The sequence below is a fragment of the Papaver somniferum genome, chromosome 3 (genome assembly GCF_003573695.1).
Source record: "Papaver somniferum cultivar HN1 chromosome 3, ASM357369v1, whole genome shotgun sequence".
NCBI classification, from domain to species: Eukaryota; Viridiplantae; Streptophyta; class Magnoliopsida; order Ranunculales; family Papaveraceae; genus Papaver; species Papaver somniferum.
In genome coordinates, this window is record NC_039360.1 from 160258487 (window position 1) to 160330575 (window position 72089).

Sequence of the window (72089 nt, forward strand, 5' to 3'; positions counted from 1 at the left end):
TAACCTCAAGTAGAAGGATGATTGTTGTCGTTGTAACTCCTTGCTTCTTCACATCTTCAAAACTTCGCAATACTTGTAATGTCTCATATCCTAATGCTTTCAAGCTAACCTATACGAAGTTTAACTCTAGTACATAATCAAGCGACTCTTAACATGAGTTTTGATTCACTAAAATATGACAACCAAACTTGACATACCAACGCTTGATGGGTTCAACCGAGCAATGCTCTAACAATCTTCCCCTTTGTCAATTTTAAAGACAAAACTCTTACATCATATGGATAAAAAAATTACAAGAATTCATTACACTCCGCTTGATTCCCGATTCAACAGCACAGTAAAACTGCTTACATTCAATCATTGAAAATGTCGTCGTTGACATTATAAATAACAAAGCTAATACTCCCCCTAAGGAAGATAGGTAGATATTCAATCCTCACGTCTTTGTTATACCAATCAATATGACATGTTACTCCCCCTTAGTCTGTGATTTCACTCTTTCGTTAGATAAAACATTCAAGTACCAATGTTCTTTTCCTTAGTGATACCAATTAATATAAAGTGAATGCCAGTATCACTTGTTTACTCCATATATTTCTCCCCTTTTTTGTCACAAAAATGACAAAGAAACGAAAAAATAAAGGACAACACGAAAAGAATCTTACAAATCTCAGAATAGACTTGCAAGCCTGTAGAGTTAGGCACGAGGGTTCCACACATCATGTTTTGATAACCAATATCAAAACCGAAACTACAAGTAGTCTTATTTTGATATGTTACCAAGGAAACAATTTCCCGAAACAACTTTTCCCATTTAGTTTAGCAAACCAAAAACAACTAATCACATTAGTCCCTTTGATAAACCGATTTTTCAAAAACAACCGCTTAATTCGATAAGACCAAAATAAAGATAACTCCATTTTTCTCATCAAGTTCTAATTATCCATAAACTTAGACCTTTCAATTTTAAACAAACCAAATACTATGTTAGTTAACTAGCATTTCCTTGTTTAGGCATTCAATTAGACTTGAATAGCCGAAACCTCACTTCGATAAGACAAACTAAGATTAGAATAACTTAGTTTCTTATCCAGAATCGAATTGGACTAAACAACTCATGTTGTACACATATTATTTTGTTAATCCATAAGTAATTCATACAAACCAACATAAATCAACTTGCATAGTTATTCGCCTCAACCGGAAGCAATTGAAATAACATAGACATTGAAAGCACCGCAATTGCACCGTAATTTTGTAAGCCTAAACCATTGAAACTATACAAAAGCAAGATAACAATAGTTTTTCTTAACCGGAACCAATTGAATCACACACACATCAATTGTACCGAAACTTTGTAAGCCTAAACGATTGATACCACACGATAAAGCAAGATAACAATATTTTTTCTTAACAGGAACCAATTGAAACACACATCCACACACACATCATGGAATAAATATCAATTGAACCTAAATTTTGTTAAGAAAAGCAAAAAATATATATATAATATAAACTCAGGCTTTTCTTAAACAGGAAAGCAATTAACTAACAAGATTGTTACCTCAAATTTCGCATCCACTTCTCCAATATGATTGCATCTTCGTCCAGGGAGAATTGATATCGAAATATCACCACGTTTTCATCCTTATGCATAAACAAAAGAATAACAACACACCTCAACCTTTACTTTATAAAGGTTGAAAACCGGTTTTAACAATTGCAAGAAAAATTTGAAAACCGTCGAAACACAAATGCTTTTATGCTAAACCAAAACCGATTCAACATATTGTGACTTTTTCGCATACTGTTTCTATTAGAACCCATCATAATCCTTTGATAAAGCCTACCTACTAGGGATAGAACTTAATACCGCTAAATCAAAAAGTCACCCAACCATGAGGGTTCACAATATATGAGATCAAATATTAAGGTAGTAAAACCGAATTCAAACATCCCATAAATCACTTTGCAATACACCATAAATATTCAATAAATAATCAAGTATTGAAATTACCTCTTTCTTGTAGGGAATTGAATTGCAAAAACAACGCAAAAAGAATGAGGTCATTCCGAGTTCGGACGAAGAAGTTATGTGAAAAAAGGTTTTTACACTTCTTCGTAAGGGGACCTCTCACTAGGATCGGTTCCCTTACCATGACATGGTACTAGGATCGGTTCCCTCACCATAACAGGGTACTAGGATCGGTTCCCTTACCAATACTTCGCAATACTTTTAATGTCTCATATCCTAATGCTTTCAAGCTAACCTATACGAAGTTTAACTCTAGTACATAATCAAGCGACTCTTAACATGAGTTTTGATTCACTAAAATATGACAAACAAACTTGACATACCAACTCTTGGTGGGTTCAACCGAGCAATGCTCTAACAGAAGAAGTTAAAAAAGTAATCAGTTTTTTCTCTAGTTTTCTAGGTTTCTTTTTTGTTTCCAGGTCGGCAAACAATGTGGCAGATGAAAAGGCGGGGGTACAACAACCACACCCAAAAATTGGTTTGGTAATCTGAGAGGACTTACTCCAATATACTTTAAAGAGAATCAACTAGATAGTCAGACTCAATCTTTAGAAAAGTATGTCAAAGTGTTTATATATTTATCTCTCAATTCAATCTGCAATCAACAAATAGAAATTTGCTAGCCCGATTGAATATAAGAGAAGTAACTTGAAAGGTACCAAAGACCAATGTTCAAGGATCAATAAATTTCAATCAACAACCAAAGGTTGGATTTCCCAATTGATAGATTCAACGCACAACCTGTGATATTTCAATTATATAATAAAATATAAAGCAGAAAAGAAATAACACAGACACCAAAAATTTTGTTAACGAGGAAACTGCAAATGCAGAAAAACCCCGGGACCTAGTCCAGCTTTGAACACCACACTGTATTAAGCCGCTACAGACACTAGCCTACTACCAATGAACTTCGGACTGGACTTTAGTTGAACCCTAATCAATCTCACACTGATTCAAGGTACAGCTGTGCTCCTTATGTCTCTGATCCCAGCAGGACACTACACACTTGATTCCCTTAGCTGATATCACCCATAACTAAGAGTTGCTCCGACCCAAAGTCGAAGACTTGATAAACAAATCTATCTCACACAGAAAAGTCTATTGGAATAGATAAATATGTCTCCCACAGAAATACCTATGAGTTTTGTTCAGTCTTTTGATAAATCAAGGTGAACAAGAATCAATTGATAAGCCGGTCTTATATTCCCGAAGCACAACCAAGTATTATCAATCACCTCATAATAATCTAAATCGTATGGAAGCGAAACTATATATTGTGGAATCACAAACGATGAGACGAAGGTGTTTGTGATTACTTTTTATCTTGTATATCAGATATTAAATCTCGAGCAAATCTTAGAGAAAATAGTACTCAAACGATATAATCGGGCAAGTTCAGAACACGCAACTACAGATAAAATAGTTGGGTCTGGCTTCACAATCCCAATGAAATCTTTAAGTCGTTAACCTACATGGTTTCGTGAAAAACTTAAGGTTAAAGGAGAATTAACTCTAGCTATGCAACTAGTAACACGCATAATTGTAGGGATTAGGTTTCCCAGTTGTTAGAGTTCTCCTTTATTTAGTTTTCAAATCAGGGTTTGCAATCTAAGTTACCTTGGTAATAAAGCATTCAATAATCACCGTTATATGAAAACCTGATTCAATCCAAGCTAATATCTTTCAACTGTCAGATCGAACTTAGCTTGTTACACACAAATGAAATGTACCTTCATTTAGGTTTAGTAACCGTACCTAAACGTGTACACCATGTTGGCTAAACAATAGTTAACCGAAGTTAGCCATATGAACACTCTCATATCAACCTTAATCATCTTAACCATAAATAGTTCAAATGACTCAAATGAAACTAGTTAAAGAGTTTTCCAATTGCTATATTCTCATAGAAGTATACAAAAACACAACTGAAGCAAAATCTGTTTGACTCACTCGAATCAATTCATGAACATTATAGCCACGGTTGGCAAAGATTGCATTCCTTATTATATAAATGTTTAAGTTCATGTACACAACCGATTTTAGAACTTTAACCTTCAAGTATGCAAATGGGTACGCATACTTAGAAATAATCGGACCAAGATTGGGTTTCGCCAGTACGCAAACGGGTGCCCATACTTCCAATCCCAGCAAAAATATTCGTACATGAACCTCACGTCAGTACGCGAACGGGTACGCATACTTAGGTTCACGGATTTCTAAGCCAACAGGTACGCGTACGGGAACGCATACTATGATTCCTGGCCATGGATTACATATGTGCAAGAGTACACAACATGACATATCCAATAATGGTTAAGTGTTCTAAACTCTTATTTCAATCATTGAGACTTTCTTAGAGGATGACAATAGTTGTTTTCACACACTATTAACATCAAAGAAATTTTCAAGTTATTGAAATAATCATAACGAAACATTCCAAGCCTACACCAAATAATTGTATCACACAAACCATGTAAGATGTTACTCAGCAATTTTCACATGATCATCTTTTGACTTTCGTCAAGAATATAAGATGAACTTGGTCGAAGCGAAAGCTTGCCAACACATATTTCGAGAAATATGTAAGCTAGTTAAACTCAACTCGAAATCTCAAATGTGTATAATAGAAAACTATATTGTAACACGACTTATGTCTCAATATAGGAGATAAAGTAGAAATAGACTTTCCAAGTGATTGATGTGTTTCAGTCTCCATATACCTTTTGTTGATGAAGTTCTAGAAGCTCTCCTTAGTAGTTCTTCATCTTCAAATGATGAACGTTGTGAAGTCTAATGCTCAACTACACAATCTATGTCCTACTCCGAGACATCTATAAGTAGACTATAAATCAAGACTTATAGTTTGGATCACTAATATTGATAAACATGCTTGAGATAGCAACACATGCGAGTTCGACTGAGCAGTGCTCTAGCAACTTTTCTCCTAAGAGAACTTTTCTCTGAAAACCTATAAATTGAGTTCGGCTACCTGTTCTTCAGATATCGTAGCCGAACTTTTTTAACCAAACCGAAATCAATTTGTAATTTTTTTCATTTTTAGGATTGTTTTGGCCAATTCAAGCACCATTAACTAAATTTGAAGTATCCGTGAGTACCCAAAACATCGTACTCTTGTTGTGGCTCTTAAAGAAAAAGATCAAACTTTCTTTTTCCAAAACGCTCATCTTCATCTTCTTCTTCTCCCTCTCAATAATTCTTCTTTTGGAAAAAAATCGACTTATAAATTTAATCTCACTAATCATTACACTAACTTAATAGAAAGGATAAATTTGGTACTAAAATAAACATATGGATAAGGGGTGTTTCACTTTACTTCTAAAGATGTTCTACTAAAAAGAATTATTATGCTTCCCCTCCAAAAAGGAGTGGTGCCCAAACAACGACCCTGCAAACTCCAAAAAGGGCGGGGCCACCCTCTTGTGAGAGGGTGGTTTTTAAGTTGTTCGAGTGGGAGTGACTATATCAGACTGCAACTCGTCTACTCCGTCACACATCGGAACAAAATCAAAACGAAACCGTTTTTTTCTAAAATAACAGAAATTTCAGACTACAAAAATAGAACATTCCGCCTTTTATCAACGTTTTCTCTTCGCTTCAAATTGGGGATTTGGTTTTTCTCCAAATACAAACCCTAGAAATTAAATTGCTGGAATTGGAAGAATCACTGTAGTTGAAGAAATCCTACACAGTATCAGGTAAATCCTTAAACCTTACTTCATCCGTAGAAATTTGGTGTTCTAATGGTGTCTGAACTTAGAAATTGGGGTTTTGCTGTAAATTTATTCGGGGTTTTTTTTTTTTTTTTTTTTTTATTTTGAAATGGAATTAGGGTACAAAAATTGGGGGTTTTCTACAAATTGAGACACTTCTGTTTAGGTTTTGATTGGATGTCAAATGTATTAGTATATATTTTTGGTTTGCAGCTGCTTAAAATTGAAATATGAGGTCGAAGAGACTGGAACTTCAAGAAGCTCAGCAGAAGCAGAAGAAGAAGCTGGCAACAACAAAATCATCTTCTGCAAGCGTCACTGGAAGTTCGGCAAACAAAATTGTGAGCATTGCGGCGGATGCAAGAGTCAAAGCAGTTGCTCTCAAGAAGAAGAGGTTGTCAACAACTAAACCATGTTCTGCATTTGTAAATGGCATTAGGGAAAACGAGATTGCGACTGATCCAGTGGACGAAAGACTCATTGATGACATGCCTGATGCTGGGGGTGATATTAGAGATGAAGATACTGACACAGTTGATTCTTGGAGCGATATTAGAGATGAAGATGCTGACATGGTTGATACTGGGAGGGATGCACGAGAGGAAGATGCTGACATACTTGATGCGGATGGAAGTGGGGGCGTGCAATTTGCAGAAGGCCAATCGTTACCCACCAACTCTGGTGAAAATGCTGACATGCTTGGCGCGAATGAAAGGGTTAACATGCAATTTGTGGAAGACCAATCGTTGCCCACCAACTCTGACAAAGTTGCAGGTTTGTCAAGGAAAAGGAAACATGATATGGTCCAAAGACAAGTAACTGACCCCCATAGCGAGTCTAATAATGCAAACTGCACTGGTAATGGCCAAGGAAGCACTTGTATGCCATCAGGTGAGTACTTACATAGTGTAACTTGATAACTAGTTGTTTATTTGTATGTTGAAGTTCATGTTTTGTACACTTCATTTAATAGGTACGCGTAAATTGATTATATTCGACAAATATGGGCGGCCTTGTGATGTTGGGTCAGAAGTATTTGCAACGGATATTGGTAGGATAGTACGAGCGCACTGTCCTCCTGCGATTGAGTCTTGGACAAAAGTTCCAAACAGCATGAAAGACAATATATGGAGGGATATTGTTGTGAGTGAATCTCAATTTGCTTGTGTTGTCTTAAAATCTTTATAATCTGTACATGATATGGAGATTGTCTTTGCAGATTAAGTATGTCGTACCTGAAATTTATAAGCCTAATGTTTTGTTAAGGGCTAACAAAGCTTATAAAACTTGGAAGCGTCAGCTGCGAGTAGAGTTGGATAAACATGAGACCACTGCTGAGAGGAAAATAAATATGCCAAAACGTTTGATCAAAAAGAGAGAAGATTGGGAGAGTTTTGTTGATTTCTGCAATACTGATGAGGATAGGAAACGTCGTGCAATTGGTAAAAAGGCTAGAGAAGGTCTTGAATTTTTACATTCATGCGGCAGGAAAGGAATTCATCGCAAAATTTATGACTTGGTAAAAAATTTATATCATTTACTTACAGATTTTTTTTTAACTCTTGCGTTGCTTTTCTAAAATGCATTTTTTGTCATCTAATGTAGGAAAAAGAGAGTCCAACTGGTGAAGTTAGCAGAGCTGCGATATTTCTTGACACACATATTCCCAAGAATATAAATGATCCTGAATCGCCCTCTATCTCAGATATTAAAATGGTAAGATTAGTCATCTCCTTTGTCTAGAATATTAATTCTTAGTTTATGTAGGTAAGTACCTGAATTACTTTCCCTTGCAGAGATTGATTAAGGAGCTTGTAGAAGCTAATCCAGACGGTCAAAAAGATATTGGCAACGATGCTGTCACATTGGTTAGTTAAACAAGAAACTCTAGTGTATCTTTTGTAAACTTCAATTTTCTCTACTGGTGAAATATCATAAACGACTCTTTCTTTCTTTCTTAGGTATGTGGACGTGATACAAGAGGTGTTGTATTAGGCATGGGAGGAGGTGTTTCGATTACTAAGGTGCGTGCTTCGGCAGCAAGTGTTGAATATCTTCGCAAAGTACAACAAGAAAACAAGACTCTGCAGTCTGATATCCATTTACTCCGAACACAATATGGATCACCCACACCAAATCATACTTCTACGCTCCGAACAGACGATGCATTACCTACACAAAATTATACTTCTACACCATATACTCTATCTGCGTCTGATGTCCATTCACTCCGAACACACTTTGGATTACCCACACCAAATCATACTTCTACACCATCAATTCAATCTGCACCACCCACACAAAATCACACCTCTAGACCATCAAATCAATCTGCGTCAAACATACAAAATTGTACTACTATACCATCAAATCTATCTGCGTCTCAGGTAAAAGTTTATATGATTCTTAAAAATTGAATTTGCTTTCATAGTTTGATACTGCAATAGAAAGTAGAAACGACTCTCTTTGTTATCCTAAGTTGAAATGTAAATCACTCTACAGTCTACACCATTTAGTAGTTTATTCTAATATCTGAACTGTTTCAAACTTCTACACCTTCATAGTAGCATATATAGAGAGATTTAAATATTGATTACTGAGTGACCTTAGTATGTGGTATTGAATAGTTAATAATTAATCTGGAGTTTAGAAGCAATCATCCTTGTTCATTTTGTAAATTCAAGATTGCTGTGGTGATTGTTTGCTCCAGTTATTGCTTAACTTCGTATACCTGTAATAGGAAAAGTTGAACCTCTGTCGAAACCATGAAATAAGAAGTGCAAAGCAATGATTTGTTTCAGTTTCACTCATCTCTCTGCATATACATATGTTAGCATATGCTTTTCCGTATTTTGTGTTACTGAATGTGCACTCTTTGTTTGATGGATGTAGGCACCTGGCGTGTCCAACTTGCCTGCTCGTTCACGTTTGGCACCTGATGTGTCCAACTCGCTTGTTCGTTCATGTTTGGCACCTCCTGCGTCCAACTTGCCTGCTAGTTCATGTTTCATAAAAAACTTCAAAGGAAAAACCATTGCTTTAGGTAGTATTAACGCTGCTGATCCACCAATGGAACATGTCTACAGTCTAAGTATTGAAGAAATATTTGATAAAAACGCAGAATTATTTGATGAAGATGGGAAGCTTGGAGATATTACGATCGGTGGCGTGATTAATTGGCCAAAAGCATGTGTTAAGTCCAACTTCCCTGCCAACTCTTGTTTCATTAGAAACTTTAAAAGAAGAATCATCGCTTTCGGTAATTTCAGCACTGCTGATCCGCCAAAAGAACATGTCTACAGTGTAACTGTCAAGGAAATTTATGACAGAGATGCAGAATTATTTGATGCAGATGGGAAGCTTGGAGACATTATGATTGGTGGCGTGATTAATTGGCCAAAAGCATGTGTTAAGCTTTGTTGACAGTAATCCATGTAATTATTGTTTTCTCATTTCCTGTACCTAAGTTGTAAGTATAGTCTTTGCAAGTGTTGTTTTCTGGGCTCTAGTTTTCGTAGTTCTTTTTGGATGTACGGGCCATTCCAAAAATATAGCGGTTTCCTTTCTCAACCCGATTTGTTTGTTTAGATGAGTATAAATATGGAAGCTAGCCAGGCCGGTCCTAAGCTAAGTCTGGGTACAACAAAATCAAACTCACCAACCGCAACGACTGTAGGTATTTAGGTGTGCTAAGATAAGATAATGAAATGAACTAGCAATCAAATTTCTAGGCTGATTTGTTTCCTCAGCTTACACAAGTTGGAAAATTTTGGGGTGGCCTTTAGATTTCAAATAGATTCCCTGTAAAACCCAAAAACTGTCGGTAAATCCAAGGAAAGATGGTAAACAGTAGTTATGGCCAAAAAGTGAGACTCTTTTAGATCTAGAATTCAGAAAATCATCAAATCTCTCGAAAAAGAAGGACAAATGTTTGAAGTGCAAAACAATCGAAAATTCTTAAACCATTTTGAAAACTTCACGGGTGAGGAACATCCTCTTACTCATCTGCTCAGTTTCTATGCGCCAAAATGTAGTTATAGAAAAATCCTACACCCAAGTAATAAATCAAGAAGAACTAGGACATGATAAGAAATCTTGTAAATCAATATATTAAGAACATGGACACAATTTTGACCTAGTTGGGTTGGCTTGTACCTTCCCTAATTGCGCTCAGGCGCCGCTCAGCTTGTTTCTGATTTTTCTTTTTCTAATAAAATTTTAACCTTTGTAAGTCAAAAAAAAAATTAACAAATACAAAATGGACTATGAAAACCATAACTTAAAAAACAAATAACTTTATTTCCCTTAAATTCCTTACACAATGTCTCAAAAAAAGGTCCTTCTCATACAATGGCCTTTGGTTTCTTTTATAGAAGTTATATATAGAGGAGAACAACTAATAAAACCCCTTATTTCGGATCTGGGAGTGCGGTATTATCGTCCTTTCTGGTGGTCATCGGGTTACCATTGCAATGGCTCTCAAATGTTTCGTGTTGTTGAGATTATTAGTCCCACATTGTATGGGCAATTAAGATTCTGCGGTTTATAATTTTTTAGGGCCTCTCCACTCATTGCCAATTGGTTTTGAGTTGGATGTCCGTATTCTAACACGTGTGATTCTTGTGACCTCATCGTGTGCGTTCGAGGTGACGTAGTAGACTTGTTACTTTTGCCTGTGACTACAGGACACAGATGATCTGACCCCCCGGTTTCCTTTCACAACCCAATTTGTTTATTTAGATGAGTATAAATAAGGAAGCTAGCCAGTTGCAGAAGAAGCATGATTGGTTGTTTTTACTGATAAGAGTCTCTCTCTATCTACGATGGCTTTTTTATTCGAGATCTCTTACGAATTTATCTTCTATATGTATATATATAGTCATAGCGAGAAGGGGGTAAAATACAGATTTCAGGCTACACGAAACCCCTCTTTGTTTTCTCGGACCGCAGGAACGGATATTATTGGTTAAACAAACAAGTAGGGCAACAGCTCTGATACTGGTGTTTGAGCTTACAATGGTATACGGATAGACATCAGATACTTTGATAGGTTACGTCTTGAATATGGCAAGCGAAAGAACAACTCTGATACTGGTGTTTCAGCTACCATGAATGAGAACTGGATAGACAGATACTTTCACATTGCAGAACTTAGAGTTGGTTTACGAAAACAACTTAAATATCCAAGATCTGAGATCAAGAAACGGTCAATAGATTTAGAGGCATCACTTAAGATGTTTTTGCAAGAAGCATCATGTGTTGCGGATGACTGGACGGATGTCAACAGACAATACGATGACAGAAGGTGTTTCCCTAGGTTTCTTGGGCTGTTAAAAACATCTGGCCTGGACAAATATGCATTAAATAAGGATAATGACATCAACCAGCCAATTAAGTGGGTGCCTCTTCAGACGTCGCAAGATGATGTAGTTATTGCAGATAAATACTATGGTGGAAGCTTGTCACTAATTAAACTTTTGCAAAGAATTCATGGTTCAGAATCTGGCGATGATGATTTCAGGCGCGAGCAGGCTAAGTTGTTGTAGTCTTTCCTCAACAACCTCATCAAGATTCAAGACGAGCAGCGGCTTGTTGCATATAGTTTCTCTGAGCATCTGGAACAATTAAGAAATTTTGGTGATGATGATGGAGATCATAGGCACAAGTGTTCTGTTATCCTTACCGAGCACCCCGTTGTCTGGACACAAAAGCACGTATTCGATAGTCTGTATATCATGTCACGTGAATCGGCTTGGTTGCTGAAGAGACTCAAGGATTCCTATTTTACTAGTCCATCATCTATCAAGGAGTCCAGCAAGATTCTTGACATCATCTTGGTTTTTATTTCAAAGTTCAAGGAATCAAAGGAATCGTTGGATCAGTATCCTCTCGATGAATGTTGCCACTTTAATGATCATCTGATGCAATTGGTTAAGCAAAATGATGAAATATTAGATGATTTTCGAGGGTGCATAAAAAACCTCAAGGAGCAAGGCGTTGAAAGAAAATCTGTCGCGGAAACGCTGCTTGGATGTTTCCTAGATGTAGTCAATATGTTCTACAAGTCTAAGGACACCTGTTCTTCTTCCCTTGAACGTGCCTCGTTTTCTGAGGCTGCCAAGGAAACATCAGAGTTGATAAATGAAGCGGTAGAGAAATTAATTTGAATCAGGTGTTCTGATCTTACCGACGGAGGCTCTCCACTTGGATGTATCACTTTGTGGAGAATTCTTTTTGAATCATCTCTAATAAATCTTAGATTGGATCATATATATCAAAAAAAAAGTGAAACAGTCAATCTCGCTGCCACAAACGATCAACTGGATCAAATTAGGCTGTCGATTGATAAACTATTGACAACTGGGGAAAGCGTCCTAACTGATTTTGTAGCCATGCAGAAAACGGTGGCAGAAGTTACTTACACACTAGGAGATGCTTTTATAACTGGTGGTGCTGGTATGAGGGGTTCGAGTGATCCTGGGACTTCAAGCAAGCTGCAGGATGACCAAAAAAAATACTACATTTATCAGTCATGTTCATAAACAAAGGATCAAAGCTAAATAATACCACCTCAGAAAAGTGATCTTGCTGTCACTTTTTCTAAAAAAAATAAAAATTGAAAAACTAAAAGTATATATTTTTTATTTCTCTGTTATTTTTCTGTACTAGGTAGGCTACAGACACCTTTTCCTTTTAATGCTTTTGTTTGACTCATCGGAGTTACATCCTCAGCTAGGCTCATGTAGTTTTGTTTTTTGTTTAGATATAAAAAAAGAGTCCGTGATATTACACATTTAAGCATGTAATTTTGGACATTTTATATGGCTCATGCCTGTGTTACAACGTAACTATCAAAACACCGGCAGTCGTATTAGCTAGTGTCCAAAATGGTATTGTTGACTATGATTGGTAGGGTTGACTTTTGTTGTTGATTGCGACTGTCGATCTTTGACTGGCAGACAGTCCTGACTAGAAACGTGGTTGGAGATTGGATGGCTGGCAACGAGGATGGAAGTTAGCTAACAACATGACTAACAACATGCTTGAAAATTGGTTGGCAGCGCGGTTGGAAACATGGCTAGAAGCTAGTTGGCAGCGTGGCCGGTAACTTGGTTGGAAGCACGATTAGCAACATAACTTCATCCATCGACCTATTGTTGACTTTAACCATGGACCCATGGTGGACCGGCTATTGACTTTGACCGTTGACCGGTCGTCGACTTTAACCGTTGACCGGCTGGAAGACTCGGTTCACCTGTATACCAAGTTGGTCGGTGAAATGATGACCAAATGGTGGTTCAGGTAGCAGTCTGACCCGTGGCATTTTAACTCATGGCACAAACATTTGTATTGGACATGGGAGGAGGACCAGGAGGTGTTTCGATTACTAAGGTGGCTTGGGGGTAAGTGTTGAATCTCTTGCAAAGTACAACAAGAAAACAAGAGTCTGCAGTCTGATATCCATTTACTCCGAACATACTATGGATTACCCACACCAAATCATACTTCTACGCCATCAAATCAGTCTGCGCCGCACACAGAATCGTATATACACTTCAACAAAAAATGAGAGAATTCTGAGATATATAAGACCCCATCTGCTATTGAAGATTAACTGTTGAAATTAAAAGTTGTAGATGGTAAAGTTTCGTATCTCGGAGTATTCTCATTTTTGGTAGGAATGTATAATTTTATATGAGGAACCTGTCGTCAAAATCTTGGCTTCAAATTCATCACCTTTTGGATTTTTTTTCGAAAAAATGGCGCCACCGTGTCAAGATTATGTCATTCTAATCATGTCATTGGATCCTTCCCTAAAATATCTGATTTTAATAAAATTTATATTTTTGATAGGATTTTAGAAAATAAGTTCCATTATTTATGGAAAATTCAAAAAAAAAAAAAAAAACTGAGTTTTTTCTGCAAGGATGACATTGATTACATCATGTCTTAAACTAAGATGAGCATAACAAGACACTAACAACTTCGCAAATTAGAGGTGCCAAACTGGCAGGAAGGACCGATTTTGTTGAGTCTGGTCGGGTCGCGTGTCTAATAAACCCAGGATTTTCTATGAATTCTAGCTAGTCCAGAGCCTGCGCCTAAAATGGGTGCGGGTTTTGTTTATCTTTGGGTAAAAACCTCTCAAATCGATGCAAGCAAGCCTATCATTTTAATGTTGGATTCCTGTTACTTTGAACTTCAAAATCTAGTCATCATCATTCTCAATTACAAGAGAGTTGGTTGGTAACCGAGCAACAAGATGGGCCCCAATCCCCTTCGAATAACAACACCAATTCTATGAAAAATAAAATTACTAACTTTGGCATTGAAGTCGTGGCTAGCTATACAGGATGGGAGTCTCTTCAGGAAAGAAACAAAATCTTCGCCCAACTCTCCAAGTGTTGTGAATGCCAAAACCCCTAAATGGTAACCCTGAGCTCTGCATTTATCATAATATTTCTTGTGTTTCCTGGTAACTGCATTAGAGATAGCACGGCCAGGCACAAGCGCACCACCACCAGCAAAGGGAGAGACACCAGTAACATCAAAGCAAGTATCTTGACCATTGTTACAACCATAAACCATTATATATGACGGTCTCAAGGCCGAACCATCGTCAGCCAACAAGTCCAAGGACACCTCCTTTCTAGCAGGCACACTCGCTCTGTAACAAGCATCTGCTAAAGTATCACGCATGAAATCATGGCGAGACTTCAATCCAACTTCTTTGGCACAATGTAATGCATGATCACCATATATATTCATCCCCCTTTACAACAAGGATACACACTACCCTTTTCAAAAAGTGGGATACTCATTCGGTAGCATAACGCAGAGGCAAACTGGCGCGGCCCTATGTTTTGATTCCACCCACTAATAGGAATGGCCAAAAGATAGTCTTGTGCATGCTTGATTTTGTTACACTCCCAGAAAAACAAGTCACGCTCAGACATGGAATACTTTGTTGGCATCTCTTTCTTATCAGCATCGAAGTAAGGAACTGCCAGGTACTCATTAGATGGGGGCAGTATCAACGATGCCGAAGGAAGAAGGGAGGGAGCCATTCTGTTTGGGTTTTGTTTGTTCTATTCTAAGCCCGGTCTCCGCCCTACTCTGCGCCCAATCTGATGTGGCGTGGTGATGTGTAAGAAATCACGTGGGTGCAAGTAATTCTCTGTCCTACATATATTTTTATTTTCTTCCATTCCCTGAAAATTCCTCCTCTTTTATTTCTTTTGCGAAGAACAAATGAACTTGAGATCAATAGGAAGAATCAAAAAAACCCCAAATGCAGTTAATTGTTTTTCTATGTTATTTGTTGATTGACGCTTATCCTCTTTATTAAATTGAAATTAAAATCCCAGTAGTTAAGAATAAAACATGGGACTCAGAATAGCATTTCCGTAAATATAAGTTTTAGGGGCATATCTGGAAAGGAAAACACTAGCTTTTAGCATTCGACACCGTTTTCTCCGTCGTACACTAGAAACGAACCCTAGAAATCTAATTGGTGGAACTCAAAGAATCACTCACTGTAATTGAAGAAGAACTTACTTCTCAACACTGGTAATCAAATCCTAAACAGTATCAGGTAAGTAATCTTTCAACCCCTACTACTTGTGTTGAAATTTGGTCTTCTAATGGTGTCTGAACTTAGAAATTAGGGGTTTGCTGTGTAAATTCATTTGGGTTTTTTCTTCTTTTGTAATGAAATTAGGGTTCGAAAATTTGTGGTGTGCTATAACATTAGACAGTTCCATTTAGGTTTTGATTGAAATTTGGTGTTCTAATGTGTGTAGTGTTCATATTTCTAAAATGTTTTGTGTATTTTTGTTTTCAGTAGCTAAATCTAATAATTGAATATGAGGTCGAAGAGACTGGAACTCCAAGAAGCTCTCAATAAGCAGCAGAAGAAGAAGCCATCAACAACAAAACGACAAGAAACTCTCCGGAACCAGAGGCCATCAACAACGAAACCACGCTTCGCATCTGTCAACAACCGCAGATTGGTAAATGATGTTATGACTGATTTAGTGAATGAAATACTCAACGCTGCTGCTCTCGAGAAAAAGATGTCTTCAGCAACGAAACCAAGCAATGCACCGGAGGAAAATGAAACTGTGACCGATGCGGTGGATGAAAGACTCAACGATGTTGCTCCGAGTTTGTCAGCTACAAAACCATGTGCTGCATCTGTCAAAGGACGAAAGGCTAGAGAAATTGAGACTGATGCAGTGGATGGGAGAGATAACGCTATAGCTCTTGAGAACCAGACGTTGTCAGCAACAAAACCATGTTCTGGGCTCATCAGTGGCGAAAGGGAAACTGATACAGTGGATGGAAGAGTTAATGTTAAAAAACGGAGGTTGTCAGCAACAAAACCGTGTTCTGCACCAATTAATGGCAGAATGGCAAAAGAGAATGTGACTGATGCAGTGGGTGAAAAACTCAACGATGCTGCCCTTGACAAGCAAAGGTCGTTGACCAAAAAACCACGCATTTCATTCATCAATGGTGGAAGGGCAAAAGAAGTTGTGACAGATGCAATGGATGAAAGAGTGAAAGTTGTTTCTCTCAAGAATCAGAGTCTGTCAACAACAAAACGACACGTTTCATTTGTCAATGGCGTAGGAGGAAAAGAAATTGTGACTGGTGCAGTGGATAAAAGACCCAACGCTGTTGCTCTCGAGAAGCTGAGGTCTTCAACAACAAAAGCATGTGCTGCGGTGAGCATTGCAGTGGATCCAAGACCCAGCATTGTTGCTCTCAAGAAGCAGAGGTCGTCAACAACATTACCATCTTCTGCATCTGTCAATGCAAACGAAATTGTGACCGATCCAGTGGATGGAAGACAGGAAGTTGTTGATGACATGCCTGATGCTGAGAACATTATCAGAGATGAAGATACTGACACAACTGGTACTTGGAGCGATTTTGGAGATGACGATGCTGACATAATTGATGCAGATGGAGACAGTGACGTGCAAAATGTGGAAGACCAATCGTTACCCACCAACTATCATGAAGATGCTGTCATACATGATGCGGACGGAGACAATGACGTGCCAATTGTGAAAGGCCAATCGTTACCCACCAACTCTGATGAAGATGCTGACATACTCGATAAAGATGGAAACATTGACATGCAAATTTTGGAAGAGCAATCGTTACCCACCTACTCTGAGAAAGTTGCAAATTCCTCGAGCAAAAGGACATGTGAAGTGGTCCAAAGCCAAGTAGCTGCCCCTCATAGCGAGTCTAGCAACACAAACTATGCCGGCAATAATTGCCAAGGAAACACTTCTTGTCCATTGGGTGGTTCAATTCATTTACTAGGCACCCCTCAACTGATTATATTCGACAAATTTGGGCGGCGTTCTGATGTTGAGTCAGAAGAATTTGCAATGGATATTGCAATGACAGTACGAGTGCATTGTCGTCCTGCAATCGGCTCTTGGTATGACGTTCCAAACATCGTCAAAAAGAATATATGGAAAGATGTTGCGGTAAGTGTACAGCGTATTCAATTTATTTTAGTTCTCGTAGAATCTTTATGATCGTTACATGATATGGAGATTCTCTTTGCAGGCTAGGTATATCATACCTGGAATTTATAGACCTAATGTTTTGTCCAAGGCTAACAAAGCTTGGAAAACTTGGAAGCATCAGCTGCAAGTAGAGTTGGATAAACATGAGACCGCTGCTGAGAGAAAAAGAAATATCCCGTACCAGTTGATTAGAAACAGAGAAGATTGGGAAAGTTTTGTTGATTTCTGCAATACTGATGAGGGTCAGAAACGTCGTGCAGCATCGGCGGCAAGTGTTGAGACTCTTCGCAAAGTACAGCAAGGAAACAAGAGTTTGCAGTCTGATATCCATTTACTCCGAACACAATCTGGATTACACACAGAAAATCATATTTCTACTCCGTCAAATCAATCTGCGCCACACGCAGAAAATCGTACTTCTGCAGCATCCAATCAATCTGCTTCACACACACACAATCGTGCTTCAACACCATCCAATCAGTCTGCATCATACATACAACATCGTGCTTCTACACCATCCAATCAGTCTGCATCACGCATACAACATCGTGCTTCTACACCATCCAATCAATCTGCATCACACATACAAAAAATCTGCGCAGACATACAAAATCGTGCTTCTACACCATCAAATCAATCTGCGTCACACATGCAAAATCGTGCTTCTACACCATCAAACCAATCCGCATCACACATGCAAAATCGTGCTTCGACACCATCAAATCAATCTGCGCCACACATGCAGAATCGTGCTTCTACACCATCAAATCAATCTGCGTCATCGGTGCAAAATCGTGCTTCTACACCATCAAAGCAATCCGCGTTACTCATGCAAAATCGTGCTTCTACACCATCAAATCAATCTGTGTCAAACATACAGAATCGTACTTCTACACCTTCAAAACAATCTGCGGCTCAGGTAAAAATTTATGTGATTCTTACAAGTTGAATTTACATTTAGAATTCTTTTCTTTGCTAAATCACACATTTTTATTCATTTGAAAACTGAACAAAGTTACATAGTTTGATAGTTAGCACAAAGCCAAAATAGCTACAAGTAAAACTCAAAAAACAGAATCAAAGAACCTGCTCTACCCAAAATATCTATTTACTGAACCTGTCTTCCTGAATGCATTACTCTCTCACCAGCACCTAGTCAGGACCCATTTTTTGCCAATTGATCTGCTTAGGAATTTACTTCACTAAAATATCTAACCATATTGATATAATGCCATGGTATGTAACTATCTGTGAAATCATTAACTACCGAGTTGAAATCTGAATTGATGATAATAAATCAGCCCACTGCCATCACATAGTTCCCATCACCTGACAACTGCGTCTCTTGTGCACAACAAAGTAACACATCCATATGTAGGTTCAACCTTACATTCGGAACTCAATTCTGCACTAGAAGGTAGAAATGAGTCTTGTTATTCTGAGTTGAAATTTAATTTAGTAGTTCATTCATTCTAATATCTCAAACTGTTTCAAACTTCTACATCATCATAGTAGCATTACTATCATTTATAGAGATAGAAAATTGATAATAATGATAACAATGTATAAACAAAAGAAACTGAAGGTAATTGTATCGCTAAGTTATGTCAAACAGCAAAATTGAAGGTATTTTTGTCCGTGTTTTAAGTTTGTTAAATTATTTGCATTTTCATTTCTCTGAGATGCGTATTTGATTTCGAATGTCATATTTTTTTTAAAGAAAAAATCATCAGTATCATATGAAACCATAAATAATTGAGATTATAGTTTTGAATCTGTTTCGTAATTACATTTATTTTCATGCAAGATTGTATGAGTTCCGTCAGACTGAAGTACTGATGTTTAAGTATCCTGAGCATAAACTTGATGCTGTATACTTATTTAGGCTCCCATTTGTATGCTGGCCATTTCACTAGTTCTATAATTAATGATCCTTCAGATTTTTAGGGTTTTAGTTTTGGTTGTCGCAAATATGGATTGCCAGCTATTAATAAGTGGCCAATATTAATTTTCTGTAATACTGAACTAATTCACTTCCAAAAGACAAAAGAAATCAGCGGCAAAATAATGGTTCCTTCTTTAACTTGTCTTACACACTATTGCTTATAAGACGACTCCACAAGTCTGTCTACTCCTTTTTCTTTTTTGGTGGATTTTATGGTATTAATAACCAGTCTGGAATTTAGAAGTAAACCTCATAGTTAATTTGTAATTTCAATATTGCTGTCGTGAAATTGTTTTCTCGAGTTATTAGGAAACTAACAGTTGGAAACTCTTGGTTAACAAACACCAAAACTCAGTATCTAGTTGAACCACCCCCAAAACCACAAAATAAGAATTTAAAGTAACCAATTTGTTTCTCTTTCACTCATCTCTCTGTATATGTAATTCTGTTAGAATACTTTTTATGCAATTTGTGTTACTGAATGTACATTCTTGGTTTGATGGATGTAGTCACCTCCTGCGGCCAGCTTGCCTGCTCGTTCACCTTTGACACCTCCTGCGTCCAGCTTGCCTGCTGGTTCACGTTTGGCACCTCCTGCATCCAACTTGCCTGCTGGTTCACATTTCGCACCTCCTGTGTCCAACTTGCCTGCTGGTTCACGTTTGGCACCTCCTGCATCCAACTTGCCTGCTGGTTCACATTTCGCACCTCCTGTGTCCAACTTGCCTGCTGGTTCACGTTTCGCACCTCCTGCATCCAACTTGCCTGTTCGTTCGCATTTGTCACCTGCTGCGTCCAACTCGCCTGCTCGTTCGCATTTGTCGCCTCCTGCGTCCAACTCGCCTGTTCGTTCGCATTTGGCACCTCCTGCGCCCAACTTGCCAGCTCGTTCGCATTTGACGCCTCCTGTGTCCAACGTGCCTGCTCGTTCGCATTTGGCACCTCCTGCGTCCAACTTGCCTGCCGGTTCACGTTTGGCACCTCCTGCATCCAACTTGCCTGCTGGTTCACGTTTGGCACCTCCTGCATCCAACTTGCCTGCTGGTTCACATTTCGCACCTCCTGTGTCCAACTTGCCTGCTGGTTCGCATTTGTCACCTCCTGCGTCCAACTCGCCTGCTCGTTCGCATTTGTCACCTGCTGCGTCCAACTCGCCTGCTCGTTCGCATTTGTCACCTCCTGCGTCCAACTTGCCTGCTCGTTTGCATTTGGCACCTCCTGCGCCCAACTTGCCAGCTCGTTCGCATTTGACGCCTCCTGTGTCCAACGTGCCTGCTCGTTCGCATTTGGCACCTCCTGCGTCCAACTTGCCGGCTCCTTCGCATTTGTCAACTCCTGCGTCCAACTTGCCTACTCGTTCACATTTGCCACCTGCTGCATCCAACTTGCCTGCTAGTTCATGTTTCATAAAAAACTTTAAAGGAAGAACCATTGCTTTAGGTAGTATCAACACTGCGGATCCACCAACGCAACATGTCTATAGTTTAACTATCGAAGACATATTTGACAGAGATGCAGAATTATTTGATAAAGATGGGAAGCTTGGAGACATTACGATCGGTGGCGTGATTAATTGGCCAAAAGCATGTGTTGAGTCCAGCTTGCCTGCTAATTCATGTTTTATACGGAACTTCAAAAGAAGAACCATTGCTTTCGGTAGTATAAACACTGCTGATCAACCGCAGGAACATGTTTGTAGTATAATTGTGAAACAAATATATGACAGAAATGCAGAATTATTTGATGCAGATGGGAAGCTCGGAGACATTAAGATCGGAAACGTGATTAATTGGCCAAAAGCATGTATTAAGCCTTGTTGATAATAAAGAATTTTTTTATTTTCAGAATGTATGTGTAGTCTTTCCTAGTAATCTTTTTGGTTTCTAGTTTTAGAAGTTTGTTTATACTGTATGTTGTCTGGACTCCAGAGGAACAGAGAAAAGCATGAGAAAATTCTCATAAGTTTGTAGCAGTTGAAGAGAAGTTTCTTTGGCACACCAATTAATTCTGTCAAAACAAAAATCTATCATTTTTTTGCTCCTGTCATGTCCTGGTTATGTTCCCATTTATATCCCATATACACAGGCCTGTTATGAGTTTTAGCTAATCCAGCCTGGGCCTGGGCATGAGCATGAGCCTGGCTTGCCTTACTGGTCGGAAAAACATTTTAGCCATGGGGCAGTTGCCCCCACAATTTATTTCCTAACGGAAGGCCTATTCCCATCCATGACCATTTGGTTAGTTCCAGCTGCAGCACTATCATTTTCCAGGCTGCAGTACCATTTTGTTTTCTTCTTTGGCTTTTTGAAGCATAATATACAGTATTACGAAAAGAAGTTACATCTTCCCCTTGAGAGTCTTATTTTAAGTATAATTGTGCCCATTGATGTATCGTTTTCCTCCACCAGTGTCGTTGTTATCCCTAGAGGTTGTGCCATAGCCACGACAACTGTTCATGCTAGATCTTTGCCAATAAACCTTCCACCGGTCGGTCTCGGGTGCTCACGGGAAGCTAACTGTTTTTATCATGTTTGAGGTCTGAGTTGGCTCATAAATCCGACTCTGAGCTAGTTGACTCAGAAGTATCATCTCGTACGTGCCTCATCGAGCACAATGCTACAATCTAACTGGAATATTAAAAAAATTATAAGTAATATTTTTATAGTTTTGTTAGCCAGATTCAGACATAGTAAGTTGGATCTAGGTGAGTCACAACTGAAAAAATAGCCGACTCAGGCAAGATCAAACATCCTGTAAGTTTTTATCTAACTCGACCCAGGTCATAGGTTTATTTTTGTATTTTTTTCCTTATATCGGAGTCGAGGTTTGACTCGGTTCATAAATCCAACTCGGATCTAGTTAGCTCAGAAATATCATTTTGTACCTGACCCGAGTCTAAGACGAAGTCTGACTCGGCCCATACATCTGACTTATTATTTTTTTCTCAAATGATTGAAAAATGCATAATAGTTACTGACACCTTGTCCGTTTACAACTGATTCAGATGACTTGTCTGGATCTGACTCGTTTGGATTTGACAGAAATCATCTGACCAAGTCTCTGACTTAATTTATTTGTGTGTTTTGAGTCAGTTGCTTGATCCAATAAGTCAGTGGTATTTGTTACCTGACTCAAATGGTTCAAGTCGGGGGTTAGATCTGAGTCATTAAATCGAGCCAAATCTGACTCAAAATTAAAAACTAACAATCTAACATCTGACTTGCGACGAGTCAAGGGTTAATTCAGATCTAGATCGCAAGTCAAATGCAAACAAACATTGTGTGAGTCGTATACTTACATGTAATGAGTCAGATCCAAATACAATGTGAAGACTAAGATGTTAAGGAGTAACACCTTGTTCGTTTTCTCTTAACTCGTCTGCATCTGACTGAAATCACCTAACTCATTCCGATCTGACTTAATTATATTTGTTTTTCTAGTCAGATCTTACTCAGAAATATGAGTCGGTGATTTATTCTCATGAGTCCGTCGTATTTTAATACCTGATGTAAACGGGTCCCCCGATTCTGAGTTAATTTTTTTCTGTCAATTTTTCTAACCACAACCGGATTATATCAATCATGAACAAATACCGATTTTCCACCAACACCTCTTTAATTTAATTTCCCAAAAACAGTATGATTACACTAAACAATTTAGTGCACCAAAAACATCTCATCAAGGAAGCAAACAATATACACCGATTCTTGGTGTTCTTCACGAATTGAAATTTCAACCCAGAATCCGTTTGAGAATGTACCGATTATGTCTACTAATCATCCAAATTAATATTAATTAATCAGAGATAAATAAGTCATTAAGAAAAATAATTGGTTACGGGGCATTTTATTTTATTTCAAAATATCTTATTTTGGCACGTAGTGGTAGGCCCGAATTAATGTACCTAGGGCCCAATTTAGCCTGCCTGGATAAAAATATGAAAAACTCTAGCTTTAGCATTTGACACTGTTTTTATCCGTCTTTCACTTCAATAGGGTCACAAAATACAATCCCTAGAAAACTGAATGACTGGAATTTGAAGGAATCACTTGGAAGAAGAACTAACACTGGGTAAACCCTTAACAGTATCAGGTAAGTAATCGTGGAACCCTAGTACTATTTTTTTGGTGTTTTAATGGTGTCTGAACTTAGACATTGAGGGTTTGCTGTAAATTTTTATTTGGGTTGTAATGAAATTAGGGTACAAAACAATTCTGGGTTTGCTATAAATTTAGGCACTTCTGTTTGATTATAATGTATGTAATATGCAGATTTCTTCAATGGTGTAATTTTAAAACCCTAGGTAGAAATTTGGTGTTTTAATGGTGTCTGCACTTAGAAATTGGGGTTTTGCTGTAAATTATTATTAGGGATTTGCTTTCTTTTGTAATGGAATTAGGGCGCAAAACAATTGGGGGTTTGCTATAAATTTAGACAATTCTGTTTGGGTTTTGATTGATATAGTGTATGCGGATTTCTCAAATGTTTTGTATATTATTGTTTTCAGTAGCTAATATTGAAATATGAGGTCGAAAAGACTGGAACTACAAGAAGCTCTCAAGAAGCAGAAACCGCGCAATGCATCCGTCAATAGACGGAGAGCAAAAGAAACTGTGACTGATGATGCAGTGGATGAAGAAAGACTTGAAGTTGTTGCTCTTGAGAAGCAGAGGTCGTTAAGAAAAAGACCACGCATTGCAGTTGCCGATGGCCCAAGGGAAAGTGAAATTGTGACTGATGAAGCGGATGGAAGACTCAACGGTGTTGGTTTTGATAAGCAGAAGCCTTCAGCAGAAAAACCATGTTCTGCATTCGTCAATGGTGCAAGGGAAAATGAATTTGTGACTGATGCAGCGGATGAGAGACTCGACAATATTGCTCTCGAGAAGCAGAGTTCAGCAGCAACAACACCATGTTCTGCGTTCCTCAATGGCAGAAGGTCAAAAAAAAATGTGGCAGTAGTGGGTGAAAGACTCAACGCTATTGCTCTTGAGAAGCAGAAGTCGTTAACAATAAAACCACGCGTTTCATTAGCCAATGGACGGAGGACAAAAGAAATTGTAACCAATCCAGTGGATGAGAGGCTCAATGCTGTCGATGTCAGCCTTGATTCTGGGTGCGATATTAGAGATGAAGATGCGGATGGAGACGGTGGCGTACTGATTATGGATGACCAATCATTACCCACCAACTCTGATGAAAATGCTGACATAATTGATGCGGGTGGAGACAGTGACTATCAAATTGTGGAAGACCAATGGTTACAGTTACACACCAACTCTGACGAAGATGCTGACATACTTGATGCGGATGGAGACAGTGACTATCAAACTGAGGAAGACGAATGGTTACCCACTAACTCTGATGAAGATGCTGACATACTTGATGCGGATGGAGACAGTGACTATCAAGTTGTGGAAGACCAGTCATTACACACCAACTCTGACAAAGTTGCAGGTTCTTCAAGGAAAAGGAAATTCGGTAAGGCCCAAAGGCAAGTTACTGACCCTCATAGTGACTCTAACATCGCAAACTGTAATGGCCAAGGAAGCACTTCTCTGCCATCGGGTGAGTACTTACTTCCTGTAAGTGAGTAACGATTAGTTGTGTAATTTTGTATATTAGAATATATTATAATGTTTTGTATGCTTCTTTTACTAGATACGCGAATCCCAATCATATTCGACAAATATGGGAGGCCTTGTGATGTTGGGTCAGAAGATTTTACAGTGGATATTGGAAGGATAGTAAAAGCACATTGTCGTCCTGCGATCGAGTCTTGGAAAATAGTTCCAGACAGTATCAAAGAAATTATATGGAAAGATATTGTTGTAAGTTAATTCAATTTATTTGTGTTTTTTAAAATATTTATGATCAGTACATGATATGGAGATTGTCTTTGCAGGTTAAATATATCGTACCAGAAATTTATAAGCCTTATATTTTGTCAAGGGCTAACAAATCTTGGAAAAATTGGAAGCATTTTCTGCGACTAAAGATGGATAAATATGAGACTATTGCTGAGAAGAAAAAAAATATACCATGGCGTTTGATTAGAAACAGAGAAGATTGGGAAAGTTTTGTTGATTTCTGCAATACTGACGAGGATAGGAAACTTCGTGCAATTGGTAAAAAATCTATCCAAGCTATTGAATTTACACACACATGTGGCAGGAGAGGAATTTATCGCAAAATATACGACTTGGTAATAACTTGATATTCTTTATTTGAAGATTCATATCGATTCTTTGGTTTCTCTGTAAAATGACATTTTCTGTCATCTATTGTAGGAAAAAGAGAATCCAACTTGTGAAGTTAGCAGAGCTGCGATATTTCTTGACACCCATAAACCCAGGAATGTAAATGATCCTAAAATGGTAAGTAGTCATTTCCTTTGTTATGCTATTGGAATATTAGAGCACCATGACTTAATTAAGGCTTGGTTGTCGTTGTTGTTGTTGGCGGTGTTACCATAAGAGTTTAGTGTATTGGTATATATGCAAATTCCACTGCAACTGAGTAACTTTGTTCCTGCAGAGATTAGTTAAAGAGCTTGTAGAAGCTAATCCAGACGGTCAAAAAAATATCGACAATGATGCTGTCGCGTTGGTTAGTGAAACAAAAAGTTCAGTAAAATATTTCTCACTTTAATCTTCTCAACTATTGAAAATCTTTTAACGATTCTTTCTTTCTTAGGTATATGGACGTGATCCAAGAGGTTTAGTAAGAGGCCTGGGAGGAGGTGTTTCAAGGGCTATGATGCGTGCTACGGCTCCATGTTTAGAAGCTCTTCACAAAAGACGGCAAGAAAATAGGAGTTTGGAGTCTGAAATCCAATTACTCCGATCACAATTTGAAATACACACACCAAGTCATACTTCTACACCATCAAATCAACCTGCGCCACCCACACAAAATCATAGTCCTACACTATCAAATCAATCTGCGTCGCACATGCAAAATCGTACTGCAACTCCGTCAAATCAATTTGCGTCTCAGGTAAAAAAAAAAAACAATTTGATTTTTACAGATCGAATTTACATTCAGAATTGTATTCTGCATTTGAAAGTAGAAATGAGCCTTTTTATCTTAAATTGAAATTTTCGAACTTTCTAATATCTCAACTATTTCAAACTTCGACACCATCATAGTATCATATATAGAGATAGAAAAATTCATTACCGTCTTACCTCCGTGTGTGGTATTGAATAGTTAATAACCGGTCTGGAAGTTAGAAGTAAACCTCCTAGTGAATTTGAAGTTTCTCGATTGCTGTGGTAAAATTGTTTTCTGGAGTTGATGGTAAACTCGTATACCTGTAAGGAATCAGTTTGAAACTCTTGTTTAACAGACACCAAAACTCGTTGTCTAGTTGAATCTCCCTCGAAACCACTAAATAAGAAGTCTAAAGTAACCAATTTAATATTTTTAGTTTGCACTCATGTCTCTGCATATATTTTGTGTTACTGAATGTTCCCTCTTGGTTTGATGGATGCAGGCACCTGAAGCATCCAGCTTGCCTGCTCGCTCACGTTTGGCACCTGATAGCTCCAACTTGCCTGCTCGTTCAAGTTTGGCACCTCCTGCATCTAACTTGCCTGCTCGTTCACATTTGGCAACTCCTGCGCCCAACTTGCCTGGTCATTCGCATTTGACACCTCCCGCATCCAACTTGCCTGCTCGTTCACATTTGGCATCTCCTTCGTCCAACTTGCCTGCTAGTTTGCGTTTGGCACCTCTTGCGTCCAACTTGCCTGCTCGTTCCCATTTGGCAGCTCCTGTGTCCAATTTGCCTACTAGTTCATGTTTCATAAAAAACTTCAAAGGAAGAACCATTGCTTTGGGTAGCATCAACGCTGCTGATCCACCAATGGAACACATCTATAATTTAAGTATCGAAGAAATATTTGACAGAGATGCAGATTTATTTGATGAAGATGGGAAGCTTGGAGATGTCATGATTGGTGGCGTGATTAATTGGCCAAAAGCATGTGTTGAGTCCAACTTGCCTGCTGGCTCATGTTTTGTAAGCAACTTCAAAAGAAGAATCATTGCTTTCGGTAGTTTCAACACTGATGATTCTCCGTCAGAACATGTGTATAGTGTAATTGTCAAGGAAATATACGACAGAGATGCAGAATTATTTGACGAAGATGGGAAGCTTGGAGACGTTCCAATCGGTGGCGTGATTAATTGGCCAAAAGCATGTATTAAGCCTTGTTAACAATAAATGTACGACTAGTGCTTTCTGCTTCCTGTAATGCCCCAAAGTATGTAAAGTCTTTGCAATTGATGTATATTGGCTTCGAGTTTTAGAAGGTTTTCTGTATTGGATGTTGTATGGACAAGAAAAAGCTCATGAGCTACAATTTTAACAATGGCAGGAGACCAAGTGTGTGCAGGTACTAAAGTTATCACCATGAAATTTTTCTAAAATATTCGACGGAGTATAGCTGTCGAAGGAAAAATTGAAAATTGGTTGGCACGGCAATTTTTGAGTTCCATGCAGAGAAATTTCCATTTTTTTTTCACATATAAAATGTAGATTTCGACGAAAGAGTAGAAATCGAGTAAATCTGAGTCACTGTAAATGATGAAATCAGAATAAGTGGCTCTTCGATCCGGCATTTCTGATCTAACATCGTCATAACTAATCATTTGATATTCCATTCATTTGGAAAAACTTTTCCTTTATCAAGAGTTTTGCTTGTATTGGTAATTTGACAATTTCTTTTTGTCAAAAGTGCTCATGCAATGGGGTGACTAAATTCTTCTATCAGATTTAACATCTAGCTAACAATCTTTGTTTATCTAACAATTTCTGTAATGTAAGTGTGACCTTATAAATTCACGATTTATAAAGGGATACCAGTATTATTTAGGGATGATACTAATGCGTATAAGACAAATGTTAACAGATCTTGACCATCGGATAAATTGATATCAACCCCGTTAATAGTGGTATTATAAATTATGCATAAATTTGGCGTTCTTTGACTCGAGATCCTAAATTTTATTACATTATTATATGTTTAACTTGAAGCAAATGAGTTTCGGGTCTTCTTTTTCTATTTTCTTCATGTCTAGTTATCTATCTCAGATTTATATAATGACTTGCAAATATACATGGCTTCTAATAGGCGGTACCAATTTGTTTGGGGTGTACGTCTCAAAGATAAGACATGTTTTGTCGTATTTAGAATCTGGTACACCCCAAGTATTTTGATACACCCCATTAGCAATCTTGCAAATATGGGTCATTTAAAAAAGTCAGCCTAACTTGTAGCACATATATATGTGACTAAATCCAATAGCTTTCAAATTTTTGTAAGCGTACCATTTTTGAATTTTTTTAGGCTTAGTTTGGTATTGATGTGGCTTTTGTAAAAGCCCTTTTCTGCATTGTTGTGATGTGTTGTGAGAGAAAAGGAGTTAGACGTTTGGTAAAAGATTAATTAAATTAAAGCTGATTAAAAAAGTTATCAAATTTTGTTTGGTAAAATATCAAATTCAACCATTGTTGTGATAGCAAATGACAAAAACATGCATATCTCTGAAAATAGTTTTATTTAATTTAATTTTATTAGGCTTAAACAAATTAAAAAAAATTATTATTAAATATAAATATATATAATATTAAATTTACTAATTGTCACTGTTATTGTGATTGTTAATTTTCAAACAAAAAATCAAAGTTAATAATTAATTTATTTTTATTTTTATTTTTACTTATATTTTTAATAGTGACAAATTAAAAGAATTAGTATATAAAATAATTTGAAACTAAAAAATAATAGTATGAAGAATAAAATACAAGAAATAAAAATTGATTATATTTAAATTTAAGGGCAAGTTTTGTCATTTATAAAATAAAATGGGGATAAAAATAATAAATCAAACATTAAATTTAGGTGGGACCACGGCTTATGCTTTTGTAGCTTTTAAAAGCTCCTCCTCCCCAGCTTTTAAAAGTTGAGGAATTTGCCAAGTGCTTTTAATTAGAAGCACTTTAGTTTTTTTTTTACCAAACACTTTCTGAAATTATTAACATATACTCCCTCCGTCCCACTCCTAAGTGACCTATTTGAAATTTGCACAATTTTTAAGGCAAGCAAGGAAAATAGTATCTTTAATCATTTTTTACAATTATACCCTTATGAATAATAACTAGTGAAATTTAAAAATGGTTTATCTCTCAAAATACTCCACGGATGTTCGCAAATTTCATACAATTGAAAAGCATTTTAAAACACCTACGTAACGAATATAAACATGCCTATCAAATTATACATATTTCATATATTATTTATAATTAACTAAAAGGATAATTCCGGAATATCTCATTGTTTAGTGATATAGGTCACTTATCATTGGGACAAAATCTAAAATCAAATAGGTCACTTAGGAGTGGGACGGAGGGAGTATAAATTTTGAAAGTGCTTTTGGAAAAATAAAAGCATTAGCAAACTCAACCTTAATCAGCTGCAAAATAAAATCTTCGAATATAGTGAGCCTATATAAGTAAGGCTAGCTAAGGAAATTCGGTAATTTCAGTTTAATGGTGGGAAAATAAATTACTTCTGCTTTAAGAAAAATGGTATTTTCACTTTATCATTTTTAATCAGACAAATAAACTCTTACATTAACAAGTTGAACCATTTATCAGAAAAAATTTACGATTTATAAGGGGGATACCAGTCCTACTAAGTGATGATACCATTTCATCGATCCAACAGTCAGAATCGGTGGGATTTTTTTGTCCTATATGAAACGATATCAGCATTTAGTAGAACTGGTATCCTCCTTTATAAATCATGAAAAAATGGGTAAGGAGTCTCCCTACGTACTGAACTCCAATACCTTTTTGAATTGTAATGCTTATTCTACAAAATAAAAAGGTTCCTCTTCAAAATCCTAGCTAGTTTGGGCCTATGAAATTTCTCTCACAAAATCAAATGGTTACGGAGTACCAAATTTCACAAAAAAATCTAATTTATCCACAAATTAATTCCTAAAACTAACTCGTATAATTACCAATCAATTACCATTTTCAGTAAGAATCTGAAAACATAAAAACCTAAACCTAAAAAATTCTCTATTTTCATCTTAATCTTTCCAAATTCTCAAAACCCTAATAAAAAATAAATAAATATGATCACAACAAGATTTTGTTAACGAGTAAACCGCAAATGTTGAAAAACCCCGAGACCTAGTCCAGAACTGAATACTCTCAGAATTAAGCCGTTATACAAAATTTAAACCAACTTTGTACAGTTGAGACCAAGCAACTACCCTTAGTTCACTTAGTTTCGTCAGTATCCCTGCGCTTCTGACATTCGATAAGTGCATGCACTGGAACAATTCCTTTGGATAATATTCCAAACAACAAAGGAACAACAAATATGTTTGGTAACAATTCTATTCAATCTCAGTGGTATGAGTTTGACAAAGGCTCTTCCGTTTAATCTAATAAACTCCTTTGTCGTTTTAAGACCAATCTATCCAACAACTGTCGAAGGAGCAGAGTTTAGACTTGAAATCAATCAATATATAATCCACCCAGAAACTATAAACGGATGTCGATCTTACGTAACTAATCAATTGAATAAATCGGATATTAGTTGGATCCCAGCCGATCAAGGTTTGTGCACACCAAAAGTATGAGAACCAATAAGAAATCTTCTTCGTCTTCAAGTCTTCTTTAATCTTAAATAAAAACCTGGACAACACCACTTGAATCTCTATCAATCACGCACAAAACGGAGTCTATTAACAATGGTTTATCATAAGATGTATTTTGATCTACAAACAGTTCTAAATATCCCGTCGACACTTCGATCTAGTTTGAGTATCTTATATCAGAAAAGAATATTCTCAAGAATAAACAAACTAGGTGCAATCAAAGTTCAACAACCGTTAGTCAATCAAATCAAAATCGAAAAATAATAATACTGCAATTATCTAGTTTCCACCAACGGTAATCGTAGAGCTTCTTGATCCCGCAAAAGTCTTGAAACGAGCAGTCGTAAGAGATTTCTCCTAATTAGGGTACTTTCAACTCCGGATAGACGGCTCCACCAGAAACAACTAGAAGATGAAGTTATCCGGGATCTTAGGATAGTTTGTAAGAGATACAAACATAGGTATTTATAAACCAAGGATGTTTGTACACCATGGAATTTCCAAAACCGAATATTCTCAAGATATGCAATGAATGCGTAAAATCGGTTTTCATAATTCCTGGAAATGCTTTGTCCAATATTTCCGAAATATCTCAATATAAAATCTTCAATCAGTAATTGCACATTACTAATTTTTATTTTTTAGAGATGTGCATTTAATTGCTGAAAATTAAAGCATATATAACTAACAACCTTAATTAAAAGATTCTTAATTTATTGCGGACCAGGATCTCCTTGAGTAATTAAGGAACATCTTTGAACAATAAAAGATTAGAGTTACTGATCGTGTTCAAAGTATGTTGACATATTTTCTTTGTAAATCCTCTTTCATATTTACAATCTTGGAATCGATTATACCACACTTCCAAACAAGTAAGAATTGGTTCATCTGTATTCCTAGACAACTATGTGATTGATCAAATATCAATTCACTAATCATGGGTTTACTGTTCGACCAAACACAAGGATCGGTTTTACCTCCATATGGTTACTGGGACCGGTTACATCAGTTACTAGGATCGGTTATGTCAATTACCAGGACCGGTTACCATATACTCATGGTATTACTTGTGATCGGTTACACAAGTCACTAGGATCGGTTACACCAATTACCAGGATCAGTTACATCAATTACAAGGATCTATTACACAACTTTTTTGTGATCGGTCACATCAATTACTAGGATCGGTCACACCATTTACAAATATCGATCATACCATCTTAGGTGATTACTTAGGACCGCTTACGCTAATAAAAGTCATACCAAATCATAAGTCAAGCATTGTCATTAGTTATATCAAGACACATAATAAATTATGATCGGTTCTACTAACTCAGACATATTGGTAATCCAAAGATATGAAATGAATAACAATACCAATAAGCCTAGCGATTTCCCTTTCGATTCATAAAACAAGTTCATGAATGTACTTCCATTAAAAAAATGTAAGCATTGTTTCCTAGGATGAAATCTTCACCTTTATCCCTACACATAATCACAATAGCATTCATACGATTATGTTGATGTCATATATACAAAGTTAAAAAGATAAGTGTTATACTTCGTATTCTAATTCCTTAATACTATGATCATGTTGTCATGTCACACTACTAGAGTATAATCATTCACAGCTTCGCAGTTATGTTTCAACATAACACGACTTAAAAGATATTAGGAATAAAACAATTCAAGTCAAATATTACTAACCTGAATATGAAGAATGATATCGTTGTTTTAGCTTGTTACTTCTTCACATTCTTCAATTCTTCGAGTAATACTTGTATGTCTCATAATCCTAGGCTTTCTAGTCTAACAGATACGAAGTTATCTCTAGTACATAATCAAGCGACTCTTTAGATGAGTTTTGATTCACTAAAATATGACAAAAAACTTGACAAACCAACGCTTGGTGGGTTCAACCGAGCTATGCTCTAACAGTGCCAACTTTAAGATTCGGTTAGTTGTTAATTGTTATGTACAGTAGTGTCTCCTGGATTCTAAAAGTTGATTTTTTAGTTTTTCTAATACGTGTCCTTATATTTTTATGGTCAATAGATAATTCAATTTGGTTATCGGAAAATACTGACGGCATTGACATATACCTTCTATGCATTGCAGCCTCTTAAAGTACCTGGTTTTAGGTTAGGATTTCATAACTGCCTTTTTCCTTGTTATTTATTTTGCAAGTTTTGAGTAAGTTACTATGTAGTGTTTGAGATGAACTTATACGTAAGAATGATTTAGAACTTAGAAAGTTTCTATGTATTCCCTTAGAAGTTGATTCTTAACAAACAATTCGTCCACCTAGCGTTTTACTCTCGAGAGCTCACCCATGATGATCTTCATAGGGAACCACAACCCGTGCAACAAATAATTCTATACAAGTTTACACATGGGTGTGAGAACCGTCTGGAGGAAGCCTTGGCTCTGGTAGACAAGCTTGCACTGGAAGAGCTCCATGAGGTCATCAAGTTCGCAAGGAGAAGCAGGGATTTGATTTAAGCTGAGAATAATCGCCAAAGACATTTGGAAGGTATGTTTGAAGAAATGGATGAATATCAAGTCATGGCTGATGCAGAAGCTACTGCTCCTGATGCTGGTGTTGGTGATGCTGCTGCTGCTGCTCCTGATGTTGCTACTGCAAATGCTCCTGGTGTTGCTGCTCCTGATGCTGGTGCTCCATGATTTATAAGTTTAATATTTTAAGTTTACGTTTTAGGTATTAGAAGTTTAAGGTTTTAAGACTTGGTTGTTTAAGTTTTAAGTTTTTAACACTCTTTTGGGATGGTTGAAGGTTTATATTTTGGATGATCCTGGTTTGAACTTAATGCACTTAAATTTTTAATTATAATTATGTGTATCAAATAAGTTAATTTATGCATGCTCAATAGTTTTGTTACCCAAACACATGCAAACAATCGGTCTACTCGATATGTCACCATAAACCGATTTTTTAGGGTTCATAGCGGCATCAATTTATGTGTGGGGTCAGTATAATCCAATTCTTCATCACTTAGAAATGCTGTTTTTTTCTGTATCATTTTCAAGCTAGACTCTGATCACATCTGCATTTATTTAAACCGACTAATGTCGGTGAAAATTCAAAAAATTTCCATGTCTTTAATCGGTTTATGTTGGCAACAATAAAGACCGATTCTTTGTGGCATAAAAACACAAATGATTTTATGGACCTTCCAGAAGACCGATTTTCCAAATTATTTCATTTTCTTTCAAAAAAAAAAAAGTCTTTGGGGGCCTTTCTCTCTATATATATAGACTTTATCCTTGGACCCCATTTCCCCCAAAATTTCTCATTTTATTCCTTCTCACTCCATATCTCCACAACTACTCATTTCACTACAAAACAACACACACCCTATTTACATATAGTCTCCAAATCTCATATCATAATCTACTCTTTCTAACTCTCTTAATACCTTTACATACAATAATGGAATCATTTGATTCAAATGAGATTTATCCAAAGCATATATGCCGGAACTCGAATTAAAAATCAGTCCTCCGTGAGGGTATATGTCGCGACCTTTTGGACAAAGGTATACAACAAATATATGCAAGATTTTGAAAATTCGAATAGAGGAAAGTATTCAACAAATCCATGCTAGACACCACGTCATAGAAAATGCGATACTTGCTCATATATCCAACATCGGATTTTGAATGCCAGATACTTTAGCTTTTCCATTGAACAATTTGTAAGTATTTTTGTGGATTATTTTACATAATTCATGTTTTTTTTATCTTCCAATGAAACACCACTAACTAAGTAAGTTTGTGTTATTTTTTTGTAGCACAGAGTCGTGAAAGCGTTATACTTGGAGGAAAAGGGGAAAGCGTTCGCATTCGATGCAGGCTATCACTTCATGGTATCCAAAATTCCGGAGTATGGCCCATACTTTATGGTGGGTGAATCGTGCTCGGATTCCTTCTACGAAGATTGATGTTTTTAGAAGTTTTTGTGTAGGTTTTGTGTGTAGACCTCTATGTAAACCCTAACGAGACTATAACTCGTCCTTTAGGACTTCCTAGGGGTTCAAAAGCTTGATGCATGTGCTAAGTACATCTGTAATTTCGACGAAAAGGAGTAGATATGAAATAAATGAAAAAAAATTGTATGAAAAAATCACAATCTGTTTGTATATGACTCAAAAAAAAAATACGATTGTCAGAATATGATTGTATCTGTGCTTACATAAACCGATTCTGTAAGTCCTCTGTTAGTTTCAAAAACACTATCCAGAATCGGTTTAAAAGCGCATGAACATAAACCGATTGTGGGTTGTGTTTCCGAAAAAAAAATCGAAAATTCTCAGTTGTTTGATTCAAATGAAGATAGATTTACATTGGTTAATCTCACATCTAAGGCGATAAATTAACACCTAATACGATTAATTAAAGTTAATTATGGGTAGTAAGAGAATAGTTGGATAAAAGGTTTTGAAGAAATTATTTTTAATGACCTTTTTTGTCATCTAGTACCATGTCCCAAATAAACAGACTAGGCCCCAAACTATCCAAGTTAAAAATATCACATAAATTGAAAAAAAAAAAGAATAAAAATACCATTTTCCTTTTATAAACCGAAACATTACAAATTTATCAAAATCGGAAAAATCAGTCCTACTATTTACATAAATTCTTATGGAATGAACAAACTTGGAGTTTGTTCATTTTGATCCAACTATGGACTCAACAAACATGAAAATTGGATGTTCATACCAACAAATTTGTTGGCTTAAACATCGAGATGGACCACCCAGCGCGCGTCTGTGGTATGGCCGGGCGAGCTTGCCAAAAACGCTGGCGTGTGAGGCAAGAACGCCAGCGCTGGTCCTTCCAACTCGCGGTTTTACTTCAAGTGCCAGAGTTCATCTTAGAAACGTCAGCATTTGATACAAATGCGCCAACGGATAAATATGAACGGCTTAAAAATCTTGTGATCCAACTGCTATAATTTTTGAGTACTATAAATACTCCTCAATTCAGCTTTAAATTCACACATTTTACACATTCTTCACTCTCAAACACACATTCTACACATTCTTCACTCTCAAATCATCAACAAAAATGCCTCCCAGAGTTCATGGTGTTATATTCACGTAACAAGAGGATTTAGCTATTTGTAGAGCCTTCGTTTTTCACACATAAGAAGTTGTCTTTGATAATGTAGCTGTATCGACGTTGACTTTCTGGGAGAAAGTTTATATAATGTTCATCGCTGCAACGGGGAACATTCATAGGCGTGATTCTCGCTTATTGTCGCATCGTTTTAGTTTAATTAGTATCCAGGTATTGGAGTTCATGGATTTACTAGCGATGAATCACAAAAATAAGCTCAATGGTGAAGGAGAACATGAAGTGGAACCCAGAACTCTAGATATGTGGCCAGTAACTCACGGCGGTCTTCCTTTCGACTTCCATGCTTGTTCCAACATTCTTAGGGTGCTCAACAGATACAATCCCCTACTCTAGAAATTCTAGGAATTCCACCACCCGCCGAGAGTTGACGCATATGTAGTAGTTGTTTTAATCTAATGTATTTCTTTTATTTTCATGTATGATATGGTTGTTCAATGCAGTACGTTTTTATTTATGAGATTGATGGTGCAATGTTTTATCCTGGAAAAATTTAAATTACTTATGATATTGATGTGCAAATGTGAAGACATCCACATGTTTTGTTTTAGATAATCTTAATAACATAATACCATAGTGAATCGGATTGTCCTTCAACTTCAATCAGTCCACTCCACCGAAAAACACCTAGGACATTCCCAGAAATTCCTTCCATACGTGTCTTCTTCAGAAGAAGTCCTCAAATGCATAAAAGTCTTGCAACCGGGATTTGAGCATCCACTGATTCTCTTTGGACAATGTTTGTATTCGTGATCTCCATATCCACAATGCTTGCAGTGTAATAACACATTCTTCAATTTGGCTTTAAGTTTAAAGTTTTTGCAGAGTGTTGCAATTTTTTTTTTCTTCTTCTTCTTCTTCTTCTTCTTCTTCTTCTTTTTTAATCTTCATAACATCATCTAGCATATGTGGTTCCTCTAGACAATTTTGATCTTGACATTGCAAATACCTGAGATTTTTCGGTTGTGATTCAATCACCATTCTGATGCTGAACAACCTTCCCGCGGACACTTTGAATACATCCAAGGGCATTGCATAAGAGTGTGGTTATCCATGAAACATAATGGACAAAACTGTTTTGCTTCGACACATAATATTTGCTTCGCTTTGCCTTTAGAAAACATGGTGGAGAAAGAAATCTGTTCGTTTGGTTGAAAGACACCCCTAGTTTGTCGTACTTATAACAAGAAAATAGGCGTTGGTAATTCAAGCGAGCGCTTAAAGGAAATCCGAGCACTGTGTTACTTCAAACGCCAACGGCTCGATTTTCCTTCCCGACCTATAAATTTCTTTCCTCCCATATCCAAAATAACATCTTATTCTTATTCTTTTTGCTAAAGCTCTTAATCTCTCCCACTTTGCAGAAATGTCTGTTAGAAATTGTGGTCCCAAGTTTACTGAAGAAGAGGATATAACTATATGTAAAGCATATTTTTTTCATAGGGTAATCACTGGTGTCCTTTATCAAGACGTTTTTTTTTGGGAGAACATTTTTTCAATGTTCATCTCACTGACGGAAAACCCAGAAAACCAAGATGCTCGTCGATCGCATGCTCGTTTTGAATATATTAGGCTTGCAGTCCATCAATTTCTTGCTCTGGTAATGAAAATTGATCCAGAAACGTTCGTCGGTGTAACTGAAGATGAAGTGATCGAAACATCTCTTGATAATTGGGAGGAAGCTCACGGTAAACCTTTTCGTTACGAAGCGTGTTTCAGAATTCTAAAAGATGGTCCACCTCAAGCACATCGTTACTGCACTCGAATACCGCTCCCGGTCTTTACAATGTAAGAAGATGTTTCTCTTGTTCGATGTTGGTTACATTGTATGATGAGACCAATGAACAATGACAATTTCTTGGAAAGAGTATTGGGACATTTTGTAGCATCGCGGAACGAAACCATAAGAAACAATAAAAGCCTAGAACTAAGAATTGCATTCATCACTAAGGAAGTCAAACATTATACGGAAATATAGTGGATGGTTAATCGTAACAATTATGGATTATCCAACGAAGAACTGGTGAGTATGTTACCTTTGTCCTCGTGGACTCAACTGCATCATAAAAATATCTGAACTTGTCTGTTTTACAGAAACCATCGCTCAGACCAAGTTTACTGAAGAAAGCGGAAGAGAGTTGAAGCATTTTGAATGTTATGAACTCTACAGAGAGAACTCGCTGGATTTGATGTAGTTTTATGTTTTTGTTGTAGTTTATTGAAATGTAGTTTGATGTTATTTGAAAGTTTAAATTGTAATAAATTTCACTTAATCTGAAATGGAAATCTATCTATTTTAAAATATAAACATTTTCATTCATTGATATTACCGCAAATTCTTTTACAAGATATAAACTTAGACAATAAGAAAAAGTAATAATAAAAACTTCATTAAAAATCTAGTACAAGTTTTGGCCTCCTGTTTATCTTCATTTGACGTATTTTCCATTCAACACTCTCTTTGACAGTTTCACCTTTGTTTTTGAATCTTTTGTTGTTAACTTTCAAAGCTGGAGCTTTTCTCTGCCTTTTAGAGGAACATTTTCTTGGAGCAACTTCAAATACTTGCACTTCCCTTTTACAATTTTCAATCTTTTTAAAACTCCCACATATCTTAGAAACATCAGCTTCAAGTTTTGCATCGTAAAAAAGTGTGATCACCTTTTCAGCCATTTTAGAAGAGAAAATTCAAGAGAAGTGAATTTTGGTGTGAGTGAATTGTTTGAAGATGGTGGTAATTTATAGAGATAAAAAGTGAATTCTAAAAAACTACACGTTGGTGTTTGTAGCAAAAAAGTCAGGCATTTTATCTTCATTCGGCGCGTTGGTTCTTCATACGCCAATGCCATTCCCATGATCGCACCCCTGACGCCTAATGCTTTACCATGTCAGACATATCACAAGTGTCTCTCTCTTGCGACAGAACCCCAAAATATCACATAAACCGATAAACACATTTTAAAAAACAAAAACAGACATAAGAAAAAAAAAACTCCGTCGAAAAGCTGTTTCTTTCCTCACAAACCCTAGAAATTTAATTGGTGGGAATTGAAAGAATCAATCGCTTTAATTAAAGAGGAACTTGCTTCTCGTGATCAAATCCTTAAAAATTCTACTACTTCTGTAGAGATTTGATCTTTTAGTGATGTCTGAAGTTGAAAAAATGGAGTTTTATTAAATTGGTGGAATCTAAAGAATCTCTCGCTGTAGTGGAAGATATTTCCTCCCAACACCTCCACAGCATAGGTAATCCTTGAAATTGTACTGAAATTTGGTGTTCTAGTGGTATCTGAACTTAGAGTTTTTTGTTTCCTTTTGTGATGAAATTAGGGTAGGAAAATTGGGGGTTGCTATAAATTAACATACATCTGTTTGGTTTATGATTGAAATTATAGTGTATGCAGATTCCTCAGATGTGTTGTGTATTTTTGTTTTCAGCAGCTAATAATTGAGTATGAGATCGAAAAGACTAGAACTTCTAGAAGCTCAGCAGAAGCAGAAGAAGCCGTCAACAACGAAACGACGAGAAGCTCCCCAGAACAAGAGGCTATCAACAGCGAAATCACGCTCTGGGTCTGTTAACAATGGAGGAAAGGCAAAAGAAGCTGTGACTGATGCAGTGGATGAAGGACTCGATGGCGGGACGGCAAATGAAATTGGGACTGATGCAGTGGATGAAAGACCACCCAGCACTGCCGCTCTCGAGAAGCTGAGGTCTTCGACAACAAAAGCGTCTGCTGCAATCGACAATAGCATTTGGGCAAACGAAATTATGAACATTGCAGTGGATGCAAGAATCAACGCTGTTGCTCTCAAGAAGCGGAAGTCGTCAACAAAAAAATTCAATGTTAGAAGAGCAAAAGAAATTGTGGCTGATACAGTGGAGGAAACTCTGGACGCTGTTAGTCTTGATAAGCAGATGCCGCCAGCAACAAAATCAAGCTCTGCGTTCGTCAATGACCGAAGGGCAAAAGAAGTTGTGACTGATGCAGTGGATGAAGGACTCAATCACGGGAGTGCAAAAGAAATTGGGACTGATGCAGTGGATGAAAGACTTGACACTGTTGCTATCGAGAGGTCGTCTGCAACAAAACCACACAATACATTCGTCAATGTCTCGAGGGAAAATGAAATTACGACTGATGCAGTGAATGAAAGAGTCAATGTTGTTGCTCCTGAGGAGCAGAGGTCAGCAGCAACAAAACCATTTTCTGCATCCGTCATTGGTAGAAGAGCAAAAGAAATAGGGACTGATGCAGTAGTTGGTGAAAGACTCAATGCTGTTGCTCTTGAGAAGCAGAGGTCGTTAACAATAAAACCACGCATTACATTTGTCATTAGGCGGAGGGAAAAAGAAACTGTGACGGATACAGTGGATGCAAGACTCAACCCTGATGCTCTCGAGAAGCAGATGTCGTCAACAACTAGACCATTTTCTGCATTTGCCGACCGCAGTAAAGCAAGTGAAATTGTGACTGATCCAGAGGATGAAAGACTCAACGCTGTTGCTGACATGCTTGATGCTAGGAGCGATACTGGAGATGAAGATACTGACACGCTTGGTACTAGGAGCGATATAAGAGATGAAGATGCTGACATTCTTGACACTGGGGGTGACACACGAGATGAAGATGTTGACATACATGATGCGGATGGAAACGGTGAAATGCAATTTGCAGGGGACCAGCCATTACCCTTCAACTCTGATGAAGATGCTGACATACTTGATGTGGATGAAAATGGTGACATGCAAATTTTGGATGACGAATCGTTACCCACCAACCCTGAGCAAGTTGCAGGTTCGTCAAGGAAAAGGAACCGTGAAACGGTCCAAAGACAAGTAACTGACCCTCATAGTGAGTCTTACAACGCAAACTGCACCGATAATGGCCAAGGAAGAATCTCTATGCCATCAGGTAGTACTTGCACACTGTAACGTAGTAACTAGTTGTTTATTTTGTATATTGGTATGTAACTTTGTAGTAATGTTTTGTACACTACATTTTACTAGATAGGCGTATCCCAATTACATTCGACAAATATGGGCGGCCTTGTGATGTTGGCTCAGTAGGATTCGCAACGGATATTGGAAAGATAGTACGAGCATGTTGTCGTCCTGCGATTGAGTCTTGGAAAAAAGTTCCAAACAGCGTCAAAGACAATATATGGAAAAATGTTATTGTGAGTAATTTCAATTCATTTGAGTTATCTTAATATCTTTATGATCAGTGCATGATATGGAGATTGTTTTTGCAGCATATGTATGCCGTACCTGAAATTTATAAGCCTAATGTTCTGTCAAGGGCTGGCACGTTATGGAGAAATTGGAAGCATAATCTGCGTTTAGAGTTGGATGACCAAAAGCCAATTGCTGAGAGAAAAAAAAAAAATTCCATGGCGTTTGATTACAAACAGAGAAGATTGGGAAAGTTTTGTTGATTTCTGCAATACTGACGAGGATAGGAAACGTCGTGCAGCTGGTAAAAGAGCTTGCGCATCTATTGAATTATTACAAAAATGTGGAAGGACAGGAATTTATCGCAAAATATACGAAATGGTAAATGCTTTGTACTCCAATAATTTACAGATTTTATTTTACTCTTTTGTTTTCTCTGAAAAATGCCATGTTCTGTCATCTAATGTAGGAAAAACAGAATCCAACTGGTGAAGTTAACAGAGCTGCGATATTTGTTGATACCCATGTTTCCAAGACTGTAAATGATCCTAAAATGGTAAGTTTAGTTATTTTGCTTTGTCATACCATTGGAATATTAGAACATCCACACAGAAGTGAATGGTAGAATGGAAGCTAAATATATCATACCATTTTACGATTCACACTACATGATTTCAATGGTGAACGGTTAAATTTTTTGAATATGTAGATGGCGGTGATTGAAACTGGGTGTATACCTTAGGCAGAGTTTTAATTCTCGCCCATTTTGAGTATGTGTCTGGCTGTGCTTAATAACCCGTCCCCCCATTTAAACACAGCGCGCTGCTTTATTCTCCTCTTAGCTAAAATTAGCAATTATATTTGTACTGCTGATAGCTTTAGCATAGCCATTGTGGAGTCTCTTAGTTTTTAGTTTCTGTAGTTATGTGTGTCTGAATTACTTTGTCCTTGCAGAGATTAGTTAAAGAGCTTGTAGAAGCTAATCCAGACGGTCAAAAAGATATCGACCACGATGCTGTCGCATTGGTTAGTGAAACATAAACTTTAGTATGTCTTTTGTAGACTTCAATCTTCTCTACTGGTGAAATACCTTAAACAACTCTTTCTTTCTTAGGTATACGGACGTGATTCCGGTTTTGTAAAAGGCATGGGAGGAGGTGTTTCACGGACTATGCTACGTAATTTGGCTGGAAGTTCAGAGATTCTTCGCAGGGTACAGCAAGAAAACAAGAGTTTGCAGTCTGATATCCAATTACTCCAAACACAACTTGGAGTACACACACCAAATCATACTTCTGCACCATCAAATCAGTCTGTGGCCCGGACACAAAATCGTACTCCTGCACTGCAAAATCAATCTGTGCCATACACACAGAATCGTACTTCTACACCATCTAATCAATCTGCGCCTCAGACGCAAATTCGTACTCCTACACCATCAAATCAATCTGCACCACATACACAAAATCGTACATCTAGGCCATCAAATCAATTTGCGTCTCAGGTAAAACTTTATGCGATTTTTACAAATTGAATTTACATTCAGACTTCAATCCTGCACTAGAAAGAAGAAACTACTCTTGGTATCCTAATTCCCAAGTTGAAATTTCAAGACCGCTGTTGTCAAGTTGTTTGCTGGAGTTAACAGACACCAAAACTCGTTATCTAGTTGAACTTCCCTCGAAACAATGAAATAAGAAGTTCAGAGTAACCAATTACTTGTTAAGCATGCCAGCATACTATTATGTAGTTTGTGCTACTGAATATACACTCTTGGTTTGATGTATGCAGGCACCTGAAGCATCCAACTTTCCTGCTCGTTCTCGTTTGGCACCTCCTGCGCCCAACTTGCCTGCTCGTTCACGTTTGGCACCTCCTGCGTCCAACTTGTCTCCCCGTTCATGTTTGGCACCTCCTGCGTCCACCTTTCCTGCTAGTTCATGTTTCATAAAAAACTTTAAAGGAAGAACCATTGCTTTAGGCAGTATCAACACTGCTGATCCACCAATGGAAAATGTCCACAGTTTGATTATCGAAGAAATATTTGACAGAAACGCAGAATTATTTGATGGAGATGGGAAGCTTGGAGATATTATGATCGGAGGTGTGATTAATTGGCCAAAAGCATGTGTTCAGTCCTGTTTGCCCGCTAATTCATGTTTCATAAGAAACTTCAAAAGAAGAATCATTGCTTTCGGTAGTATCAACACTGCTGATCCACCGATGGAAGATGTCTACAGTGTAATCGTCAAAGAAATATATGACAAAGATGCTGAGTTGTTTGATGAAGATGGGAACCTTGAAGACATTATGATTGGTGACTTGATTAATTGGCCTAAAGCATGTATTAAGCCTTGTTGACAATAAACCATGTATTAATTGGCCAGATTATTCTTTTCATCTCCTGTCCATAGCATGTATAGTCTTTGCAAGTGTTATTCTCTGGGCTGAACAGCCTGGCAAGGCCAAGTTTTTGCAATATTGTCTAACAGGGCTGAACAGCCTGGCACGGCCAGGTTTTTGCAATATTGTCTTGGCAGATACAGGGTAGCCATGGGTCAACTGCCTCCCACCATCATTTTGGATTTTTCCGTTGTTTATTCCTTATCCCAAAATACTATTTCTGAATTCGAATTCATTTTTGATCCGACTGAAATAGAAATTGATTTGTTCCACCTTTTATATTTATACCCATCCCAGAGACTCATCCTGTATTCCATTCCAGTAAAATTATTCCATTATAATAGCAAAATGGTGGATAGGGAACAAAAGCATCATGGATAGCTAAAGGCTAACAAATGGGATCATACACGACTCTGCACTATTTTTGGCCACTTGCAATAACGAATCCCGAATCAACTGACCCACCTGATTCTAGCCACCTTTCCTAATCACCAGAACTAGCAGTTGTTATCAAATGTCATCTGCATTTAGGCTAACCCTTATGGGCTAGATTGAACTAAATTGGCCAAAAAGTGTTGCAAATCAAAAAATAAGTGTGGGAAAAAAGTTAACACTTGTACCTGCTACTTCTCTCTCCTATCATTTGCACGCAGTTCAACTAGCAGCTAGTTTCAAAAGATGAACCGTTCAACGCTCAAAAAGTAACCAAAATGTTGAACCATTCAACATTGGGAGAAAATTTTCTGATTTAACGACTGAGATTTAAAGCGCTGAACCGTTCTACTCTAGGTGGTGGTCCCGCTGACCTGACCTTCTAATCTAGCTGCTAGACTAGACATCCCATAGGACTTAGGAGATTGCCCTAGCTGACGTGGATGGCCAATCTAGCTGATAGATTAGAAGACCATAGGGGTTAGCCTTATAGAAAGCATCTTTTAAGAATAAAATCTCTTGCAGTACTCCACAAATTGTCTGCAAATAATGCGATGATTATTAAAAGTGTTGTCTAATATTACGGCACACAACAGTGCGAAGCAAAAGAAGGTTTTTGCCTGTCTTAACACAAGAAATCGCCAGAAAAAGGTCTATGCTACTGGACAGACTAAACAAGAATTTCAAACTAACACAATAATGTTGCAGTAGTAAAGAAACATCAAGCTCTGTGGTTCCCAAGTCTAATATTTTTCACAACCTGAACCCGACTATGACTTGAAACCATGTAGGCAAGTACCATCTACATGCTCCCTATATTTGAGGGCATAGATGATGAAAATCCTCACTTCCATGTGAGACACTTCGAAGAAATTTGTGGACCAACCCATATTTTTATACCTTGAAGTAGAAGTATTGAAACTTGGGTTGTTTCTCTCTTTTCATCAAGAGATATAAGGCCAAATTGTGGTTGTATCCATAGTCTGTCATCTGTGTCAGTTTCAATATAGTTGTGCAAGTGATGGGAAAGTAAGCTCACACTAGCTTCTAAATCAAATAATGTCTTTTTTAACCAAATGATAACCCCACCGGCCACCACACAAGAAATTGGAGGCACAACCAAATAAAAGACCTTAATGCAGCAGCCTTGAAACTAAGGTTCTTAATTATTATCATTCTATAGAAAAATAAATAAATTATGGTCCAGTATAAATGTTAACAAGTTACCTTCTCTTTTGAAGACATTGCTGCTGTTGCGCTTGCTGACATGAATGGTTTCGGTAGTAGAAATGGAACTAAAGGGAAAACAAAAGATGGTATGTTACAACAAAATCGTGTATGAAAACGATGAATTGATAAAGTACAAGGAGAACACAAGATTTACCTTTTGCTGCTCCATTGACAGGCCGTCCATGCATTCAATCAGAAAGACAGTCATAGTCACACTGGATAGATGTTGCATTAGCGAATGTGTGAGCTTCATAGCCTTGAGAGCTAGACGCCTTGATTGGACCTTGCTGGATGATATATGACACAAACACATTGTTTTATGTTCTCCTAGTTGGGGAGGAAAAAATAGCAGTTGGCAACTCTTTTCTAACGACAATAACAGTCTAAACAGCAAACCAATCAATGCGAAATTTAACGAAGACCTAAAATAAATTGAAGAATAATAGAATATAATGACTGTTAATATACATCGGTATTGCCAGAGGCTAAATGGAATGATAAAGGAAATTTTGCTGATATTCCAGACCACTCGACAGTTATGTTTAAACCTTATAGATATGTGACATACATTTGGATCTCCAAGCAAGCAAGCTAAATGGAATGATAAAGGAACTAAAGTTGGTTTTATGTGCATCACTACCGAAGTACGGAACCAAAAAAAACTGAAAGGTTTCCCTTTTCTTAATACAATTCCATTAAACTGGGAAGTTTAGTGGGTGCACATACATGAAACACAGTCAGCAAAACGGGAAATAACATAGCTTTCTGTTTAAGATAAGATCGAGCCTTTAACAGTGTTACTGAAATTCAAATAGATAGAACGCTACTTACACACGAAATACTTTAATCTTATAATTCATTAAGGTCTCAATCAGTTCGACAGTCTGAACTGAAGTGATCCTATCTGGAAATGTTTTACATAAGAACATACAGTATGTGGGAATATAATTTTGATAAATAACAATTGGTCCTCTATAACGTTGCATATTATGCACATGCCAGAATGTTGTGCCAGGTTCCAACTTCCAAGCATGAATTTCACCTCAAATAGGAAACGAGATAACGTACCACCCAGCAGTGCTATTGTCGGCATTAACCTCTCTCAAGCATCTCATCATTTGAAGCTGATAATTAGCTCTATCTGCTTCAATCTCCTCGTCCGTAACCTGAAATCGTAATGCAAACCAAGGCTCAAGACAGGTATAAATATTCACAACAAACACAATACAGTTCCGCACATACTAAAGTTCCTTAAACACAAGGAAATAAGACTCACATAGTGGGGAAGGGAAACAGTTGATAAATTCAAGAATGCTTCCAGCTGCCAACTGCCGACACCTAATCCAAAAAGTTTCCCTGTAACCAGAGCCTGCTGGAGAAAAATCCTTGTAAAGCCACCCTTGTTATCATGTTCATGTTTCTGCTCATGATCATCCTCCTAAGTACGTCATTCAAAAAAAGGAGCCTTGCTGCAGAAGGATCATGTAATGTGGAGAAAAAAGACAAAATATAAAGGCTATCAGGAGACAGAATTAAACATAACCCCAAAGAGGAACTCGAAGGTTGAGTAAACAAAATTCTGCACTCCGTAATCCAGGAGACAGAATGATATAGCGTCTAGTCCAAGATTCATGCACTCCGTAATCCAGCATCTCCCATACTTCAATGTTAACCTTAACACCATCATCCACTATATTAGCATAATAAAGAGAACCAAATACAAATTGTTCATGACAAGGACCCCAAAGGTCCATATGCAACAACTCCATAGGTTGTTGAGCAGTATTTGAAGAAAGTTGAAATGGTAGTTTGTGACTTCTATAAACTTTACAATCCAAACAAGTAAATAGTTTATTAGCTAAATTCTTTAATTGGAGATGATTACAATTTTTTTGAAATGTCTGAAATGATGGATGACCAAATCTCTTATAAAGAAGAGTATGATCTGTTATTCTTGATGATAGATCATATGTAGATGGATTGAAGTTGATTAGATAAAGAACATTCTTATCTGGTCCTTGGAAAAGAGTCGTCCTAGAGTTCAAGTCCTTCACAGAAAATCCAGCAGAGTCAAGAGTTATGGAACAATTATGTTCAGTTGTGAATTTATGAATTGAGAGGAGATTATCAGAAGATTTTGGCACTATTAAAATGTCGCTAAGTGTAAAGGAATGCACATGCACATGTTTACTAGCAGAACCAAGATGAGTTATAGGCATACCTTCACCATTTGCTGTTTTTATAACTTCTTCACCGTCATGATGAGTAATTTCTTGTAATCCAGCAGAAGTAGAACCGATATGCGAGTTTGCAACACTATCAACAATCCATTCATAAATATCAAATATGTATGCAACAACCAACATGCCACTCAAATTTGCAGGTGGTTGCTTTCCTTTGTAGGTGAAATGAAGCCTATGAGTACACACATCTACTTTGTGTCCTGGTTCAATGCAAATTTGACATACTGGATCTTCAGGTGAAACATAATAACCTCTTCCAGATTGAGATCTTGAAAACATAACTGGATTTGGATATCAACCATAAGAACCTCTGCCTATATAACCTCCTCCTCTGTGATTGTAAGATCCCATGAAATCACATCTGTGTGAGTTAGCTAAAAAAACTCTTGCCTCAATTTCATTCTTCACTACTTTATCTCTATCAGTAATGACTACATCTTCACTAAGCAAGTTATTGTGTAATTCAACACAAGTCACAGGTGAACTTCTATGTCTCATAGCAGTGGAAAATGGTATATAATCAGAACTTAAAGCCTTAAAGTGACAACAACAAGCTCCTTGTCAGATATTACATCTCCTGTAACAACTAACTGATCTGATATACTCTTGATCTCATTAATCAATGATGAAATTGACTTGTTGTTAGAGCATTGCTCAGTTGAACCCACCAAGCGTTGGTATGTCAAGTTTGGTTGTCATATTTTAGTGAACCAAAACTCATGTTAAGAATCGCTTGATTATGTAATAGAGTCAACTTCGTATAGGTTAGATTGAAAGTATTAGGATATGAGACATTACAATTATTGCGAAGTCTTGAATATGTGAATAAAGAAGGATCTAAAACGACAACAATCATTCTTCCACTTGAGTTTAGTGATATTTGACTTGAACTGTTTCATTCCCTAACGTATCTTTCAAGTCGTGCACATTGAAAACATAACTGCGAAGCATATGTGAACTCTAGATAGACATAGTATTAAGGAATACAATACGAGGTTTATTGTTTAACCATTAAACTTTGTAGATAAGACATCGCCATAATCATTTGAATGTTATTGTCATTATGTATGGGTATGAGGTGCGGATTTCATCCTAGGGAAAAATGTTTACATGTGTTCTAAGGAAGTAAGTTCATAAACTTGTTTGTGGACCGAAAAGGAAATTGCCAGGTGTTATTGTTTTTTTTATTCATTGCATATCTTATGAACAACAAATATGTGTGACAGAGTATAACCGCTCACAACTTGTTGTGTTCTTGGTAGAACTATTCATAAAGGCATGACTTATGTTTATTAGTAAAATCGATCTTAAGTAATCACCTGTGGTATGATCGAAATTTGTATGTATGACCAATTAAAAGGAAAATGGAACCGATCCTTGTAAGGGGTGCAGTACATCAAAGGGAACCGATCCTTGTATGGGGTGCATCAAGGTTTATATCAGAAAGGGGAACCGATCCTATGTACATGTGCAACACGTCTTTAGGCAAAAGAGAACCGATCCTATGGACATGTGCGACACATATATGTTAGATACCATATATATGTGGGGAACCGATCCTAGTACCTCGTCAAATGAATTTTTGGAAATCTAGTGTGACTATGCACAATACTCACATGGAGGTAGAACCGAAACTTGTTTTGGTAGAACCGTAAACCCATGATTGTGATTGAATGTTTGTTTGATCAATCACATAGTTCTTGAAAGTCAGATGAACCAATTCTAAACTTGTTTGGAAGTGTGGAAAATCACTTTCAAGGTTGTAAGTGTGAAAGAGAACTTACAAAGTTAAGATGTTGACAAACTTTGAACACGTACTGTGAATGTTTATTTCTTTAATTGTTCAAAGATATTCCTTAACGGCTAAGAGAAGAGAATCCCAGGATCGAAACATAAGTAAGTTAAGAATCTTTTAACTAAGGTTATTAATTTAATTTTGTAGGGAAATTACAGAATTAGTAATGTGCATTTACTAATTAGATTTTCCGAGAGATTTCGATCGTTATTTTTGGACAGACATTTCCAGGAATTATGGAAACTGAATTTGTCCTTTAATGAATCTCTTGAGAATATTTTCGGTTTTTGAAATTCCTTGGTGTCAAAACTTCCTTGTCTATAAATACCGAAGTTTTCCTTTCTAGCAAACTAGTCCTTCGTAACAACAAATTTACTCTTTTGTTGTTGTTACTGGTGTAGCCTCCTATTCGTAGCGGAGAGTAACCTAATTACGCGAAATATCTTACGACAGATCAATTTAAATTCTTTTTTTGGATTGAGAAGCTCTAGCGCGACCTGTTGGTGGGAAACTAGATAATTGTGGTTTATCTTTTGTTTTTCGGTTGATTTGATTGACTAACAGTGGTTGAAATATGAGTGCACCTAGTTTGTTTATTCTTGAGAATCTTCTCTTCTGATATAAGATTCACTCAAACTAGTTTAGAGTTTCGACAGAGATATTTAGATTGTTGTTAGTTCTAAAGACAATCTTGTGATAATCCATTGTTAACAGATTCCGTTCTGTGCGTGATTGATCACAAGAGATTCAAGTGATTGTGTGCAGGGTTTTATTGAAGATTTAAGAAGATTTGAAGACAAAGAAGATATTTAAGATCTGACTTGGGTTTTATAATATTTGGTGTGCACAATACTTGTTTCGGTAAAAGAGGATCCAATAAATAATCGGTTTATCCTTGTGGTAGATTGGATTGATTAATTGAGTAGATCGGCATAAACACGATTCTTCGGATTAAAGGTGTTGTTGGCTTAATCTTAATCGATTACCTTTGGGTGATTGAACATAAGATATATCTAAGGACCTGACGAAGGAGTTTATGTTGAGATAAACGGAAGAGACTTTGTCCGACTCATATCACTTGGTTGAATAGAGTTGATACCAAACAGATTTGTTGCTCCTTTACTGTTTGGAGTACGAACCAAAGGAATTTTTACAAGTACGTGACTTATTTATAAGTTGGAGGCGTGGGAATACAGAAGAAACTAGGTGAACTATAGGGTTAGTTACTTGGTCTCAACTATACAAAGTTAGTGTAGTTTTGTGTAGCGGCTTAATCCTGAGAGTATTCAATTCTGGACTAGGTCCCGGGGTTTTTCTACACTTGCGGTTTCCTCGTTAACAAAATCTTGTTGTGTCATTTACTTTTATATTCGCATTATAATTATTTTATTATAATTAAAGTAAATTACACAAACGTTAATTCCTATTTACTTGATAAGTAATCCTATTGTGTTTGGTTAAGTCTGAACCTTTGTATCAAGTAAACATACTTCGTTGTTGTATTGTCTCGATATCGTATCCATAGACGATCACATGAAGTGTGAACCGATTAGTTGTACTGTCTCGACTCAGTCCATAGGCAGTCACTTTCGGAGAAAGGACTTATAGGTAGGAAATTTTTTAGCTTGAGGTATATTTGGGTACCCTCGCCTTTTCAATTGGTATCAGAGAAGGCAAACACGAAAAGATCTAACAATATGTGTTTGATGCGATCCAACCTATAAGAATGAATCCAAAGTCTTATTCAATTAACATAGTTGCATGATTTGATTACTTTATAAGACCGTGGTGGAAATCACGTATGAAGTATGTAATACTCCTATTCCTAAATCTGTTAGGAATCATGCTTATGTATGTCTTGAGTGACTTACATGTTCCTGTGATTAACATAAGATTATATATCATTTTGTTGAGTAACAATGATACTAATGCTTATGTAACAGGTTGTATCTTGAAAATGCATAAGATTTTTCTTATGATTTTTGTGCACCTTGGATATTGTGTTCCTATTAAATATGGAACCTTAAATATACTTTGGTGGGCCTACCAAAGTGTATACGTGTACATTTTCAGATATAATTCTGTCAATGTTTCGCCTTCTAGGATGCGATATTGGAAAGTATGTATTCCTTCAAGGAATAGGTTTTCAGTTAATAATTTTACTAACGATGAATTGCTTCATGCACCTCACGACTGTTCTAATGAATCAAGTGATCTTTTGAAATATTATATGGTTTTTGATTCTCATGATATTATCAAATATCATATTTTGTTCAATTTTTTCTCTGCATACTCTAGTAAATTCTTGAATAAATTTCAAGTGATATTATCATACTCTGGTAATAATAGAGTACACATATGTTTGGAAAAAAACATGGAAACAATCCAAATTAAGATCCAGTCCATAGAAAACCGGTTTTCCAAAAGAAAGTCCTAGATGCAAAATCGGAATTGTTTCCTCACAGGCCACGGTTTCCTAAAACTAGTTATTTACGATTTTTGCTGTCAAGCCTTCCTATAAAAGATAATTTCTTACTATGTATTCGAACACATTGGGGAAGATTTCTCAAAACCGTAACTATGGATTTTCATATTTTCACAAGTATGAGAAGAAGGAAATCAAGAACTAATTCCGGTAATAAACGGATCAGAATTGAAGATATGGATGAAATCATATTTCCTAACAGTATTGATAACAAGCATGAACTTACAAGGTTCGTTGACAACTCTTGTTTTAGAAAGTATAACCTTGAAGGGAATGGATTTCACGACTGAGAGAAGTTTAATCCTGATGTCCGAAATAAGGACTATGTAAAGTTTGTTCAAGAGCGGAACTGGGGAAATCTTTTCAATCTTGAAGAATATTCACATGATATGGTAAGAGTTTTCTATGCCAATATTCATAATATTGATCACAAAAAACTTAGCTTTGTGACCCTTGTTGGTAGAGAAATCTGTTATGTTGATCGAAAGACTATTTCTAATGTTATTAAATACAGTAAGGAAAGTTATTACATGATTACCGGAGTTGAAATTGATCACGATACCATTTCAAAATATCTTATTGGAAAGAAGGCTGCATGGAAAAATGACAGACTACCAACAAAGAATATACCCTTTCATCTTAGGGTTTTCGGTAAACTTGCTTTAGCAACCATTTTTGCAAGTACAAGATTTAAATCAGTCTGGGATAAGTCGTTTGCAGAATTTATCTACTTTCTGCTAAAAGAGGATACTCAAATAGATATTTGCGGCATCATTGTTAGTCAAATGATCAAGATATCAGATTCTATCTCATCTTCTGGTATCAAGAGGAATCTCGGTTTTCCGTGCATCATTACCAAAATCTGCGAATCATTCGGTGGAGAAAGATAGATTGAGCATTAATGCCGTGACTAATAAGATTATATGTCAAATTTCTAGGATACAGACCCACTATAATGTTGTTGGAAGAATTTCACCAAATTCTTACAAGAAGATGCTTCTTACTCACCTTGAAAGCATAGGTAAACAACTTGACTGTTTTCAGAAACAGGTGGGATTTACTGCTCGAAAAGACATAGAAACTCTTAAAGAAATTCAGAATTTTGAGTCAGTGTTTTGGGATCAGGAATCAAAAATCGAAGAAGAGCAACAAATTAAAAGCACTTGGTCCCAAGGAATGTTCTTTTCAGGAAATAAAAGAAGATTAAATCTCTTCTAGAAAAATATACATTAGCTTTGATGTATTTCAATAAAGTCTATTATGAATAAAACTATCTTATTATGAATACAATTATTTGATTAGTAATTTTTCTTGTGATAATTTTCATTTTACATAGCCTGTGCTTAATTTCTTTTATCTTATGCGATGTTTGATTTCGGTTTTATAACCTTAATATTCGATCTCATATATTGTGAACCCTTATGGTTTGAGTGACTTTTTGATTTAGCGGGATTAAGTTCTAGCCCTAGTAGATAGGATTTATCAAAGGATCACGAGGGCTTCTGTTAGAAACAATATGTGAAAAAGTCACAATATGTTGAATCGGTTTTGGTTTAGCATAAACGCATATGTGTTTCGACGGTTTTCAACTTTTGCTTGCAATTGTTAAAACCGGTTTTCAACCTTTCTCTGGTAAAGGTTGAGGTGTGTTGTTATTCTTTTGTTTATGCATAAGGATGACAACGTGGTGATATTTCGATATCAATTCTCCCTGGACGAAGATGCTATCATATATTGGAGAAGTGGATGCGAAATTTGAGGTAACAATCTTGTTAATTAATTGTTTTCCTGTTTAAGAAAATCCTGAGTTTATATTATATATATTTTTTGCTTTTTCTTAACAAAATTTCGGTTCAATTGATATTTATTCCATGATGTGTGTGGATGTGTGTTTCAATTGGTTCCGGTTAAGAAAAACCATTGTTATCTTGGTTTTGTATGGTATCAATTGTTTAGGCTTACAAAGTTTCAGTACAATTGATGTGTGTGTGATTCAATTGGTTCCGGTTAAGAAAAATCATTGTTGTCTTTCTTTTGTATGGTATCAATTTTTTAGGCTTACAAAATTACGGTGCTTTTAATGTCTATGTTGATTCAATTGCTTCCGGTTGAGGTGAATAATTATACAAGTTGATTTATTTTGGTTTGTATGAATTATTTATGGCTTAACGAAGTAATTTATGTACTGGATGAGTTGTTTAGTCCAATTCGATTCCGGATAAATAACTAAGTTAATTCTGATCTTAGTTTGCCTTATCAAAGTGAGGTTTCGGTTATTCAAGTCTAATCGAATGCCTAAACAAGGAATGCTAGTTAACTAACTTAGTACTTGTCTTGTTTAAAATTGAAATGTCTAAGTTTATGTATAATTAGAACCTGATGAGAAAAATGGAGTTTATCTTTATTTTGGTCTTACCGAATTAAGCGGTTGTTTTTTGAACAATCGGTTTAGCAAAGGGACTAATGTGCTTTGTTGTTTTTGGTTTGCTAAACTAAATTGGAATTTCTTCCGGATAATTGTTTCCTTGGTAACATATCAAAATAAGACTACTTGTAGTTTCAGTTTTGATATTGGTTATCAGAACGTGATGTGTGGAACCCTCGTGCCTAACTCTACAAGTTTGCAAGTCTATTCTGAGATTTGTAAGATTCTTTTCGCGTTGTCCTTTATTTTTTCGTTTCTTTGTCATTTTTGTGACAAAAAGGGGGAGAAATATATGGAGTAAACAGGTGATGCTGGCATTGGTTTTATATTGATTGGCATCGCTAGGGAAAAGAACATTGGTACTTGGATGTTTTATCTAACGAAAGAGTGAAAGCACAGACTAAGGGGGAGTAACATGTCATATATATTGGTATAAAAAGGACGTGCGGATTGAATATCTACCTATCTTCCTTAGGGGGGGTATTAGCTTTGTTATGATAATGTCAACAACGACATTTTCAAGGAATGAATGTAAGCATTTTTACTGTGCTGTTGAATCGGGAATCAAGCGGATTGTAATGAATTCTTGTAATTTGTTTTATCCATACGATGTAAGAGTTTTTTCCCTAAAATTGACAAATGGGGAGATTGTTAGAGCATTGCTCGGTTGAACCCACCAAGCGTTGGTATGTCAAGTTTGGTTCTCATATTTTAGTGAACCAAAACTCATGTTAAGATTCGCTTGATTATGTACTAGAGTCAACATCGTATAGGTTAGCTTGAAAGTATTAGGATATGAGACATTACAAGTATTGCGAAGTCTTGAAGATGTGAAGAAGCAAGGAGCTACAATGACAACAATCATCCTTCCCACCATAGGTTAGTGATAATTGAATTGAACTGTTTCATTCCCTAACGTATCTTTCAAGTCGTGCATATTGAAAACATAACTGCGAAGCATATGTGAACTCTAGATAGACATAGTATTAAGGAATACAATACAAGGTTTATTGCTTAACCATTAAACTTTTTAGATAAGAAATCTCCATAATCATTTGAATGCTATTGTGATTATGTATGGGTATGAGGTGAGGATTTCATCCTAGGGAACAATGTTTACATGTGTTCTAAGGAAGTAAGTTCATAAACTTGTTTGTGGACCGAAAAGGAAATTGCCAGGTGTTATTTTTTTTTTTATTCATTGCATATCTTATGAACAACCAATATGTGTGATAGAGTATAACCGCTCACAACTTGTTGTGTTCTTGGTAGAACTATTCATAAAGGCATGACTTATGTTTATTAGTAAAACCGATCTTAAGTAATCACCTGTGGTATGATCGAAATTTGTATGTATGACCAATTAAAAGGAAAAGGGAACCGATCCTTGTAAGGGGTGCAATACATCAAAGAGAACCGATCCTTGTATGGGGTGCAACAAGGTTTATAGCATAAATGGGAACCGATCCTATGGACATGTGCAACACGTTTTTAGGAAAAGGGGAATCGATCCTATGGACATGTGCGACACATATATGTTAGATACCATATATATGTGGGGAACCGATCCTAGTATCTAGTCAAACGAATTTTTGGAAAGCTAGTGTGACTATGCACAGTACTCACATGGAGGTAGAACCAAAACTTGTTTTGGTAGAACCGTAAACCCGTGATTGTGATTGAATGTTGGTTGGATCAATCACATAGTTCTTGAAAGTCAGATGAACCAATTCTAAACTTGTTTGGAAGTGTGGCAAATCGGTTTCCAAGTTGTAAGTGTGAAAGATAACTTACAAAGTTCAGATGTCGACAAACTTTGAACGCGAACTGTGAATGTTTATTTCTTTAATTGTTCAAAGATATTACTTAATGGATAAGGGAAGAGAATCCCAAGATTGAAACATAAGTAAGTTAAGAATATTTTAATTAAGGTTATTAATTTTATTTTGTAGAAAAATTGAAGAATTAGTAATGTGCATTTACTAATTATATTTTCCGAGAGATTTCGATCGTTATTTTTGGACAGAGAATTTCCAGGAATTATGGAAGCCGAATTTGTGCTTTAATGAATATCTTGAGAATATTTTCGGTTTTGGAAATTCCTTGATGTCCAAACTCTCTTGTTTATAAATACCGAAGTTTTTCTTTACAGCAAACTAATCCTTCGTAATAACAGATTTACTATTTTGTTGTTGTTACTGGTGTAGCCGCCTATTCAGAGAGGAGAGTAACCTAATTAGGCGAAATCTCTTACAGCCGCTCAGTTTGAAGTCTTCTTTGGGATTGAGAATCTCTAGCGCGACCCATTGGTGGGAAACTAGATAATTGCGGTTGATCTTTTGTTTTTCGATTGATTTGATTGACTAACTGTGGTTGAAATCTGATTGCACCTAGTTTGTTTATTCTTGAGAATCTTCTCTTCTGATATAAGATTCACTCAAACTAGTTCAGAGTTTCGACGGGGATCTTTAGACTGTTGTTAGTTCTAAAGACGATCTTGTGATAATCCATTTTTAACAGACTATGTTCTGTGCGTGATTGATCACAAGAGATTCAAGTGATTGTGTGCAGGTTTTTATTGAAGATTTAAGAAGATTTGAAGACAAAGAAGATATTGAAGATCTGACTTGGGATTTATAATATTTGATGTGCACAATACTTGTTTCAGTAAAAGAGGATCCAATTAATAATAGGTTTATCATTGTCGTAGATTGGATTTATTAATTGAGTAAATCGGCATCAACACGATTCTTGGGATTAAAGGTGTTGTCGGCTTAATCTTAATCGATCACCTTTGGGTGATTGAACATGAGATAGATCTAAGGACCTGAGGAAGGAGTTTATGTTGAGATAAACGGAAGAGCCTTTGTCCGACTCATATCACTTGGTTGAATAGAGTTGATACCAAACAGATTTGTTGTTCCTTTACTGTTTGGAATACGAACCAAAGGAATTGTTCCAAGTACGTGACTTATTTATAAGTTGTAGGTGTGGGAATACAGAAGGAACTAGGTGAATTATAGGGTTAGTTACTTGGTCTCAACTATACGAAGTTAGTGTAGTTTTGTGTAGCGGCTTAATCCTGAGAGTATTTAATTCTGGACTAGGTCCCGGGGTTTTTCTGCATTTGCGGTTTCCTCGTTAACAAAATATTGCTGTGTCATTTACTTTTATATTCCGCATTATAATTATTTTATTATAATTAAAGTAAATTACACGAACGTTAATTCCTATTTACTTGATAAGAAATCCTATTGTGTTTGGTTAAGTCTGAACCTTTGTATCAAGTAAACATACTTCGTTTTTTTTTTATATTTTCTCGATCTCGTATCCATAGACGATCACACGAGTGTGAACCGATTAGTTGTATTCTCTCGAATCAGTCCATAGACAATCACTTTCGGAGAAAGGGCTTATAGGTAGGAAAAGTTTTGTCTTGAGGTATATTTGGGTACCTTCTCCTGTTCACTTGTTAACTTGAGTTAAAGAGAGTAACTTTGTGCGCAGTTGAATGGAGTGAGTTGAAGATGCTTTTGCAAAACGATCTTCAATGCTTGTCCACAATTGATGAGAAAAGTAGAGCTGGAGAAGTATGCAATAACAATATCTGAAAATAATGAAATTGTAAATTGAATTCAACCACATGATAATTGAAGAATCTCCATCCATCCAATCTGTGTATAATGGATTCTCAATTCCATTTTCTTAATTTCTTCTACTTGTAAATTGTACAGGACACGGAAAATATCCATCCACGAACTTCATGATTTTATATTTTTGGATTATTGGATTGAGTAAATGTTTCAAAGTAATGAAATTGTCTTCTTTGAGTTTTAGGTTGACAAAATGAGTAAGATGATAAAAGGGACTTTTAAGAAGGAATTTGCAGTTGTATTTTCCATTGAAAACAAACAATAACTAGATCTGAGGATGGAGAATCAAAGATCGATGAAAAGAAAGTAAAGAATTTGTACCGTAGTAGCAGAATACTATAAATAATTTGATGAAGAATCTTCAATAAAAACAGCGGAAGAATACTAATCTTGAATCGAAAAAAAGGTTGAGAAGATGATATTCTCAAAGAACACACTGAATCAGATGATGAAATTACAATCTGATAAAGAAAAGGATCGAATTACAGGTTGAAGATAACCTTCCATGTCTGATACCATAGCAGCAGTGTGTTATTTTAGATAAAACTTTCTTTCAGATTATTATAGAGAAGATAAAACTTCATTACTTTACACAGATAACAATGATACATTTTTATAGTGTGATTAACAAATAACCAACACTTTCACGTGTATAGAAAACGTAGGACAACAACCAGCTGTGAACAACCTGTCATGACCTGTAACTGCTTATCCTTCACTGCTTAATTTCTCTTATCCTGCACCACTACATTAGTAGAAATAACCAGTTCATGTATAGCTTAAGCTAACTGATTATTGAGAACACTATCAGTGTTAATTATACAAAGTATTTTATAGTTCGATGGTGCGTGATCACAAGATTCCCACGAGATTTGAATATTGATTTCCACACCACAACTTCCACAGCTAGGGCTTAGTGGGGAGGTTGGAGGGGGCGGTGAAGGGGAGGGTGTGTGTGGATGGAGGTGGAGGTGGAGGTGGACTTTGAGGAGGTGGAGTGGAGGTGGTTACTTGGGGGAGGTGAAGTGGGTGATGGAGGTGCAGGCGGAGGCGGAGGTGGACTTGGGGGAGGTACAGGTGGTGGTGCTGGTTGTCGCCTACAAAAACAGATGCAGTTGTAATTCCAAATGCTCCACACGCACATATCCCTAAACACCGTTTCATTTGGCATTGATGGGTGATAACTGGCAGTGGGGGTAGGTGAGGTGCTCCACAACAACCTACACATCGCACAAATGTCCCACCAGGTGCACTCAATCCTCTATACTATTCTACGTAATGAGTTGCATGAAGTTTGAATTTTACCAGGGCACAGCTAGCATCCACCATCAGTCTCTGAGCCTGTCGTATTACCTCCCACATAAACCTCCTTTTTGAAATATCACAGGGAAAGGATTCTGCTGCTGCCAACGATGGAATCTCGACATACATTTTATTCACATGTATACAAATTATTGGAGTATACAGATAGCAAATTAAATTACTCGGTGAGCAGTACATAAAAATCCAATAAGAACAATACTTCTTACATACGTAGCATCATCAGCAAAAAACCAACTATGCCTGAAAACAGCAAATAGCCAAAATTCCGTTGAGTAAACTTCATGATCACTGGGTCCAAGAGCATAGCTCAGTGATATCTCATCAACTCTAGTAAGAAGGAAGTCAGGGATTTGATCCCCACCGTAGTAGAGGTTTGCATTTAAATTAGGTGGGAACGTTATAAACCGTTATGTATATACCCTCTAGACTTTTGGAAGGAAACTAATTTTTTTAATAATTTCGTAAATACCCACTGAGATTTAAAGAAAAACATCATCCAATTATTTCACTGTTAATTTGAGATCAGAAATTTTTCTCACTACTCTCCACTTTCACCCATCACCACAACCACCACCATCGGCACCGTTTCTCCGCCGTAACCATTACCAACATCACCATATCTCCTATACCACCATTACCATAACCATCGTTTCTCCACCACGATCGATAACATTTCATGATACAAATTGAGATTTAATCTCCGCCGGGTCTAAAGTGGTGGTGGAGATCGAGATTTAGGTTTTCGATTTTAATCAGATCTCAAAATCAAACTTCATAATTAAGCATCTGGAAATCAAACTTCATAAGCATAATAAGATTCATGAGCTCTTATTCTTCTCTTTCTTCCCGTTTTAACTGTAATTTCTACATCAGTTGAAGATTCAAAAGGTTGAGATAAAATTTTAGGTATTGGATTACTGTTTCTGGCAATTGTAGATTTTGATTTGGTTCATGTTTGATTAATTGAAATTTAACAACTATATATTTATTCATGAATTTTTTTTTCGAATCTTAATTTACCTTTTCTTGATTTTGATTCAGTTGGAAATCAAGTTTTTATATGGGTTCGCTGTAAGAGGTCGAGATATGGGTTCGTATAGAATCAGAGAACAAGATGATGAAGAAATCAGTCGAAATAAAGTTTTATGTATCAATCTGGTGCTGCAGTTGTGACAAGATGCAAAATGGCTGGGACTGGTGGTCAGGTTGCTGGGATATTGGCTGAGTCTGAAGATTCATAGAGTGTTGGTTTGATTTAGGTTATTGAAGGTGGACAGTGATGTCGGATATGATGTGCAGGTTTGTGTGTTGAAACTAGAAATTACAGCTGGACTGTGGAGTGATGTTGGAGCTGGTGCAGTGTTTGCAGTTGAGGTGAAATTGGGGAAATAATAGTTATGAATTTGTTACTGCAATAATATGGAGGTGTTGGTGTCCTGAATTTCAAGAATTGAGCTGCAAGGATAGATGTATGTTAGGAGTTAACATTGCAGCTGGTATTGATCTGTAAGCTCTGCAGCTGAATGGGTTGAGATGATATTTATGTTTAAGGTTAGATGATGGTTTTGCAGTGGCCTGATTGAATGTCAGAGATTGTAGTTCATGGAGCTGAGGTGAGGTGTTGTTGAGTTGCAATTGCAGAGACTGAGCTGTTGAGTGGAAATGAAGTAGTGAGCTAATGAATGAATGATGGAATGCTTGTTATTACTGGGTTTGTTGAGGTTATAGTGCATCTGCAGTTAGGAGATGTAGTTGATGGTCATGCATTGGTGATGTTGATGTTAAGAGGCCGAGAAGATGATATTGCAGGTTTGTTGAGCTTCCAATTTGATTTTTTGGCACCAATGGTGGTGGTAGTGGATGTTGCAGTGGAGGTGGTTTATTGTGTTAGAATTAGTGGTGATATGTTGAAGTGGACTGGTGTTGGATGCGCTCAAACTATTGTAGACTACTTGACCAAGTTGCTTCCACTATAGGAGACAACTTGAGCTAGTTGCTTCCTTTTTTTGGAGACAACTTGAGAAAGTTGCTTTCATTTTTGGAGGCAACTTGAGCTAGTTGATTCCAGTTCGGAGGAAACTTGGTTGTATTTTTGGGTCCATTCATTCATCTGAAATTATCTTATACGTATATCTTAGAGTAGTTGTGACGAATTTGTGGTGCGATGGTAACACAGTGTTGTGTTGAGTTGTTGATGATGGTTGTGCTGATGATGCGCATGCTTTAAAGTCAAGAGGATATATGAATGCTTAGGAAGTTCAGCAGGAACTCAATATGTATCCAGGCAGTGAAAGCAAAAGAAGAAGTTGTTACTGGTTGTGTGTTGCTGATGGTGTTTGACTATGGGAATGGAAGTGACTGAAGCTATTGGCTCGTGTTGCAAGTGGGCATAAATGGTTTTGGTCATGAAGTAGTTGCAGGTATAGTTGCAATAGCAGAGATGAAGGATATGGTGTTTTCTGGTGGTGGTTTGAATTGTTGGTTGAGCACTGATGGTGTGGAGAATATGTGAGTCTGCTTACTGGGTTTGCAATTGAAAATGTGCTAATGCAGTAAAGAGATATGAAGTGAGAGATGCTGATATTTTGTTTTTGTATAAACAAATATGTGGTGCAATGGTAGCACAACTGACTATATGTCAGAAGATGTGTGTTCGACTCACACTAGGTTCACTTCTTTGTGTATAATTTTTATTTTTTGGAGACAACTTGTGATAATTGCCTCCATATAGGAAGACGACTTGTGCTAATTGCCTCCATATTTGGAGACAACTTGGTCTAGTTGCTTTCACTTTTGAAGACAACTTGGGCTAGTTTCCTTCACTTTTGAAGACAACTTGAGCTAGTTGTCTCAGATTCAAAGACAACTTGAAAGTTAGTTGGCTCCATTTTATTTTGCAACTTGTTCATGTACACTATTTATTGGAGACAACTTGAGGTACTTGCCTCCGATATGGACACAACTTCAACAAGTTGACTCTCCATATGGTGTTGGTGGTCGTTGGCAGCGACGATGGTGGTTGGCGGCGGCGGTGGGTTGCGGTTGTTGGCGGCGGCGGCGTGATTGGTGGTCGTGGTAGTGGACAATGTTGGTGTTGGTTAGCGGTGGTGGTGGTTGGCGGTGTTGGTGGACAGTGGTGGTGGTTGGCGGTAGTGGACAATGGTGGTGGTTGGCGGTGGCGGTAGTTGGTGGTTAGCGGTGGTGGACAGTGGCGGTTGGCGGCGACTGTGGGTTGGTGATGGTGGTTGGTGGTGGTGGTTAGTGGTGGTGGGCGGCGGTGGACAATGGTGGTGGTGGTGGTTGGCGGTGGACAGTGGTGGCGGGCAATAAAGGTAGTTTTTTTTTTTGAATAGTGATTAGTGGTTTTGTGTATACACTATATAAAAGAGGGTATTTTTGTAATGTATTAAACTTAGGGGTATAATTTAAGTTAGAAAGGGTATTTCTCAAGGAGTCTCACACTAGGGGTATATAGATAATGTTCCCTTAAATTAGTTGTATATAGGAGTTTGGCGAGTTTGGGTCTAACAATGGGACTAGTCCAACATGCTGGATTTAGGTAGACTCGTGGATCAGGCTTTAGCTTACCAAAAAAAAAAAAAAACTCCATGATCATTGATCACTGTTGGAATAATTAACTACTAGCAACAATGCATGTTTCTTTCCTTCGTTTTGAAACTCGTGGTTTATATGATTGGAAGCTAATGTGTATTTAATTTATCGTCAAATCAAGATCTATATAATTGGTCGTTGAATTTTTATAGTTTTGTAGGTGATTTACTGAAGAAAATAGTACTCCGCACTACAAACTGCTGCGCAAGTACAGGCTGGCGCGACTTACCTATTACGGCTTCTCTAAATCACTCTCTGTCAATTTTCCCAGGCCTTAATTGCTACTCCATAGGGAGGACTGTCTAAATGATTCACGCAGCTACCTCATCAATCAATGCGAGCAAATTACCATGCAATTAGATGATCTAATTCTTCCTAGAGACAACAATTAGGATTCAAAGAGGAGATAACTCTCATCCTCAAAAATTAATATGATAAAACTTCATTCCTCAAACCTTATCTCTACTAACTTATACTAGGACCAAGGGCATACCTGGCATATTAAAAATATTTTAAAGATGAAATATGAATTATGTTTCAATATTGATATGGGACATCCACAATGCATCCCAATGCTACCACACCAACTAATTAAAGGGTTCAAAGGTCTTGTTATATGGTCTGTCGAATAAAGCAGCGGTTGTGCTTGACAAGTTTGCCAAGTCTAATCCTTGTAATGAATTCTATTGGTATCCTTTCTACATATGACTATGAGCGGCACTATGTAACTTTGTTACATGGTTTTAATGTTATGCACCAAAAAAAAAAAAAAAACATGCATCATGCGTAAAACTTTTCAAGGGTCGCATCTAAATTGATAGGTTACGTGAAATTTTTTGGATTATAAATTCTGCCACAAAGAAGATACAGTGATTATTCTGCGACAAGGTGCAAATTGTGTGTAACAAATTTGGGTACAATGGCTTCTATGTAGATTTTGGTTTACATGGCAATATATATAATTTTGAGTCACTAAGCAGATTTTGGACCACAAAGTAGATTTTGATTTTTGAGTCATATAACAAGCTCAAGGGCGTAATAGCATGCCTTTCGTAATGTTGCAAAGTTTGGGACAAAACAGACAAATTTTGTGTCATAGTGGTAGACTAAGTTATACAACGCAATTTTTTGGCTGATAAACTTTTGGGTCACGTGAACGTGTAAAATACTTGATGAATGGATTAATTTTGGAGCACAATGATATATTGATTTTTGAGAGAGAAACCCTAGTTTAGCTGATCAAATTCAACGAGCTTGCTTGAAGAAATCATATCTTGTCTAAGGGAGAAAGATGACCAGCGTGAGAGCTGCGATGAGATTTCCGGAGATTGAGGAAATCTTCAAATTTCGTATGCCGTTTGAAACCGAGGAAGAGATGCAGAAGCGATTAAAAGAAGCAGAAGCAAATCGGTTACAGAAAGATATGGAGTTTCTTCAGAAGGAAAAGGAGGCCAAGGAGAAGAGGTGGCCGAGGCTCAGATGTCCAAGAATTATGAAAACGTGTGGAAGGGGATCGACTCAACTCCCATGGAGGAGGAAGAGATAGAGGATGAGGAGATGGTTAAGAAGATGCTGGCTCAAAAAAAGTACAGGAAACTGCCACGAATTAGGATTGTTGGTGAATGCAAGAGGATCGAGCCCAGGAAGATGAAAAGGATATCTTAGTTATGTTGTTTCTTTAAAGCGTAACGATGGAACATTGAGCTCGCCTCATCAGTATATTATCTATTTTGTTTCAAAAAAAAAATATTTATATGTTGATTTTTGAGATTTTATCTCAGTGACAATACATACGTACGAACGAAATTAGGGTTTTAGAAAATTCCAAAAAGTCACGTAATACATAATATTAGGAGATTCAAAAAAGTTTTATCGATTAACCTAGTTGTGTCAAAAGCACGAGTTACTGCTAGTGAAATTTATAAGTTGGTTAAGTGAGGTTATGCATTTTGTTTAAGGCCGTGAAAAGTGGATGCATAATTTTTATGTATCAAATGCAATCAATATCATATACCGGTGTTAGACCTGGGGCTATGGAGAGTGGTTACTATCCACATTGAATTAGTTAGGCCTAAAACTGCCATTGTGTGAGCAGTAACTACTCCATTAGCCTAATCTATTTCAGGTTCAACTCCATTTAGCCTAATCTTAAAGGGTAAATTATCCCTGGTAGACAGAACTGCTTTAATCCTTGAAGCAAGACAACGTTGCCCGTCCATTTCCAGATGCACAGAGTTCTATACTACAGAGACAACGTACTTTGTCTGCGCAAGGCCTTGATCAGCATGGGGACCCCTTTGGTCCCTTGCCTTTTTGACTAACGCTTCACCCCCTAGTGCAGAAGATTAACAGCTCGTGCAATCTTGACCTTATGGCATGGTATTTAGACGATGGTACCCTTATATCTAGGTGACACCACTGAGGTTACAAAAGCTCTCACTAACATTCAAACAGAGGGTCCTGGCAGAGGTTTGCACCTTAACACTTCTAAAACCATAAGTGTACACATTCTCTAATGTCAATAACAATATAAACAGCAAATAAATCAATGCAAATTTTAAACGGACAAACTAAGGAAGACCTATAACATATCGGATCCCATAAAATATACATCGGGATATAGGAAATTCTACCATTTGCAGCTGATATTTCGGATAACTCAACAGTTATGTTTAAACCTTATTGATACGTGAAATACATTTCGGTTTAAAATCTCCCAGCAAGCAAAATGATATCTTCGGAAGAATTTTGGTTTGGCGTGCATCACTACCGAAGTATGGACCAAATAAACTGAGAAGTCGGACTGCCCTTTTTCCATTAAAATTCTGCAGTAAATGTTCCCCAGATGTTTGCCAGCAATGCGTAAACAAAATTAAGAGTAAACATCACTCAAATTGGTTATCTACACAGTGAAAGTGGGTTTGGTAATGCATTTATCTCTCCCTTCCTGTAATTACCCATCAACTTTCACAAGGTCTCTAACTCTAAGATTCTTAATAGAATAATACAATCAGGTCACTTACTTTTGTAACACTAAAGATACTTGAATAGAATCATGTTTTACACATCAAATTTATCATAACCCTTCCATCTAATCAAGGGTGAAAGTTCAAGTACACAAATCAACCCACCTCACTGTCTAAAAAAACCTATCTAATACTATAAACGAGTAGTGCATCAAAAGGGAAATGTAGAAGCTTGAAAATCCAAATAAAAATCTTAACATACACAAACAGAAGAAAAGAAAGGGCGCTAATGTTCCATCTTGGCTGCAGTCACTAACGAAGTTGCGATCACATAACAAAAGTTGATGAATTATAAGTTTATAACAATAAAACAGAAAGAACAAAATCGCAAAAGCATAAAGAATAAAAAAAAACTTCAGATATGAATTGCAAAAGAATGATATGACTCTAGATTGGAGACAACATATTACTGATTTTAAGGATTCCACGATGTATGTTAAGGTAAGGTTCTGAAAATTTAGAAGAAGACTTAAGAGAAACATATTACTAATTTTATAACTCATTTACTAACAACTGCAGAAATATGCAACAGCAAAAACAAATAACTTATACAACTTCACTAATTTTTCTTCCTTCTAAAGCTTAATCTACTTCTTCAGGTTTCTCTAATTCTTCTATTCTCTCTTCTTCCCAACATAAATACCAGACTTGAGAGAAACCAAGCTTTCAAAAATAAGTCCCCGTAATTATTCTGAAACTATCATCGTCATCACTTAGTTTTCTAGCACTTTCATATTCTGGATCATATAAAAATAATCCATCCAAAGTCAGGAATAGAATTTTACCATTCCCAAAAGACCACAACATAACTATAGATTAAATTACGGCGCCAGATGATGCTCTCATGAGTAATGATATAGCGTCTAGTCCAAGATTCATGAACTCCATAGTCCAGCATCTCCCATACTTCAACATTAATCTTAACACCATTGGTGTATGAGCTGTCGAGTATGTAAAGGCACCCTTCCAACACTCCAGGAATTATACGATCATCCTCAAGATTCTTCCCCAAAAGTTCTTTTGGTGGTTGCATTTCTTTAAAACTCTCGTTAATGATATCGAAAGAGAGTATGAAAAACTTACGTTGAGCTATCGCTAACCAATGATGGTATCCGTTAACAACAACTTCATGCCATCGCGCAGTATAACTAATCGAATAAGGCACAGTTGGCCCAAGTTTCCATGAATTTGATGCTAACGAATAGATTTGGAAAACTGTATCCTCTCTTTGAAAATCTGTTACACCTGCTGACAACTTGTAATCATCAGTCTTGTGGTCATAACCCAAAGCAAATATTTTAATTCTATCAAGTTTAATCATCGGTGGTAGTTTTTTATATTCTCTTGTTGCTGCGTTCCAAAGACAAAGAAACTCCCCGATAACATCAATTGCATATGTACCAATATACAAACTAAACCATAACATGATCCCACCAATAAATTAACATAATATGATTTAAATTTGAATGGGAAATCGATGTTAATATCCCAGGGACAGATTTCAGATACTGATGATTCTAATGAATCATAACCAACCGAGTAAAATCCACTATCACCATTATAACCATTCGAATTATGAAGCATGAGAATAGGTTTTCTTGCGTGGGTAGTAAACTGAAGATGCAATTGAACAAAATCAGAGGCAGAGGTTAGGTCATACCAAACGGACTTGCATACAAGTAGTGATTTAACTGGTAACCTCAATAGAATTTCACTGTAGATAATCTCTTGCGGAATGCAGCTTGACATTTTTCTGATTCAGTTCCGTGAAACTTAGGGTTTATGGTTTTTGCGGTAAAAAAGAATTTGTGCTAAGAAAACGAATTTGTAGACACTACGATGGAATTTATGAATTGCTGTTAAGATTAGGATTTGAAACTTTCACAGAGAACGGCGAAAGAGTTTTCGGCAAAATTTTTGTTTTTTCTGAAGCACGAGTTAGTGAAACTTATAAATTTGGCGTGTGAGGTTAGGATTTTGTTCAAGGCCGGAAAAGCACGATTAGCTGGGGTCCTATCCATTATCCATATATTGTAAAATAAGACAATCCAATCGGTTAGGTTTTCGAATTGGTACCCGCTTTAGCAATATCGGTGGCTTCTTTTAGCAATCATGACGAAAAATGTAAGTGATCTTTTCTTTCCTTATAGAATTTAATCGATATCATGTACTGTCACTAGGGAAAGCATTGTGGAGAAAGAAGAAGTTCATGTCGAATTAGTTGGGCATGAAACATGATATGATGGAAACACTAACTAGTCTATTTAGATTTTTTTTTGTTTAAAAATTTTTTTCGTTTCTACTCCAAGTAGAACTCGATAGTTATAGTTTGTTAGTAATTCAAATATAACTTGGGGATTTTAATAAAGTGCCACACTTCCAATTTGCAGTTTAAGAAAATGCCACCGTTTTTTTCAGAGTTTATTTAATGCCACACGTTTGACCTTTTCCATCCAAAAAAATTGTTGCCATCAGTTAGTGCATAGGTGGCATTTATCCAGCTTAGTAAAAGACATATACACCCTCAAATCTGTCACCAACTCACCAAACCCATTCCTTATTTTGAACAGTGTAAGTCATTGCCGGTCTGAGTTGGCTGGTTGGATCGAGTTTCAGCTGTTTTCTGCGCTTTTCTCAGGCAAATTTCAGCCATTTTCCCTGCAAATTCCTAACATTCATCTATACTTCCATCGCTGCTTCATTCTTTTCAGTTCTCTAACATCCAATAAACTTATCGTGTCCCTGCAATGATTCAATCTAACACAAACACATTCAATTTCTATCTTGATAATGAGGAATTTTCTTTTCCTCACTTCCAGAAGTGGTTGTTTTTCTTGTTGAGTTTCTCCTTCGATCTTTGGGAGTAACTTTGTCAGAGGTTGGTGGAGTTTCAGTCCCCTCAGCGGCCATTAATAACAATATTTAGTAAATATTAAATCAAGATGTCAAATCCTGCAACCAACAAAAGAATGTTTCCAGATGAGAAAGAAGAAAATAAGCTGGCAGATCAGAAAATTCTCTCAATTGAGTAACGGTGACACCTAGCAAAGACATAAAAGGGGCCAACTGTATTTGTTCCCACAGATTTCAACATCCAACCACTAAGGCGATCCAAGGATGATATTGCTGTAAATCAGTGACTAGAATTTGAAGAACAACAAAACCCTTTTCTAGAAAGAAAAAGAACCCCTTTATTCAGAGAATCAAACCAACAATCCTAACAAAACCAATTTGATATTTTGACTACAACCCATCTGAGAATCTTATAATTGGAGAAAAATAGTTCATTTGATTACAAAAAAAAGAAAAAAGAAATCAAAATAAGTACCTTGTTTATTCTGCAACACCCAGGAAAAGTAGTAGAAAAATGGAAACCCAGAGAGAAAAAAACAATTTGGAGATGATCTTCTGAACAGTAAGTCTTCTTCACTTTAGTTTAAAGAAAAGAGATCGTGAAAGAGAGAGTTCCGTCACAGTCATTTTCTTAACCAACCCTAATTCAATTCCCAAATATTCTATTCTCTCAATCAAACTTAATTCATCCATCAAAATCTTCCAATCTATTCAACCCATCCTTTAATTCCTTCTTATTCACCCTTAATTGAATCTCGAAATTCATTTCAGGAACCCTAATTTCTTCACAATTTCATTAACATCTCAATTCTTCTTCAAGACAATACTACAACTTCAATTTAGCAATAACCCTTTGATCTTCATCTGTTAACATCCCTTTTAGCTTATCAATTCCAAATAAACTCAACATCAAACTCTAACCTTCACAGAAACATTTCGTTACAACTCAATCGTGGATTCTAACCAAACCCAACTATGAACTCATCAGCACCACACTCGGTTGATTGGTTTCACTAATTTTCTGCAAGGTTTTCTCAACAGAGATTTCATCTCTGGAACGTCGGAGAAAAAGAAGAAGGAGAAGGAAGAGAAGAAAGGAAGAGATTTCATCTCTGATTCAAATCGACCTAATAGTGTGAGTCATTGTCGAGTTTGGACCAACACGAATTCAAGGGTAGTTAGGTAATGTTGACACGTTGTATTGACTTTTTCAATGATTATAGACCGAGTTAGTGGGCCCTGACGGAATATCTAACGGTTGTGGCATTTAATAAACTCTGAAAAAAACGGTGGCATTTTCTTGAATCGGGATTTGCAAGTATGGCAGTTTGTTAAAAATCCCATATAACTTTTATCTTTGGATTGGAAAAGAAAAATTTATCAAAGAATATATACAACAAGTTACAAATATAAGGACATATTTCCCTGAAGATTATCATGAGTTTGAACGTATTTTTGTGTTATACGTGCTATTTCAAGTTATATTTCTTAATACTAGCTCAGTGACATTAATTGGTTTACTCGATTCTTTAGAAGATTTAGCTAAAATATTAAATTATGTACAGATACTAGCTAAAGTGGAACATCGTGTAAACAAATATCCTGAACGGATTTTGGGTCGCATTTGAAGAACGACAATCATTTCCTATTATTTGATTCCCTATCGAATTAATTTTTGAACTGGTAAATATACTAAACACAATAATGTTATTTAATTTTCAGTATTGGTGGTATACTTACTTCAGGGTCTGCAAACTTGATCTTCACGAAAATCTTTTAATTTTTCCAGTCATGTACAAGTACAAAGCCGATAATGTCGTTGTTGTTCAGAGAATACAACAACTATGCAGAGTATCATGAACCAATCACACAATCAATGCTGGAATTAAGCCTTGAACGAGTTGTACTTTACAGTCTTATTACGAGTCATGGTGTTTGGTATTACAGAAAAAGACATATGTTTCACCTACAGGGCAAAAACGTAAAGCCATAAACTCAGTTTCAACTTCAATAGTTTCGCATAATGATTACATAACGTTGGTAAATAATGAACAACGTTGGTAAATAATGAACAAACTCAGACGAGTCATCATGATACTCCGAATTTAGTGGAAGAGACTCATCCGATTCGTAATAGAAAAAAACAAAACCGGATAACATCATCCGACATACAAATAAATAACATAACGGTGGCATTGTTATTTCCCCCACTTTCTTCTTCTTCGTCGTCGTCGTCGTCGTCGTCTGGGGTTTCACAAAAACCTAAATTGGTGAGAATCGAAAGAAGCACTCACTATAGGTGAAGAGGAACTTCTCTCCCAACAGTGTCAGGTACGTAATAAATCCAAACTGGTGAAATTGAGGCTTTGCTGCAAATTTATTAGGGTTTTGTAAAACGGAATTGGGTGGGGTTTGCTATGCATATCGAACAATTGTGTTTGGGTTTTGCTTACACAGGTTTTGAATTTGATTACGGATCCATCTGAATTTGGTGATTGATTCAAATTGCAAAACATGGATTTGATTATGGAACTATCTGAATTTGGTCACACTGATTGAGTTTGATTACAATTAGGTCTTGGAGGGAGAAGGAACAGTCTGTTGCAGGAATTGTTCAAAACTACTACCTCCGTTCCTCCAAATTTGTTCGGGAGTAGAAAAATTTGGGGGTTTGCTAATTTAGATTGTAGACACTTGTTTTTGGGTTTTGGTTGAAAATAGTATGTGTAGTTTGCATATTTCAAATGTTTTTTATTTTGGTTGCAGCTGCTAACATTGAGTATGAGGTCGAAAAGACTGGAACTACAAGAAGCTCTCAAGATGCAGAAGCATAAGCCGTCAACAAAAAAACGTCAAGAAGCTCTCCAGAACCAGAGGCTGTCAACAACAAAACCACGCTCTGCATCTATCAACAACGGAAGAAGAGAAAATGAAATTCTGACTGATGTAGCGGATGAAAGACCCAACGCTGTCGCTCCCGAGAAGCAAAAGTCTTCAGCAACAAAATCATGTTCTGGATTCATAACTGGCCGAAGAGCAAAAAAAGTTGTGACTGATGCAGTAGTGGGTGAAAGACTCAATGCTTTTGCTCTCGAGAAGCAGAGGTCGTTAACTATAAAACCACACATTTCGTTCGTTAATGGCCAAAGGGAAAAAGAAAGTGTGACAGAAGCAGTGGAGAAGCAGACTTCTTCAACAACAAAATCATGTTCTGCAGTCAACGATGATAGTTGGGCAAACGAAATTGTTAGGATCACAGTGGATGCAAGACTGGACGCTGTTAGTTTCAAGAAGCAGAGGTTGTCAACAACTGAACCATCTTCTG

At 36.8% G+C, this 72089-nt stretch overlaps 6 protein-coding genes across 11 annotated transcripts in view; 5 read left to right on the top strand and 1 right to left on the bottom strand.

The window, feature by feature from the left end:
- The first annotated feature begins 5541 nt into the window (after positions 1–5541).
- Positions 5542–9342, top strand: LOC113357806. Its single transcript, XM_026601267.1, has 8 exons — positions 5542–5757; positions 5986–6663; positions 6746–6915; positions 6992–7291; positions 7378–7488; positions 7569–7640; positions 7734–8159; positions 8665–9342. The coding sequence occupies exons 2-8, from the start codon at positions 6003–6005 to the stop codon at positions 9193–9195; spliced, it is 2271 nt and encodes a 756-aa protein (XP_026457052.1). The 5' UTR covers positions 5542–5757; positions 5986–6002; the 3' UTR covers positions 9196–9342.
- Positions 9343–15128: 5786 nt separating this feature from the next.
- Positions 15129–21270, top strand: LOC113357807. Its single transcript, XM_026601268.1, has 4 exons — positions 15129–15367; positions 15617–17282; positions 17365–18243; positions 19779–21270. Exons 2-4 carry the CDS (start codon positions 15639–15641, stop codon positions 21087–21089), a joined length of 3834 nt encoding a protein of 1277 aa, XP_026457053.1. The 5' UTR covers positions 15129–15367; positions 15617–15638; the 3' UTR covers positions 21090–21270.
- A 1975-nt stretch (positions 21271–23245) lies between these two features.
- Positions 23246–27746, top strand: LOC113357808. The gene is made up of 8 exons (XM_026601269.1): positions 23246–23361; positions 23777–24837; positions 24931–25100; positions 25175–25474; positions 25560–25646; positions 25807–25878; positions 25966–26268; positions 26768–27746. Exons 2-8 carry the CDS (start codon positions 23793–23795, stop codon positions 27491–27493), a joined length of 2703 nt encoding a protein of 900 aa, XP_026457054.1. The 5' UTR covers positions 23246–23361; positions 23777–23792; the 3' UTR covers positions 27494–27746.
- Positions 27747–39080: 11334 nt separating this feature from the next.
- On the top strand, positions 39081–41840 carry LOC113357809. Of its 3 annotated transcripts, none has more exons than XM_026601270.1 (5): positions 39081–39354; positions 39547–41024; positions 41120–41289; positions 41365–41665; positions 41754–41840. In XM_026601270.1, exons 2-4 carry the CDS (start codon positions 39563–39565, stop codon positions 41545–41547), a joined length of 1815 nt encoding a protein of 604 aa, XP_026457055.1. In that variant the 5' UTR covers positions 39081–39354; positions 39547–39562; the 3' UTR covers positions 41548–41665; positions 41754–41840. The 3 variants fall into 3 exon arrangements, with proteins under 3 accessions (XP_026457055.1, XP_026457056.1, XP_026457057.1); XM_026601271.1 differs by having other exon boundaries at positions 39550–41024; XM_026601272.1 differs by lacking the exon at positions 41754–41840 and having other exon boundaries at positions 41124–41289; positions 41365–41507.
- Positions 41841–66692: 24852 nt separating this feature from the next.
- LOC113360220 (F-box/kelch-repeat protein At3g06240-like) lies at positions 66693–67232 on the bottom strand. The gene has a single exon (XM_026603753.1). It carries the CDS (start codon positions 67230–67232, stop codon positions 66693–66695), a length of 540 nt encoding a protein of 179 aa, XP_026459538.1.
- Positions 67233–70940: 3708 nt separating this feature from the next.
- Positions 70941–72089, top strand: part of LOC113357811 — a 4834-nt gene continuing 3685 nt past the window's right edge. For 3 of the 4 annotated variants that reach the window (XM_026601273.1, XM_026601276.1, XM_026601277.1), the window contains exons 1-2: positions 70941–71095; positions 71531–72089. The exon at positions 71531–72089 is cut by the window's right edge. In XM_026601273.1, coding sequence (XP_026457058.1) covers positions 71546–72089 — 544 coding nt within the window. In that variant the 5' untranslated portion in view covers positions 70941–71095; positions 71531–71545. Of the gene's footprint in view, positions 71096–71339; positions 71434–71530 lie in introns of all 4 variants that reach the window. The other variant, XM_026601274.1, reaches the window with a different exon arrangement.

Coding starts and splice junctions, on each gene's coding strand:
- LOC113357806 (XM_026601267.1), top strand. CDS start 6,003: ATGAGGTCGAAGAGACTGGAACTTCAAGAAGCTCAGCAGAAGCAGAAG. Junction 7,489..7,568: donor CTATCTCAGATATTAAAATG/GTAAGATTAGTC, acceptor TTTCCCTTGCAG/AGATTGATTAAGGAGCTTGT. Junction 7,641..7,733: donor GCAACGATGCTGTCACATTG/GTTAGTTAAACA, acceptor TTTCTTTCTTAG/GTATGTGGACGTGATACAAG.
- LOC113357807 (XM_026601268.1), top strand. CDS start 15,639: ATGAGGTCGAAGAGACTGGAACTCCAAGAAGCTCTCAATAAGCAGCAG. Junction 17,283..17,364: donor ATATATGGAAAGATGTTGCG/GTAAGTGTACAG, acceptor TTCTCTTTGCAG/GCTAGGTATATCATACCTGG. Junction 18,244..19,778: donor CAAAACAATCTGCGGCTCAG/GTAAAAATTTAT, acceptor TGATGGATGTAG/TCACCTCCTGCGGCCAGCTT.
- LOC113357808 (XM_026601269.1), top strand. CDS start 23,793: ATGAGGTCGAAAAGACTGGAACTACAAGAAGCTCTCAAGAAGCAGAAA. Junction 24,838..24,930: donor AAGCACTTCTCTGCCATCGG/GTGAGTACTTAC, acceptor TTCTTTTACTAG/ATACGCGAATCCCAATCATA. Junction 25,475..25,559: donor ATCGCAAAATATACGACTTG/GTAATAACTTGA, acceptor CATCTATTGTAG/GAAAAAGAGAATCCAACTTG.
- LOC113357809 (XM_026601270.1), top strand. CDS start 39,563: ATGAGATCGAAAAGACTAGAACTTCTAGAAGCTCAGCAGAAGCAGAAG. Junction 41,025..41,119: donor AAGAATCTCTATGCCATCAG/GTAGTACTTGCA, acceptor ACATTTTACTAG/ATAGGCGTATCCCAATTACA. Junction 41,290..41,364: donor ATATATGGAAAAATGTTATT/GTGAGTAATTTC, acceptor TTGTTTTTGCAG/CATATGTATGCCGTACCTGA.
- LOC113360220 (XM_026603753.1), bottom strand. CDS start 67,232: ATGATTAAACTTGATAGAATTAAAATATTTGCTTTGGGTTATGACCAC.